This window comes from Enoplosus armatus, chromosome 19, assembly GCF_043641665.1.
Source record: "Enoplosus armatus isolate fEnoArm2 chromosome 19, fEnoArm2.hap1, whole genome shotgun sequence".
NCBI classification, from domain to species: Eukaryota; Metazoa; Chordata; class Actinopteri; order Centrarchiformes; family Enoplosidae; genus Enoplosus; species Enoplosus armatus.
In genome coordinates this window covers 19,737,123-19,798,070 of record NC_092198.1, presented here as the reverse complement: position 1 = coordinate 19,798,070, position 60,948 = coordinate 19,737,123, and the positions used below count along the sequence as shown (strand labels likewise).

Sequence of the window (60,948 nt, the reverse complement as noted above, 5' to 3'; positions counted from 1 at the left end):
TGAGCATGAAAGTTCATTCTGGACCTTTCTTAACTCAAGGTCAACTTACTGGCTTTTTCATAAGCTTTGGGATTTGCTTCGTTGTCTATTGACAAAGTAATCAATGTGCTCGTGTTGACAACTGAGCAACAAGTTGGCCTTGAGTTCAGAGTTTTCTCTGTTAAACTCCGCCGCCCAAGCTTGAAGGGCCGCTAGCTAGCTAGAACATTTGTTTTACTGATATTAGTCCCGTAATCATTTCAATCGATTATCGAGCAAAAATCCCACATGTTCTTTAGTTTCTCGAGTGTGAAGATTGTTTGTGCTGCTTATCCTTGTTAATTAAATGTGTTTGGTTTTGGGTGAAACAAGCTGCTTGAAAAACATCAACCCTGGGAACCTTTGGCATTTTTCACTATTTTGTGTCTGTTTTCCAGATGAATGATTGATGAAAAGTGGAAATGGAAAATAATTGTTAGTTGCAGACCTCTGTGTCGTCCGTCTCCTAGTACCAGTAAATACTTTTGTCTGATGAAACTGAACGCTCAGCTGATTGATTAAACCGCTCGTGACCTGCTTTCGGTGAACGCACCACCTTGGTGGAGCACCTGTTGAGTTATTGACGTTTGCGATCGCATATACAGTGCGCTTACACAAACTATGATTATTTATTACAGTATATACTTTGATTACATCGTCTACGGTATGAGGGGAAAGGCGGTAGATTCACTTTTGGGTTTTTTCTCAGTATTCAACCCACAGAAAGGAAAGTTATTAACAAAACATGATGATGCCGTTGCTAAAATCTCTTATCAATCAGTGAAGAAAGTTCACCGTTCAGGGTATTTCTAAAGCTTTCTACACAAAATTTGCAAAACATGTTTTTTTTTTTTCTAAGATGCCACTTTGTCCAAAAAATGACAAAAGGAAAAAAAAAAAAAAAAAAACAACAACAACCAAACAAACTGGCATTTGCATTGGAAACATCACTATTTTATATGGATGAATTTGGAATGTGCCATAATCGTGAAATGTAACACAAACGAGCAGAAAGCATCATCATGTTCCCGCCCCCTTTGCTGTGGGTGTTCACTGCTTTCCTGTCGCTCCCTCTGAGATCACAAGCTGAAATTGTCCGACTCCAGGAGGAAGAGCGGTCTCACGTTATCGTGTATAGTCCATTCGCGTTGGAAGGTCTTTGCAGGATAACCACATCATTCAGATAAAAGTTCAAATGAAACGGAGTCTGTCGTTGGCTCAGACTTGACCGTCATTGGTTGAGCGCCTCGGCTGTTCTTCTGAAAGCTTTCTACTTCCTGACCCTGTTGGAAGGAGGTTTGAACCGGGACGAAAGCATCTATCTACCTGTGTTTGGCACTTTGTAACCAACTCATCTCTCCCGAGGAGACGTAGCAGCACTCCTCCGTTACAGAGAAGCAGATGGCACCGTGTAGTCCTTTTCCATCAAGTCTGTTTCTGCTGTATTTAGCACCAAAGTTTGTGTGGCTCATCTGCATGGTACTGCACTGAACCTTCTCTTTCCTATGAAGATATGAATGGACGTTCTTGTGCTTTTTTTTTTTGTTTTTTGTGGTCTTCACTCTAGCAGAGAACTCTTCTGGGTTACGTGAAACTAATCCAGCGCCTGATGTTCAGATCACGAGTTAGATTCGGAAGCAGACAAACAAGCTCGGAGAATAAAGTGAATAGAAAAGCACAAGAACTTTTCTTGGATCATTCGGTACTATGGGAGATCATTATTTTGTTTTAGTTGGTGTCAGTTATGTTGTCTGATATGTTTTTCAGCTCTTTGCCTGTTTTCCTATTTAAAAAAAAAAAAACCGTTGATGTAAAAAATATTGCATTATTTGAATAAATAAGAGATCCGCTGTTTATCACTGTTGTGGTTTTAATCTGTGACCAACAAGGAAGCAAGTGGAAGAAATGAGGACCTGAGACTTGGACTTGAGTCATGGCTTGGACCTGTCTTTGATAACTTAGGGTTTGACTTGGACCTGTCTCAAGTGACTTGAGACTTGACCCGTTTCGAAAGGACCCTAGACTTGACTTGGACTCATCTTAAGAACTTGAGACTTGAACTTGAGATTTGACTTGTGGTCATCTTGATGGACTTAATGAAGGATGTAAGACTAGTCTTGGACTTGTTTGAATGACTTGACTTGGACTTGTCTTTAATAACTTGAGACTTGACTAGGACCCCTCCTAATGGACGTAAGGCCTGAACTTGTTTGAATGACTTGAAACTTGTCAAATGCGTTACCATTTTTTCAAGAAATGACCAAAGACTTAAAGACAGCTCTGACCTTCACCGAGTACAAGCACCGATCCCTCAGATCCCCGACCCCCCTTTTGCATAGCGACACGGACATGATCCTGGACCGGCTCCCCACCTGCGAAGACTACCAGCCAAGCATGCAGAGTACATGGGTCTTTGCCGTGGTGGGTGAGTGCATCTACCTGAGCCATCGAGGTGTCTCACATTACCAAAAAGACGCTGCCTTTTTAAAAACGGGTCCGCTGTTCATAGACTACATTTCAATGCTTACTGATTGACAGCATTACACTGTGTGCACGAGATGCACAGACGGGCTTGCGCAAGCGTGCCCATGTGTCCGTGTTGCTGCATTTATGTTAATAAACCCCCAGGGCAGCCCTTGGAGGCTTTCTGCACTTGTTCTGACGTCTGAAAAAGTGATAGCAAACGTGCTTTAACGCTCCACTGCGCCACCCGTAAAGCAACGACGTCTTGCTTTGACCTTTGCTCCTGCTGGTCCTGTTTAAAAATCCAGAGGATGGGCATGTCAGTGGTCACTCTGTACAGGGAGGCTCAGCATACACACTGGCAACGCTGTAGACACCAGACACTGTGACTGAGATTTGATGTTTTTGTAGTTCATTTTTTAAGGGGAAAAAAAACAAAACACTTCTGCAGCCATGACCAGTTTTGACAACATCTTGGAAGAAGCCGGGAAGTTCGGCCGCTGTCAGAAGCGTATCTTCGCCCTGCTGTGCATGGTGTCCATGCCCTGGGCGGGCGTGTACGTCGGCATCGTCTTCCAAGGTTTCACACCGACTCACTGGTGCCGGGACCCTGCGGTGGCGGAGAGGAGGCAGGCGTGCGGCTGGAGCCTGGCAGACGGCCGCCGGCTGACGGTGCCGCTGGTCAACAGCTCCGGGGTGCTGCAGCACAGCAGCTGCGAGCAGTACAAGGTGGACTGGAACGCCACGGCGCTCACCTGCAGCACGCGGGAACTGAACCTCAGCAAAACTCCCATAACCGCCTGCAGAGACGGCTGGGAGTACGACTATGAGGGAAGGCAGTCCTTTGTCACTGAGGTAAGTCACAAGGGGAAATAATACAACACGTACAATGAGAGGAGTAAGCAAACAAAAAAACAGTTTTGAGGCTGTGTTAGTACGTTGTATACACGTATATGTGTGTAATTCAACACTTAAGGCCACAATGTGTTGCATTTTTGGCCCCATTCACGCATGGACTTTCAAGTGTCTCATATCCACATAAAAAAAAAAATCCAGATGAGATTTAAGACACTTTGGTTTACGCCTAACCCCGCACATGCGCCTGCTTTGGCCAGATCACCAATCCCATTACAGTCCTCCTCCTGTTTTCCTGACTGGGCCCGGCTCCAGTCCAGAGGGAGGTTTGCACCTTGACAAGCTGGCTCGCTGACAGCCATCCGCAAGCGTGACACAAACACATGAATGAATGACGAGACAAAAGTTCTCTTGTCCTCACAGGGTTCTGACTGGCTCTTCTCGACGGCGTTTCTTGAGATCGGATAGCTGTAGAATCGGTTGCTTTCGAGGAATAGTTCGATATTTTGGAAAAACGGGCTCATTTGCTTTCTTGCCTGTGAGTGAGACGAGAAGATTGACACCACTTTCATGTTTGTATGTCAAGTATGGAGCTGTAGCCAGGGGGCTGATTAGCTTAGCTTAGCATAATTATCGGAAGCAGGGGCAAACGGGTAGTTAAAAGATGTGCCAACCACATTGTTGTATCTCGTTTGTGTGCTGGGTAGCTGTTTCCTCCTGCTTCCAGTCTTTATGCTAAGTTATGCTAATCACCCCCCCCCCCCCCCCCCCTTAGCTACACCTCCATACTGAACACACAGACATGAGAGCGGCGTCGGTCTTCTCATCCAACTCCGCGAGATGCAGCTGAACCACGGGTGTTCTTCGTAGTTGTCTTTCTTGTACCGCCACTTCAAGGTCCTTTAAATAAATGCGGCAACGTCACAAACGCGGGCTAGCTTGACACCATCCAACTTTGAGAGAGGGATGACGGGTTTGCTTGTCCTCCCCAGTTTGACCTGGTGTGCTCAGACGCATGGCTGGTGGACATGTACCAGGCCACTCTCAACGTGGGCTTCCTGGTCGGGAGTATCGCCATTGGCTACCTGGCCGACAGGTAAGTCATTAGGATTCGGTTAGTCTGCTTTTATCGTTGGCGAATCACTCAAAGGCGCTGAATTGTCCTCCAGGTTTCATTTTGATTGGCTAATGACTGATGTTGTCACTGTCTGCCATGTGCTCAGGTTTGGCAGGAAAATGAGCTTCCTGATGTCCAACCTTATGAACGGGATCGCGGGAATCCTGGTGGCCGTGGCGCCGGACTACACGTCTTTGCTGGTTTTCAGAACGCTGTACGGGTTTGGCGTGAAAGGAGGCTGGGTGGCCGGATACGTGCTGAGTAAGAACAACATCTGACTTCACAAACGTTCCTCTTCCTTGTTTCCGGCTCTCGACTCCAGCGCCATTCAATGTCCGTGAAAACCTCTCTGCTTCGTCTTCGTCTTCTTCTTGTCAGTCACAGAGATCGTGGGCGTGGAGTTCAGACGCACCGTCGGAGTCATCTACCAGATGTTCTTCAGCGTCGGCATCCTCCTCCTCCCTCTGCTCGCCTACTACATCGCCGACTGGCGCTGGCTGCAGGTCGTCATCACCGTCCCCTACATCCTCTTCCTGTCCTACTACTGGTGAGAAACACTCGCTCATACAACAGTTACGGAGTTACAGTTGATTGAAATATCTTTCAAATGTCCTCATATCTGCTTAGAACTCCATTATAGTATAGTTATTTTTTTATATACTACTTATAAATGTTCAATAGGGGTTAAAAATAACATGTTGCCCTCACCAGTACTGTATCGGACACCAGGACTCCTGAAAAGATAGATACCGTGTACAGCTTGAACACTTTTGGTCAAATGCTTCGTTTTTTCCCTTAGTTTTGTGATCCATCGGACCATAAGATATGTTCAAAAACCTTGTTTGATTGCAAAAAACACATTTGCATTAGTGCCAAGATGAAATCACATTTCAATTTGAATCCTCCTCGATTTAAAAACAAAGTTCATACGCTGTATGTGTTGTTCAAATGCCGGTGCAGGCTCGGGTCCGTCGCCGCGGCTTCACCAACGTATTCGTATTCGCAGGTTTATCCCAGAATCTCCGAGGTGGCTCCTCTCTCAGAACAGGAAGTCCAAAGCTGTGGAGATCACCGAGGCCATGGCCAAAGAGAACAAGATGACCCTGTCCAAGAACATCGAGGTAGCTGCCGGTTTGGCCAAGACCAAACGCACATAAAGACCACCAGATGGGACTGTGTCCGGTTCACCAGGGCAGGTTATAGGAGTCCGTTCAAATAAAGTTCAGGATGAGACACTCGCAAACATGCCCCATCCCCCACTTTTTATTTTATTTTATTGAGAAAATGAAAGCCAAAGCTTTACAGATGTGAACAGTGAACGGTGTTTGGAATGTCATTATTATTTATTTTAGTTTTTTTTTACTCAAAGTGTATGCTTGATCCTGCAGACTCTGGCCGACGACAATGCCGACTCCAACACCGCCTCCTTCATGGACCTGATCCGAACTCCGAAAATGAGAAAACACACGTTCATCCTCAGCTACAACTGGTGAGTACCTTTGCTTTGTAGTTCGAGGTGATCATTTCTATGTTTCCGTGGAAAATTAAATCACCACCGGCAGCTCACTTCATTAGCTGACCGACTGTTAGCGACAAAATCAAACAGACTGGTGTTCTGACATCCATCTTGTTCCACTCTCCCTCCGTCTCCCCCAGGTTCACCAGTGCTGTGGTCTACCAGGGCTTGATCATGAGGCTGGGTATTCTGGGAGGAGACGTCTACATCGACTTCCTCATCTCCGGCCTGGTGGAGTTCCCCGCTGCCTTCCTCATCCTCTTCACCATCGAGCGCATCGGCAGGCGTCTCCCCTTCGCCTGCGCCAACATCGTAGCTGGAGCCTCCTGCTTCATCACTGCCTTCATTCCCGAGAGTGAGTCGCAGGCGACACTCCATCCGGTTCTAATTTCCTGGTTCTCTAAAAGCTTTCGCTTTTGAACGGTTCTCTCTGTCCTTGCAGGCATGTTCTGGTTTAAGACGGTGGTGGCCTGCATCGGCCGGCTGGGTATCACCATGGCCTTTGAGATGGTGGTGTTCGTCAACACTGAGCTCTACCCGACGTTCGTCAGGTGAACTGCGCAAACTGCTCACACCCCCCACTTCTGTTTGTTTGGGGAGGGAGGCACTCTGCAGAATGTCACCAAGCCGAGACTGAACACACTTATTGTCCACAGAAGCCTCACCTTGACGGCCACACCCAGCTCACTGATAGGTGTGGTCCGCAATACTCCACCGGCATACTGCAGGCTGACAAGCGTTCTAATCCTTCTTGTCATTTTGATATTGGATTGACTCTGCTCAGCCGTGGTGGCTATTGCTGCTCACGCTAACGGCCCAGCTTTTAGCCTCAGCTGTTTGGACATGAGATAAATGGATAAATGCTAACATAGCATGCAAAAATGCCAGCAGAGTAAAAATGTATTTTTCGATTCAATTGAATACACTGCCCTATTAAATGTTATCTTGTTATCGTGCTAAAAGCTAGCAAGTAAAAAATGCTAAACCTATGCATTTTAAAATGCACACAAAAGGTGAAAATGTAGAAATGCATCTCTTGAGTGTCGGAAGGGGAAAGCTTTGGAAATGAATATACTGTGTGTGTGTGCAAATGTGCATATTATCACTTTGAAATACTGTATGGAAACAACCCCTTTGTTCTCCTGTCTGTAGGAACCTGGGAGTGTCGGTTTGCTCCACTCTGTGCGACGTGGGGGGCATCGTGGCTCCCTTCCTGCTCTACAGACTGGCTGTTATCTGGCTGGAGCTGCCGCTCATCATCTTTGGTGGGTTTTCATGTCATTTATGGGGCGAGAACATCTGTTGCGGTCTGAAATGAAATGATCAGAAAATGTTAAATCCAGTCCCAGCAGGGCTTCAATCTGCTTTCGCCGTATTTTACACACTGTTGGGGAAGCCAGCTGTTGTACAGGAACGCGTTTATCAAAGTTAAGAATGCGTTGTCGGTGTGTTGTGCAGGGTCTCTGGCTTTCCTGGCCGGTGGTCTGGTGCTGCTGCTTCCCGAGACCAGAGGTGTGCCGCTGCCCGACACCATCGACGACATCGAGTTCCCGGAGAGGTGAGTCTGATGGTGCTCTTTATTGGCACAGTCCATGGTGTTGTGCATGTGGCTTTGTGTCTTATGTATGTATATGTGTGTGTATACGTATTCCGGATACAGTTTCTCACAGATTATGTCGAAGATGCTGTCATATGTTTCTCAGTGACATCTGCCAGGTTAGGGCTGCAACTGAGGATAATTTTTCATTGCAGATTATTTCCTCGATGAATCGTTTCGTCCACTAAGTGGCTTAAATTAGTGAAAAATGCTTGTTATAATTTCCCTTGTTTTTTGTCCGACCAACAGTCCAAAACCCCAAAACCCCAAAGATGTTCAGTGTATTAGAAGTTCTCACATGAGAGAAGCTGGAAGCTCACAAAAATGACTGTTGATCACTTCCATATTGCACACAAGCCTGCGCTTAACGTACGCCGTGTCTTTTTGTTTCAGGAGGAAGGAGAAGGCTGAACAGGAGAACCTGCAGCTGGCCAACCTGCTGCCCAACAGCGACGTGTCGACCAACAAAGACCCAGCGACCGTTTGATCTCCTTCTGTGACCAAAGTATTTATTTACGTTGTTCGACGTTGTTGCTTGTGAATGTATGAGATTATATGAAAAAATTCAATTCTTTGATTTTTGTTTGACTGTGTAGCCAGTTATATTGGGTTCTGTAGAGTTTAAATGAAACTGCTGTTAAGTTTCTTTGTTGGGTGATGTTATTATATTGTTAGAACTATTATTATTATTATTAAGTACATTATTAAAGTATTAAAGAGTTTTCTTTTAACACAAATTGGACTTTAAGTCAGTTATTTATCAAATATCGTGTATTTTTTTTAAATGAAAACACTTGAAGTTGTAACCTTTAAGACTTGCGACATCCGTTGTTACCATGGTAACGGCAAGTGCAGCAGACGCTCGTCAAGCAGCTACTTGTTCTGTTACGCCCCGCGATATTTAAAGCTGATCTGCTGTCAAAAAAAAAAAATAATCACCATTGCCTTGTTTTGTAGGCTCATCTTCAATGAACAAATACATTGCGTTTCCTGTGATTCCTTCACAATAAAAGCCACCCTGTGTTTTCACGTGAAGCAGCAGTTGGAAAAGAGGTCGGGTTAGCATCAGCAGTAACTTAAAACGGCTCTGACACGACTGTAGGAGAGTGAACAGTAAACAGCCAGGCTAATATAAGTTTGAATGCGGCCCAGGGGTGGCAGACTCCGCCACAAACCATGAATATAACCAGAAAGAGCGGTAATTACAGAGTGCAGTGCTGTTGCTGAAACCAACCAACCAAAGCGGTAGAAACGACGCAGTTTCATGGCTTGAATATTTTGAGGATTGTAACTTTAACCAAGGTCTTGCTCTCGGAAACCATTTTCAAAATAAGATATTATTCTTAAGCCATGGACATACGTCTAAAGTGGGGTGAATGCAACTATCCACCAGTTAGTGTAAAGTCGCTTGTCCTTGTGTTTGTAAGAAAACGTCTTTGTAAGAAAGCTTTAAGATTGAACATCACCGCCTCGCCTTCAGGAAGTGGGAGATAACCATCTGTGTTAGCGCACTTCAAGCATACTATTCGAGAATTTGTTTTGGCTCGAGCTCAGTTCAGGTTCATTCAGTGATTGCACAATTCCTCCGCCGTTCTCTGTTTAACTCCATTAAACAGTAACATGTTTTCACCTCCGCTGCAGCATTTTAACTGTTTTCAACTGGCCTTTCTGGACTTTAGCTCCAGATCGACCTTGTTAGTGAGGAGGAGTCCAAAATCTCTAAAGCAGTCTACTGCCGCCTCACACTCATCTGTGGTGTCCTGAGCTGAACAACATTCGGCGGGTTTTGACATCTTAAACACGGAGAACTCGGATCAGAGTGGTGATGGCGACCTTTGATGACCTCCTGGAGGAGGCTGGGAGTTTTGGCCGCTGTCAGAGGCGAGTCTTCGCCCTGCTCTGTTTGCTCTCCTTGCCTTTCGCGGGTGTGTACGTCGGCATCGTGTTCCAGGGTTTCACCCCGGATCACTGGTGCCGGGACCCTGCGGTGGCGGAGAGGAGGCAGGCGTGCGGCTGGAGCCTGGCAGACGGCCGCCGGCTGACGGTGCCGCTGGTCAACAGCTCCGGGGTGCTGCAGCAGAGCAGCTGCGAGCAGTACGACGTGGACTGGAACGCCACGGCGCTCACCTGCGACGCGCAAGACCTGAACCTGACTGAGGTTCCAGTTACCGCATGCAAGGTGAGATCTCTGAGGTTGATCTCAGTAGATGCTGTTGGCTCTGGAGTAGAATTCGTAGAAAGCTTTCAGGTGGTTTGGTCCTAATTTATGTTTTCTTGGGGACAGATCTCAGATACCCCCCCCCCCCCCCCCCCATTTAAACAAACAAACAAAATATGTCAATGAGTGGGATCTACAGGTACTGGTAGGCTGGTAGATCATGTTGCCATTGAACGGAGCCAGGCTAGCTGTTTCTCCTTGTTTTTGCTAAGCTAAGCTAAGCTAACCAGCTGCCGGCTACGGCTTTACCATCCGGGTAAGAGGGTTCATCAATCTTTCTCATCTAACCCCCCAACTCTTCCGCATTTCAAGGATTGGGTAACATTCATGAGTGTATTTCTAAGAGGATAAAGGGTTTAAAAAGACGGGATTTCTCCGCAGCAGCCTTTGGGATTCATATTGAAAGCGATCAAGTGCCTTGTAAGATTTTACCTGTGGCAAAGGAATGTCTCATGTATGTGTCTTTTTTTCCTTTCTTCAAAGTAATGTCCGCTCATGTGACCCTGAAGTCATATAAATATCTCTTCTTTTTTTTTTGTCAAGTATGTTTAATTGAAGAAGGATTTCAAGATGTAGAGCAAGAGAATACAACAGATAGCATCCAGTATGGATAAACACACACACACACACACACAAAGGAAACAAAAATACTATATAAAAAAAAAAGATTTCTTAAGGCACTTTGTATGAGACACACAAGGACATGAGGGAGACGGAGCTCTTACAACTCGTAACAACATTTTTTGCACATAAGTTAAGGTAATAACAAACATAATACACACACTATAAAAACAAATAAGACTAACATTCAGAAACGACACGTCTTTGGTTTCTGTCAGTGTGCCACTGTATACCTGCTGGATACCCAGATGAAAACCCATGACGGTCCTATACGGTAAGACAATCCGGTTCATTAACAGAAAGATCAAACTGAACCTGCTTCATATTCTACTCCTATAAAAACATAATAAATGATCTGTGCAAGGTTGAAAGGTGTCAATCTCATTTTACGAGTGGTGTTTCTTTTCAGCACAGCTTGTTAAGGAGAAAACGCATGAAAGAATACTGAAAAAAATACTCTTTAACAACCCACCCTCCCTCATAGAACATGACAATGAAAGGTTGCGATGGAAGTGTCGTGTAAATATCCTCTTGTTGCCATGTGGTGCTGGTGTGTGGTGACATACAGCACTTTACTGACCAGAGTCTGATCAGAAAGGGCCCCTTCTCTCTTTCTGTCTGTATTAAAATGCAAATGTTGTGTTCTTGTCTTCAAGAGTGGCTGGGAGTATCAGTATGAAGGCAGGAAGTCTTTTGTCACGGAGGTAGGTCAGTGCTCCTCTGCACTGCAACCAACGTAACACACGAAGACGCTGTGTATGTAGACGTGTAACCTTTTTTTTTTTCCGCCTTTGGCCTCAGTTCAACCTGGTGTGCTCGGACGGCTGGTTGGCGGACATGTACCAGTCCACTCTCAACGTGGGCTTCCTCGTTGGCAGCTTTGCTTTCGGTTACTTTGCTGACAGGTGAGGCGCTGAGCTTGACTTTGAGCTGCACCTGCTGTAAGTGACTGGCAGTCAGGTTGGCTGACAAGTTACTGGACCTCCGTCGCTTCCTGTCAACCCCTTCCCCCTCGCAGATTGAATCCTCGCCAGCTGTTGCTTCTCTTCCTTTCTGCAGGTTTGGCAGGAAGATCAGTTTCCTCACGTCCAACATACTGAACCTGATCTCGGGGATCGCGCTGGCTGTGGCTCCAAACTACATCTCCGTCCTGGTGTTCAGGACCGTCTTTGGCTTCGCGGTCAAAGGGGGCTGGATGGCCTCATACGTGCTGCGTAATGATGACTTTCCATGTTTACCGAAAATTGGTTTTCTTCGGAGGCGTCTCAACCAATACGTCTATTGTAACTTAACTGACCAGCGAAATGATTAACATGACCTGAAGTCTCTAGGCAGTGGCGGAGACCGTCTGAGGGGGCGCAGGCGAAATAAATAAATCTCCAAACCTGGTTAAGATTACAGCCATTTTATTATGTGACAGCCTATATGGCCCTGCATCACTTTTCTCCACTGAAAGGGCACGCTAGAAGGCACTTTATCATGGTGGACCCCCCCCCTTCCCCTTTAGCCCCTTTTGCAGAGATCTGTGTCCACTTGTTTTTTTTTTGTTTTTTTTTACAGTTTCCTGTCTTTCCATCAGTCACAGAGATTGTTGGAGTGGAGTACAGACGGACGGTGGGCATATTGTACCAGATGTTCTTCAGTGTCGGCATCCTCATCCTCCCGCCGCTCGCCTACTTCATCACCTCCTGGCGCTGGCTGCAGGTCGTCATCACTGCACCCTACATGCTCTTTCTGACTTACTACTGGTAAGAAACTTCACCTTCTTGTTTTCTGCTCTGTATCTGTTCGGTATCTGTTAGATTTTCCTGGTCACACTCTGAAGCACTGACAACCATGGAACGCCCACCATGCCTGGTGGCCTAGGGGTTAAGGTGGCACCAACCATGAACCACAATGTCCCCTGGCTTAACATCCGGCCAGGGGACCTTTGTTCCCCCATCTCTGTCTCCAGTCGTTCCCCGCTGTTTTTCTGCTGTATCATAGAATGCGCTAAGGTTAATGGGTTTCTTGGTATGTTTCGCGTCATGAAATAACATTCGACTAAGCTAGAGGACAAGCGCAGATCGTCCGTTCGCCCGTGGGTTGGTGCGAAACGGTCGCTGAGAAAATGTCCAGGTGGTTTTGTGTGACAGGTTTATCCCCGAGTCTCCGAGGTGGCTCATCTCACAGAACGATTCCCCAAAAGCTTTGGAGATCGTTGAAGCTATGGCCAAGGAGAACAAGAAGAAACTCTCCAGGAACTTTGAGGTGAACCGATTCTGCGCTTTACTTAACGTCTCAATCCCCCTGAAAGCAAACAACTACTGCTTTCCAGTATTTTGCGATCGACTGTATCATGGTTGCTTGTTTCAGACGCTGAGTGAGGGCGAGGGCGACTCCTCCTCCGCCTCTTTGCTGGACCTGATCAGAACTCCGAATATGAGGAAGCACACCGCCATCCTCATGTTCAACTGGTGAGACTCGCCTAAAATCACCAACCAGCCCCTAAATGTGGGAGGTATTGAATCTTCTCCTTTCCATCGCTGCAGGTTCACCAGTGCCGTGGTTTATCAAGGCCTCGTCATGCGGGTGGGGATAACAGGAGGAAATGTCTACGTCGACTTCCTCATCTCCGGCCTGGTGGAGTTCCCCGCTGCCTTCCTCATCCTCTTCACCATCGAGCGCGTCGGCCGGCGCGTTCCCTTCGCCTCCGCCAACATCGTAGCTGGAGCCTCCTGCTTCATCGCTGCCTTCATTCCCGACAGTGAGAAGAACATTTTTCTGTTCTTAAATCACGCCGGTTAGGCTTCCACTCGCAGCACCTTAAACCTGGAGTCCGTTTTTAAAACATAACTCAAAAGTAGACTCTTTATTTATTTCACTGACCCGAAAGAGCCTGATGTAAATTCATAAAAGTAAAAATATATGACTTCCTTAAACATGCTTGTTTTGGTTTGGGCGTCATTTGATCCAATATTATTGGATGACATTGAATTACTTGTTTGTGAGGGAAAAAAAGCTTCACTATTAAGAAAATGAATGGTAGTCTTCAAGACATGACGTCTCATTGTCATCGGTGCAAGAATTCATAATGAGAAAAAGACCCTCTTTATCGTTACAAATCTATTAAATGTTATCCGTATGCTCCAGCTCAGATGTTCCATCTAAGGAATAGGTACGTCTAAGCGTTTCTCTCTGTCCTTGCAGGCATGTTCTGGTTTAAGACGGTGGTGGCCTGCATCGGCCGGCTGGGTATCACCATGGCCTTTGAGATGGTGGTGTTCGTCAACACTGAGCTCTACCCGACGTTCGTCAGGTGAGCTCCAGCTGATCGCCTCTGAATGGCTCTAAAATATACCGTGTAATGGCAGAATCTTTAATGGTTAATGGCTGACCGGATACAGGAACCTGGGAGTGTCGGTTTGTTCCACTCTGTGCGACGTCGGGGGCATCGTGTCTCCCTTCCTGCTCTACAGGCTGGCTGCCATCTGGCTGGAGCTGCCGCTCATCGTCTTTGGTGGGTTTCTGACGTCATCGCGTTCAAGCTTTTTATCGTCCTGCGATGCCGCCGTTGTTGGGTTCGCTGCCGTGTGCCTTTACTTTGGGGTTATTACCACCAGGGTTTACTTCCACTGGACAAAGGGTGAATGTAGAGCATCTTAATAAAGTAAGAAATAAGGCACTCTTACCTGTTGCAGTTCTACACGTTGAGATAAAACCACTCCACCTTTGTTATAATGTTGACTAGAGTTTGTTAGTAGCGCTGCGATGCCCTTGTTTGGATGTCAGTGCTTTAAAATCGCCACGTTGCGTTTCATACAGGAGCGGTCGCGTTCGCGGCCGGAGGTTTGGTGCTGCTGCTGCCTGAAACCAGGGGGGTCCCTCTCCCCGAGACCATCGACGACATCGAGTTTCCCAACAGGTGAGAGCATCTCGCGACTCTCCCAAAAAGAATGTTGGAACGGAAGTCGTCAAGCGTTCAGATCTTTTACTCGAGCGTATAAAAAACGCTCCGTTACGAGTAAAAGTCCTGCTTTCAAAAAGTGAAACTAATGTGAGATAGTTTAGCGTTGGGATAGTCTCGCATACGGCAGTACATCATGTAACATCAACAACTGACATTAATGTATGATGTTATTTTCCTTCACTGGCCAAACATGTTTGTTGTAGTTGTCATTTGAATAAAGTCGCTGATTGGATTATACGTCATAGTTCATTTGCGACGTTTACCAATAAGTTTTAAGTAAGCGTGAGAAAGATGATGCGCTTGTGTCAGATGTAATGATTCTTAATTGACTAATAGAAGATCATTTTTGTTCCCAGGAAAAAGAAAGATGTCGTGGAGCACCAACAGGTGACGAAACCTTTAAAATCACACCCGACGGACGACAAGGAAACGACGGCTGTGTGACTCTCTTTGTGTGTGTGTGTGTGATACAATATATTGACCTCTGCTCACAACGAGGAAGTAAGTGTTCTGATACATTTTCCATAAAGCAAGACTTCCCCATGTCCTTCGTATTAAGTTTTATTTCTTTTTTCCCTTTTACATCCCAAAACCAAAGAATGCGGTCTGCTTATTGTGTTTTGCACCGCAGGAAACAAAACGCTTGCCGGCGTGAGATGATGCCAGGCCACAAACTTAATTAGTCACGTTGGAACAGAACACACAAGTTAAAGTTTCTTCCCCCCCCAAAAAAAAACAAACAAAAAAAAAAGCACAATAAACAGTCACTTCCTGCGACTGCTTTTGTTCCCGGGTGGATAGTTTTTAATTATTTTGGATGGTGGTCTCGATCCAGTCGATAAACTTGGAGACTCGAGCGTAGACGCCGGGTTTCATGGCATTGGCGCATCCCAGGCCCCATGAGGTCACGCCCTGCAGGATGTACCTGTTCTGGGAGTTACACACCAGGGGGCCGCCGCTGTCGCCCTGCGGGGGGGAGACAAACACACAAACACACAAGCAAAGCAGGAAGAAGGAAGAACAGTTTTAGGTCACTGTGCTACAAGGGACATAGATGTGGTTTGTCATTTCCTAATATTTTCCTCCTCAAGTTTTCTGGAAAGAACTCGTTTAGTGTTAATCGGAACATATGTAAAGTCATTAAAAGAACTGAACTGAACTCTCGCACTCCTATAACAACGTCGGACTCGCGAAAGTATCAAAATCGATGCGGAGATATAGCCTTTTTTTAAATTTCTTTTTATTCCATACATTCTTCCTCCTTGTGAAAACCTGGCGCCTACGTTACCCACAATGCATCTCAACCCGCCGACCATTCAGTCTGAGATTCAGAATTGTATTGTTATTTATTAGGCAAATAACAAACTGGAACAACTAAATAGTCCTTATTCACATATATTAACCAAAAATCTTAATATTCTGTACGACCTCCTTTGGCCCTGATAACAGCTTGCATTCTTTGCAACCACAAAACAAATGTTTCTGTTCAGGAATGCAAGTAAATAACTGTAATAATAATAATGTGCTTTACTATTTTGTTTCTGCTTTTTTGTAAAACAGTAAATTTGAGAATTCATGGATAACAACAATAATTATATTTGAGCATTAAAGATGTCATTTTGATTAAAGAGCTTGGCTTGCACATACTGGTGGATTAACCATTACAGAGACATCAAATATTTTGGTCATCAGCAATACTGTTCATTTAGGGCAGCGGGGGCAAACACCTTACACTGGGTGGGGGTCTAATACATTTGTTAAGCACTATATGTCGAATTATACGTTAGCCTGTAGACAATCATTCATCACTCCTGCATGTTGAGCTGATCTCTCCGGGTTCGATTAGCATTTCGTTGAAACGAACCGAAAGTTCACCGCTCGAACAATGTCTACATTTTCTCTAGAATGAGTACAAAATTAAGGATTTCTTTCCAGGAAGCTGAATTATCCTAAACGAAGGTGTTAGCGCTGTGGCTTTCCACATGGATCTACCGTGTTCCGTACCTGGCAGCTGTCGGTCCCTCCCTCGATGTTTCCAGCACACATCTCGTGGTCTTTGACTCTGCCGTTCAGGTAGGACGGGCGATTGCAGATCTTGTTCTCGATCACGGGGAAGCCGGCTTCCTTCAGGATGCCGTCGCCTCCCGTACCTGCAACACACCTCCCCGCAGTTAGCCGCCCCATCCTCCTCTTCCTCATCTTTCACCCATGATCATCACCATTACCATCATCATCATCATCACAGGGTTCCCCTCAGTGCGGGGAATTTTGGGGGAGGAAGACTGGGCTGCGGTCTTCCTAACCCTTCTCCACCCATTTCAAGAACTGCTTTTTATATTCAGAGGTTTATGATCTACGTGGAGTAGGGAATTGTGAATACTCACGTTTGTCACGGACGGCTCAGGCTTATTTTCCTCGGTTAAGACTTGTGGAGACGTCCTTATCTAATATAATTTAATGTGTATGAAAATTTTATAGTGTTTTCTGCCTTCGTCTCCGTCATTAGTCATTTATTCTTTGCGCTCCAGGCCAGAACACAAGAATCTGAATCGTACATCTTTTTGTGGTAATAATTAACCACCATCGATAAAAAAACATGGAAGAAATAGTGAGACACCGACAGCCAGTCTGCTCTTATATGTTGTCACCTGTTTGATAGATAAATAACAGAAACTATGCAAGAGTCATTAAACTCGTCACAGTGCAGTTTCGTCTCTAGTACAGTCGTGGCATAACAGTATAACATATTTACATGATTTACATGATTTACATGGAAATATAGTGCGGTGTAAAGAGTATAGTACAGCAGTATAGCCTGTCTATGTCTATGGTTTTAAAGGGATGAAGATGAATGTGTTTAACAACTTGTTCTACACATTCAGAATATTAGATCCAGTGAGTTATAAGCTATTATACTGCAACTTATTTCATGGTACACTATCTGATTTTTTTCTGTATATCACCCAGTGCGCTTTGGAAAATTTGAAACTTGCACTTGAGTTTCAGAATATTTAGTACATCTTGAATAAATTTTTTTTTTTTTTTTAAAAAGCAACAAATGTGATAAAATGTGGTCATTTTGGCTCATGGAGAGGAACTTATTAACAAAATACCTTCCCTAACCCTGAGCTCTAACAGCACAGGTCCTCACTCCTTCAAATGTCCTCACTCTCACAAACTGGTCCTCACATTGATAGCAGTACAACAGCACACACACACACACACACACGGCGTACTGTACCTTGAGTTTCACCCCATCCAGTGACGTAACACTCGGTTCCACTGGGAACAGTGTAGTCCGTCTCTGGCAGACAAGCTGGCAGGACTTTGTCATTTATTAATGCAGGGCTGAAAACACACACACACACACACACACACACACACACACTGTTACCACTGTGGCCAAGTAGTAAGCTAGTTAGCCAGACATGCTAATGATTACAGCTTATGTTAGAGCCGACAAACACGTTACTGTTTAATGCGTTCAAGTCTTTGCTGAGCTACGATTGGACAATGGCTGTTAGGGGGCGGGGCACTGCTGTTTCTGCAGTAGCAACAGGTGTGGAGGAAGTACTCTGATGTTCTACTTAGGTTAACTGTTACGATACTACAGTGTAGAAATACTGTGTTACAAGAAAAAAAAAAAAGTCCTGCAAATTTGACTTAGTTGTGAAAATGAGCTTCAGACTTTACTTAAAGTACCAAAAGTAAAAGTACTCATCATGTAGCACGGCTCATTGCACAATGGCCTGTATTACATCATTGGTTTATAATATTGATGCATTAACATGTACATCACGTTAATGCTGCAGCTTACTTTAGATACTTGTGGGTTGCTTGTGAATACATGAAAGTGCAATATTTGCCTTTGGATTATAGTGGAGTAGAAGTACAAAGTAGCAGAAAGTACCGCACTTGAGTAAATATACTTTCCGTCGCTTCCCACCACCTAGTAGCGATAGTGAGTAAAGGACGGATAGTTATGATTAGTGGCAGCGGTGGTAGTCCAGTGCTCACCTCTGCAGTTTGAGCAGAGCGATGTCGGCCCTGTTGGGTCCCAGAACCAGTTTGTCCAGGTACCTTTCTTGTTTCGACTGCTCGTTGGCCCTCTCTGTGTGGACTCCCAGGAGCACCTTGTAGGCTGAGGGCCGTTTGGACCTACGGTACACAACACATTAATAAACGCACACACACACACACACACTCGTGTTGCCACGGGATTTGATATTTGAGATGTTTGCTGAACGCTCTCTCTGACCTCTCCAGGCAGTGCGCGGCAGTCAGCACCCACTGTGGGTGAATCAGAGTTCCTCCACAGAAATGAATTCCCATGCTGGTGGAAAGAGACGGACGGAGACGTGTCAAAGGGGGACAGAATAAATGGCCAACAATATGACCCTTTTTTCCATGATATTTTCAGTTTTGACATTAACAGACATTAATATTTACAATAAGAAAATACATAAAATAAGCAAACAATCCATGTAGAAATACTATATAGAAATATATTTTCTATTTAAAGGCAGTAGCGTAACGTATGGTGTTTCCACCATTACACAGGCATATTTACTGAAGTCGAGATTTCAGTAAATACAGTTGAATGGTGTTTGTTCACCCAACTAAAGAACCGTTGAAGAAAAACACATTCCTCCTTTTAGCAAAAGTAATTTGAAAATAATTGTGGAAAAATGCTGACAGTTTGACAGTATTTTCTTTTTTTCCACTGGGTTTTGTCATTTTGGCCCATGATCCTAAATAATAAAAAAATAAAAAAAGAGGGTCATGCTCGGTGAAACTTGGGTTTTATTTTGCAGCGTGAAATCTATTGTGGTCTCTCAACATCTGAATAACTCGCTCGCGTTGTCAGAATAATAACCCAGTGTGTGTGTTGTAGTCGCGTACGTCCAGGTCACAGAGGTACTGTTCCTGTACAAACTCTTCGAACCATCTGGATGAAAAAACATTCCATTCTCTGCACGATTGAAAAAGACTGTTAATATGTTTCCCAACTTGTGACTGTTTTCAAACATCGCCGTTTTAATTGTCTTTTAGGAAAACTGATGGTTACCTCTGTGACCCGAACTGGGGCTTATTTGCCTTAATACAAAAAAACCCCCAAAACCTAATACCACTTTAACCTTTTATCATATTTTGCAAATGTTCCTTGGAATCATATTTCAGTATTGTTCTACTCACTTGGTCCGGAGGCTGATTTGCCAGGGCCATGAGTGAGGTTTAGACACGCAGCCTCCCACGATGCGACCAAAACAGCGCTTTGGTTTGGTGACTGGCGTCCCGCACTTCAGTCCGACTAAAAAGCAAGTTCGCAGTCATGAATTCTCACAAGAGAAGTAAAGCACAAATCTGTTTGGTGTCAGCTGACAAGACTGAACGTTTGCGGCCTTGCAAGCAGCCCGTGAGGCTGGAGGTGAGGGTTTATCCTCCACACGGTGGCCAGTTTAGCTGATGAAAACGGACTCAGGTTTGACAACGTAGAGCTGAGTCTTAAGTTGTAGTTTCAAGGCTCTGGTGTACTTAAGAATCAGCTGGGCTTGGAGCTGAATAGCTAATGTTCAGTTCAGTATATAAACTGATGTAGTTCCGTGATTCTTGGAATTTTGGGTTGTGTCCGCATGGTTGAATGCACTTATTGTAGGTCGCTAAATAAATGTAATGTAATGTTATGGATCGCGGCTGCAAGGCCTGTCCTTTTCTTCATGATTGGCAACCAGGGTATTTGACGTACGTGATGGCCTGTTAGTAGCCGGTGCGGCCATAAGCCTTGGCGGTAATTAGATCCCCTAAATCAAACAACAAATTAGTTTACCAGTGCTGCCTGTACTGTGACAGAAGGCCAAGAAAACCAGCAGCAAACAATCAAAATAGTCGATTCATTTTCTGATCATCGACTCATCAAAAAGTCCTCGAGCTCTATGGTGCATTACAACGTCCTAACAACTATATACGTAACTAACTAACTACGTATATTAACCTGCAAACATTTAGCATAGAAGGTTTAGCATGTTATAGCATGAAATCTTTTAGCGTTTCAGAACGCTAACATTAGCATGGTGACATGCGATCGGTTAGGATGGGAAAATGCTAACATTTAGCCGTTGGTGATTCGCACGCTAACATTGGCGTCCATCTCAAGGTACAGCTGCTGTTGACAAGAATTTGATCATTTGTTTTAGGGGCACAAGTGAACATTTTAGCCCTGTTGGTGGCAACAGATGACAAGTCAGTGTGTTGACCAAAGTCACTGGGATTCATCCTCTGGGGATCATGACTGATTGTACCAAATTTAACACCAATCCAGCCTATATTTTTTGAGATATTTCACTCTGGACACATTTCTACCGATGGACTGATATTGCTGTCCCTCGAACCATGCAGACGCAGGTAGACTCTAAGTCTACTAGTCTACTAAAGCGACGCTAAAAATGTCAGTAATTAACTGTAATTCCCAACGTACCACAGTCAGGGATCTGACAGTAGTCCCATTTCTTGTTCCTGTCAGTAGTGTAGCACCACGGCCCGTTCACATCGCCGTCTGGGTTTCTGCAGCTCTGACAGTGCACACAGGGAGAGAATCAATGACCCAGAAACGATGCAATGATTTACCAGATTTTAATCACTCCGAAAGTCTGCAACTGAAAACGCTTCATACAAGAACATACACACACTTACATTGCCATCCAGACCCTTGGTGGGGTGAGTTTCTGGGGTGAAGCTGTTGTGTTGGTGAGGGCTCTGGGCACTCCAGGCCTGGCAGGTCACACCCAGAATGGTGATGGAGGTTGGACCCCGGTATGTGTCTCCATTTCCAACCTTACAGTCTAACACAGCAACCGAGAGAAACAAGAAGGCGAATAAAGGTTGAAACAAACTGACCAACAAGCTCAAAATCTGACAACCACACTTAAGAAGAAGAAGTTTAATAACTGACCTTTCTCCGCTGGGGTCTCGGTGGGCGTGGAGGGGGCCTGGGGATTTGAAGGTTTGGTGGGTGGAGCTCCTGAAGGAATAGTGGGGCATTTCTCCAAGTTGCAGTACTCCCAGCGGACTCTGGGGTCTGTAGTGTAACACCAGGGAGCTCGGTCCCCATCGGGGTTCCTGCACAGATTCCTCCTGAGGTCCCTGTTGAAAGAGAAGACCTGGAACCTCAGGACAGCAGGCTCATACAGGAAAGGAACTAATGATCACTGTTGGCTTGTTTCTGTTATTAATATAGCAAATACCACCAGGGGGCAGGATTTACCTCTGACTTTGAAGTAGCTGTAACTAGTGGAGAAGTGGAGGTTGTCTCACCAGATGTACTGTGATGGCCGGCTCGCTTTGACTCCACAATGAATTTTTAAATTGTTTAAATTTATTTTTTTTATTTGTTCTTTTACTCATGTGCCATGTTGTTATCCAGACTCAATCATGTCAACTTCGACATAAAGGAAAAGGCTGGTAATATCATATATTATTTGCGGTTGTCAACAAACCCCATGAAAAGACCAGAATCAACAATGTCCTAATCCGTCTCTCGAAACTTTGCGACTTCCTGTCTGTCCGTTGGTTCCTACTGCACATCTTTCAAAACAGCTTGGTTTTGGTCATTTCATGGGATTTTGCTGACAGGAAGAAAAACATAGAATCTAACCTGGTTTATCCTTGAACACATATATTGGATTTGAATCCTAGATAGTCGGCCGAGGACCAAACCTGAACCAGGTACATGGCATAATATGGACGGCAGATTTTTAGAAAGGGCTATTGGGCTATTTGGTCTGTGAATCACTCTCAAGTCAGCAGGACTGGATGTTTTCAAACCATCATAAGCTTAATTATGCTTTTATTCTGATTGACCGCTAGGATATATTCTACTGTGTTGAGTAGTAAAGGAACAAGGTTGCTGTTACATTTAGCATTATAACTATTTGCAGTGTGAACTCTGGTTCACGAATTCGATACTAATTCACTGTGCCTAAAATGTTCAGGCAGAACTGCCACATGTGCAGAGACTGTGAGTCCAGATGAGTCACCTCGTGGCAACATGGTACAACTCCTGCCACTTAGCCACTTAGCATCTTAGCAGGCCATCCAGGTCATCCAGGGGGTAGAGTCAATATTACATTTACTTTGTGAAAAATGTATTGGTTGCCATTAAAATGTCCTGTCAGAGTAAAAAAAAAAAAAAGAAAGTATAATCTGCATTTTTAAGTATATAATGTATTAGTAGACATTGTTAGATGCTCACGCTGTGGGGAAGTTCTGTGGAGTTTTTTTGTGGCTGTGAGGAGTCATGGAGCTCCAGCCTTGGCATCTTTTCCCACTTATGGTCTCCGATGTTATGCCACGGTAACTCGAGCCGTTCCCCTCGTAGCAGTCCTCCTCCTCCGGGGGGATCACCGCCTCATCTGCAGCAAGAGACCGGAAATCAGGCCGATCCACGGACGCATTTTCAGACGCAGGCAGACATTTTCTATAAAGTTCTATACTATAAGCCGCTATTTCAAACTCGTGGCCCGGCCGCTGTGTCTTCCTCCGTCACCACCGCCATCGTCAACACCATTGCAATGCGGTAAGAAATCAAGTTTGCATTTACTCATTTCATTCAACTAATCATTGCTTTGCCTGGCACTCTGGCCTTCCTTTGCAAACTTGCTCTCCCCTCAAAGTACAGCGCATGATTCAATTACAGAACTGCAAATGAGCAGGTATGTAAATCACGTGGACATCGTCACTGTTCACCACCGCTTCACCTGGCCCGGCTCCATCCCCGCAGCTCGGCACTTTGCAGTACTCCCAGCGAGTCTCAGATTCCGTGGTGTAACACCAGGGCATCCTCTCGTTGTCGGGGTTGCGGCAGTAGTTGTTGTCCAGGCCTCTGACAAAACAACAAAGATGAATACAGGCAAACCCAACAATAAAGGCAACATGCTTGGAATCATGCTTTGTTTTATTTCTTGGGTTTTTTTTTGTTTTGTTTACACGACCTGCCAAATCAGACCTGACCAATGCCGTATGGTGCATTTGTTATTTAGTTTGTCTGCGATCAGTTTACCGCCAACCAAGCTAGCCGTACTAGCTGTGTGAGCTAAATTACAAACAATTCCAAGTAACCGCCGACTCCTTTTCCTGTTGGTCTACTCTTTTTACTTCTACTCTTGCGGCCTCTACTGTATGCGTGTGTTTACTAGATGGATGACTTACTTACTGTACACTTTCATTGGTTATATTTCATTTCTTCCTGTGATGCGATTTGATAGCGAATCTTTTTGTTTTTTTGAATTCACATTCCTTGTTACGATACAGATTCTCACAACTCTCGATAATGTTATGCTCATCTTTTTTGAATTCGTCGTCCAGTACTGACACAAGAACCACATTAGCATTCATTCTTGTATTGCACTGGTCATCTGATGATTTGGGTCCTTTTAGCTGATTCGGGTCCTGGCTCTTTGGCAGCCAGATGTTCTACTTTTATTCACCGGTCGCTAACTTTGTCTGTCTGCCGCTTGGTGCTAGTTAGTTTACAGTGGAAAAAGGAGCTGATACAAGCGCCGAGACTGAACCGTGCAGTCAATTTAAATGGGAATGTAATTTGTCAAATGAATAGGTCCCTTTCTCAGGAAAAAAACCCCCAAAACATTCCTCTGTTTTTCAGCAGCTCTTACTTGCAGGGGTAGTTGTCCGGCGTACGGTTGTGTTTGTGCGGCGTCTGAGACGACCAGCTCTGGCACGTTTTGCCAGTCTCTGTCACAGCGATGGTGCCCCGGTACGCTCCGCCTTCACCGGTGGCACAGGTCACCTCCGGGACGATGGTGGGAGGCTCGGATGCTGAGCACAGGAGGAGGACACGGGTTGGCCGCAGAACTCATAGTAAGCGGCAGCAGTGTTTTTAGGTAGTTTCAGTGAGACTTTAAAGCAAAAATGTAAAAATGCTGATGACTAAATAGTTGCTTCATGTGGTATTTTCTTTTGTTCCTCAGGTTGCCTGCAGCGGGAAGGGGTTAAACATCTTGCTCAAGGGGTACATCAGCAGGTATGATGACATGAGGGACTGAAGTCACACCTTTGGTTAAAGGGTGAGTGTGCATATTTTCTACAGTCATTAAAAGTGGCAATTACACGAGCCATATTGCTTGTAAATGCATTTAGTGGTTACATTTTCTCATAATTCTGCACCTGCGCACCCACGACTACAATTTCTACAAATGTACTCTTGTCTGTGATTAAAATCATTCTGATCCTGACTCTCAGCGATGGAAGCTTGGGCAGGTATAAGTTTCAGTGTTACAATGGAGGAATAGGGCCGAAGTAAAAGAGAGATTAAAATAGGAGGACTTACTGCAGCGGGGGATGGAGCAGAACTCCCATCGTTTGGTCGGACTGGTGGTGAAGCACCACGGTCGGGGGTCTCCATCTGGGTTTCTGCAGTAGTTCTCCTCAAGATACTTCTCTGGAAGACTAGAGAAAGCATAAATGGACAGATAAAGTAAATCTTTAGGATAAAAAAAAAAGCTTTTGTGTGTTTTATTTCCTGAATGCATTTGTTAGATATCCTGCTTGTGGTTGATTGTTTAGGTTAATCTACTGTTTTGTGGTCTTACGCGCTGGGGATGTAGCCGTGGTTGTTAGGTTTCTGGGAGTCCCAGCGTTGGCAGGTGAAGCCATTTTCCGTAGTGGAGATTTTCCCTCTGTAGTCCTCCCCACTGCAGTGGATGCAGTCCTCTGTAAAGGACCAAGCACAGACGCATCACACCACCTCTCTGCTGTATTGGCCTGCCTGTCCAGTTTCTTTGTGTGCACAGCACAATGCTAACACGTTTAGCAGGTATAATGTCTATCATGTTCACATCTTTGTTTAGCGCGTTAGCACGCTAACATTTGCTAATTAGCACTAAACAGCTCGTGGGAGAAGTTTGTCTTCAACGTGCGCTTAACATTGTGAAACGTTTCAGTTCAATGTTGACTTATTATTTCAACCCAAACCATGATCTTTTCCTAAACCTAACAAAACCCAACCTAAGGTTTAATTCCCTCCCATGGGAATTAAACCTGCAGCTCCTCGATGAAAGTCCACCACAACCTTCTCCATCGTAGACTTTGTTGCTGTCAATTCAATTCAATTCAATTTTATTTATATAGCGCCAAATCACAACAAAGTCATCTCATGACAGAGACAGAGAGATAGACATAGAGACACAGATAGACAGACAGAGAGACAGACAGACAGACAGATAGGTAGGCAAAGATGTATGGCAGCACTAACAGTAGAAATAGCTGTAATATTAGCTGAGATTAATAATAGGAGCTTTAATAGTGACAGAACTACGACTAAACATAATAACTGTAGTGATGAGAGTCAGGCAGGCCCATGTCACCCAGCTGTCACCTGACTTCTTGCGTGCTTTCTGGCAGAAAGGCTTCCTAAAGACTTCTTCTGGCAGAAAGCCTTGAAGGCAAACTTCTCCCACGCGCCACTAAACACAAAGCACAGCTGAGGCTGATGGGACATATCATTGGCTTTGCAGGCATTTGGTCGTAAACCAGAGTATAGGTCAAGTTTAAATTTTGACCTGATGGTGGCGCTACATGAAAAGTCACCAAAGCTGACCAACATTCTGACACTGCTGTACAGACGTACAGAGCTAGCATGGTGAAAATAAGAGGAGAGATCTGCTTTTATCCTCCTGGGACTTTTAGGAAAAAGTTGTGTAAAAGCTTTGCACACTATATTTTTTTGTTCTGTTGTGGAGGACACATTTTACACTATAATTCATAATTATTCATCAATTGCACTCAAATTAGATGGTGGACGGTGAAATGGTTGGCAATCAGGAGAATAGGGAGTGATTTATGACACAGCGGTAGTTTGTATTCGTGCCTTGGCATCACTGATATCACAAACAAACACACGCAAGTACATCATTTTTACCAGTGCAGCTGAGTACTTCGCAGTGTTCCCAGCGGGTGTTGGGGTCAGTGGTGTAACACCAGGGTCCCCCGCCGTCTCCATCAGGGTTTCTGCAGAAGTTGGACTCCAGGTCTGCTAGGGGATGGCTCTGCGGTGTCATGCTGCAGCAGACACATCGAGAAAAATGGCATGAAATGACATAAAAGGATAGGATGTGATATGTTCAATGAAATGATATTAAGCGAGTACATACTTGGGTCTGTGTGGGAATTTTGCGTCCCATCTCTGACATGTCTTTCCGGTTTTTGTTTTAGTCTTTGTTCCCCTGTAATCTGTCCCTATTCCATTTACACACTCCAGGAGGTATCCTAGACAAGACAAAAGAAACGTCAATATACACCAAAGGGCCCAATCAGCATTGCATGTTTGATCGTGCGATAAATCAGCCTGCTATTTAGGTGGAAGTCTTTTTGAGTGAATCATCTGATCCCGCTGAAGTGATGTTTCACCCCCGAAACGTGAGTCACAGTAGTCCAAACATCACTGATCATGTAACACAAGCTAAACATTAACCACAACGTGACGAAGGTTAAAATGGAGCCCTCTTGTAGACATTCACTGGAGACAAAGAAAGGACACCGTAACAAAATAATAATAAGAGATTTCCGGCTACTTATATAACTCATAATGAAGACAAAAGGACTTGCCACTTTTTTCATATAAAGCTGTGCTGCTTCGGCGCATGATAGGCTCTGTTTTAGAGTTTGCTGCTGCTGTCCAACAGTCTTGGTCCTTTTCAATATATATGAAAGACCTGTGAAAACACAGCAGGTGTCGGGGTTGGGATGCTGAGCCTTAAATGTAAAAGTTCAATTGTAATGTAGATGTAAATGGCGGCGTTTAAAAGGGTGAACTTCACCTGCATGTGAAGGATATTTCAGCGTCACATTTGGCGGCGCATTCAGCCACATTGTTCACTGAGTACATTCTTCTGTTCAGCGCGAGGATCCATGCTCCTTCAGTTTTGGCGTAGCCGTCCACGTCAGTACCACTAACTGAAATAACAACAGAGACAAAAACATTCACCACGTGAGTGAACGCCGTCCAAGATCACAACTGGGTTCGGGTTTTTTGGTTTTTACGTGCGAGGAAAAACTGCAGTAAATGTTTTCAAGTAAACAATAATAGAAAAAAAGTGGAAAGACTAATGTGTAAAATAAAGGATGACTTGTAAGAAGGAAAATCATTCCCTCAACATACATTTCCAAATATTAAGTAAATAAAGTAATCCAGCATAATGAGAGGGGAAATAATAAAGTAAAAATAATAAATAGCAAAGTAACCATAGTTCTCGAGCTGGAGAGATACACAGGACATTCATCATTTTAGAATGAAATAAAGGGTTAAAAAAAAAGAGAAGGAAAAACTTTCAATCCACAAATGGGTATACACACTGTACATACACATAAACATACATATGTTTACGGTTTCCAAAGGGAAGAGATAATAAAATGTTAATGCTGCTTTATCTGCTGTTCTGACTTAATCAGCCTGAATCAACTGTGAATCTGTGTTTTTGTGTGTGAAAAGATTCAGTGAAACACGTTTCGTGCTGATGGCTGTCGAAACCAGCACAGAAGAGGGAAATGTTTAAGTAGAGACGAAGGAGACAATTGGAAGTTATGTTGTTGGTCTGACTTAAAAATAATAAAATAATAGAGTTTGATGCACAAAACAGAATCTCTGTGCATGAATTAGTCTAGCATAGAAAATAAGGGTAAAAACAACATTAAGTTCATTTCAAGCAAATGGCTTAAAGGAATAGTTATGTATGTAATATGAAGCTAGCCAGCAGCAGGTTAGCTTAGCTTAGCATGAAAACTGGAAGCAGGATGAAACAGTTAGCCTGGCTCTTTCTACCAGCACCTCTGAAGCTCACACATTGTATCTCATTTGTTTAATCAATATAAAACGCGAAGTGCAACTGGCTAGCTGTTTCCCACCTTGCTTCCCTTCTTCATGCTAAGCTAAGCTAACGATCTCCTAGCTTCAGACATCTTCTTTAACTCCTCTTCTGCACATTTCACAAAACGTCTAAATAATCCCTCAAGATTTGATATCAAGCCTCACAGGTTCTTCTGTCAATTTAAAAGGTGGCTCAAGTGGACCAACAGAACAATGTCAAACTTGCTTTCATAAAGCTGCAAAATGTTTTTTGCCTTCTGACACAGAGGTTAAACACACCAGGCCACAAGCCTGAGCTTCATAAGTAGGCAAAATTGTGTATCATCTGCATAACAATGAATGATAAATCATATTTCCTCATTCTAGAGTCAAGGGAGAACACAAAAAAAGAATAGGACCTAAGATTGAACCCTGTGGTACACCACACATGATATTTTTGTAGAGTCTGGTCTCAACTTGTTAACTGCAGCAACATTGACCCGGACCTAGTCATGCAGGTGGTCTAACACAGGAGTTGGATGACCAAATAAAACCCATGTCACAAAATATCCTTTTAATTTCTTTATATCTTAGGATAGATGGATCAAGGATTCATTTTTTTAAGGATCATTTCATTTATTGCATGTTTAAAACTGAGAAAACCGCAATCTTGAGAGCTGTTGACAATTGAAAGGATATGTGAGAAAATACACTACTATATGTAGGAACCACATCAAATGAACAAGTGGAGCGTTCAGGCTGATAACTGATTATGTCTGTAAGTGAAATTTGGCCCACACAGTCGAGCGCAACACAGAGTTTATCCGGTTTATTTGAATTAGATGAGCCACTGTTGGCCAGTTGGTATTTAGCATTGTGATTAGTTCTCAATTTCCATTTAATTCCATTTAAGCTAAACTACATTTATCTGAAAACATCATGAGGAAAAATCGAATTCATTGTGATATTGTTGGTCATAGTAGTTGAGTAGAGTATTTGATGTGACCTGTTGAAATCCGGTTTCAACCCTAGACTGTCAGGCATTTAATGTGATTTCTGAGATGCCGGATTTTATGAAAAAATTTACGTTTTACTTTTTAAACTAGATTATTATTATCCGTCTGTCTCTGCTTCCCATTGCCTGGTCCTCTAAAACGATGCAAAGTAGACACAGTTAGCGTATGAACACATCAAAGTGAACAAAATCGGTTTTATTTGCGTCCAGACTTGTCTCCTGGCTCGATTGTGTGATGGAAATAGCGTTGAAAGAACACGTTTAATCAACTTGGACAGGGTAGTCCTGATGAGGTACTCTCACAGCGAAGCAAAGTATTGTCTGTTTAACGTCTTAATATTTCATGGCAGTTATATAATTGTAGAGCTATTCATGAGTAGCATTGAATTATGTCTTACCAGTGCAGATCAGAACTCCCAGGAGGAAAGCTAGTTTGTACAGGTCCATGGTGAGGCCCTTATACTAGCAGCTCATAGTCGACTAACTCACAGAGGTACGTCGGAGTATATTACTGGGCTCCTTTTAGCATGTTGGGGAGACAAATAGGACATCGTTAGTCAATCATTGGCCGGACAAGGACGCCAAAAGAGCAAGAGGTCAAAAACCTTGTTTATGGGAGATTTTGGAACACTAAATGTTGCGTTGCAATATCACAGAATTTCTGCTGTCTGTTATCGAATGTTTTCGAAAAGCACCGTGTTCTGTTTGATTCTTACCTCGTTCCAGTTGTGAAAAAACCATCAGCTGGAGAGCAGGGAGTTGAGCTGGGAGGCTTGTTGTCCCTGTTGAGATGCACCCACCGGCTTCTTGAGCCATTCTGTCGCTTTCCTGCAGCTACAAGAGATTTAGCAGACTGCCCGTGAGCTCTGACCTCTTTTGATATCATGTGACCTTTTGTTTCTCATCAACATGCCGATTCTTTCTCTTCAACACTTCACTGGAATTTGTGTCCACCCCGAAGCACTCCGGCACGTCCTGTGTGCCGCTAACGTCTTAGCAAGTGGTTGCACGTTCAGGGGAATCTTTACCGGTAATGCATGTGTGTGTGTTATAATGTTATAATGTTATACAGACTTGATTCTCTTTCTACTACTGAAAACTAGACCTGGATCAAATGAGATCAATATGTGTAGTTAATCTTCAGCGAAAAGGGACCAATGACCTCAACTGCAAACATGTGATTACAACACAAGCTACTTTAGACTGTTCAGCGTGTGTGTGAGGAACTTACTCTTCAAGTCTGGCAAATTGTGCCACTGTCTTTCTAAAAAAAAAAAAAATATTAGGGCTGCTTCCTCTTTCATTTCTTTTTAAAAAAAATTTTTTTTTTTAACTTTTGATAATTTAACTACATTTAGCTGATAATACTTACTGTGTTGAAGTAAAATTCTGAGTGTAGGACACCAACATGTAATGGAGTATTTTTCAGTTTCGGTATTCCTTGTTTTTGCTCAAGAAAAGGAGCTGAATACTTTTTCTCAAGATTACGAATTGCAAACACAACCAAATACAATACAGGAAACAATCCCAGCTACTTCACAAAATGAAGTCTACAAAAGTAAGGTTGTGAATTTCAATCTTCAAAAGAGGCTTGAATGATGATAACAAGTAAGCCCAAAGTCTCGGGGTCCTGATGGCCAAAGCCTGGTTGGCTCTGGCCTTCAGTCTGGCGATTAGATTTCATTTAGATCCCAAAAAAAGGAAGACGTGCAACCTGCCTCATGCCCTCTTCCACTGAGGGGATGGTGCCAAACCCAGACAATCCCAGGAGCTCAATCCGCTATGCCATCCCACCTACCCCTCTTATTTATATATTGTTTTTATTACATGCTAAGTGCTTTCCTTTCTGTTAAAGGAAATCTATCAGCCTCATACACACAACTAAATCTAAACCAATAACAACCCGTGTAATACCTGGTCATGACCTGCAGAGGGTGCTATTGATCGGCAACCTTGATGAGCTGTACGCCTGAAAGATATGCCGTCACATCAACTTCACCTGAGATAACAGGGAGAGAGAGAGAGGTGGTTAAAACTGACAAAAGACACCCCATTGTTACCGCGTGTGAAAAGAAAGTTAGGACAAACGGATGAACTGTTGAAGTCGATAAGGTAGTGTCAAGGATGGGAAGTATAATAGAGCTATTGATGATGATCTCCACAATTACAATACACTGTTCAGCGTTGATGGATGCTTTGTGCTCAGTGGGCCACGGTAATGAATGGCTATCACACAGCATGATACGATTTAAGTGTTTCTGATGGGGCAGATGGTTCAAGGGATTCAGGAGTACCTCTACGATGTTCAATGCAACTATTCTGAAAGCAAAAACCGCGTCTTATACTTACATTTGTTCTGTTTTCTTCACAGGCCGGGCACTAGCATTGTATTCGGATTGAAAAATCACGATTTGATTAAAAACACGCGGAAACAAAAAGGACACAGAAACAAGTGCGAGATGGAGCTTGGCATTGGCCTGTTTCTTTTAAAAACAGGTTGAAAGCATTTGTATTTGTGGTCCGTGAGAGATAAAATGATACGACGCGACAACTTTAATTAACGGTTGTAAGGTACAGTATGTGAGGCACAAGCTAGCACTGAACCAGACACAGAACCGTAAGCCGCAAAGTGAACTTTGATTCTTGTTATGAATAAGGTCAGTGATCTTAGATCTCTGCTATTACACTAACATGAGATGCACTTTCATTTAAAAATACGGGCATTCATTGTGGCTGGTGGGACCTGTGATGTTCAGCTGCCCCTTAAATGACCCAACATCCTGTTTCAACCAGAAGTGCATTGAAGGATGAAAGTTCAGTGCTTTGAATTTGCAAACATCTTGAAGTGAGCGCACGTCAGGGTTCCTGTAGATCTTGTTTTCCTTCTCGCCCTGGGTCAGCTTTAAAGGGTAACAAAATGAATCTAGCTATGGAGGGTACAACAGTTGCGTAATGTCCTTTGTGCCTCTGGAGAAGGCTAGCCGGATGGCAATGTCTGTCTGTCTGTCTGTCTGTCTGTCGGCTGGTCCACCAATTTGGTCCAGATTAAAATATCTCAACAACTACTGGATGGATTACCATATCATTCGGAACAGACATTCATACCCCATTTACACCTGGCATTAAAACGCGACCTGTATCTGGATTCCTTATCTGGATTCTCAGCCAGGTGTACATGCAATGTGACCACGTTCTTAAGAAATAAAATCTGCTCAACAAGTTGAAAGGTCATCTAACTCGTTTCTCCTTTCCTTGCCATCAAAAGCTACAGGTAGCAGCGGTAGCGGTGAGCTAGCAAGTCTCGCCTTGCCTTACCTTGTTGACAAGTCTGCAAGGGCCGCCGAATTAATTTGCATGTTGATTCTGATCACAGTATTCCAGGTGTCGATGCAAAGACCCAGTGATCAAAATAATGGATTCAGATCCAGATCACATGTTAATACCAGGTGTAAACGGGGCCGCATGGTCCCCAAAGGATTTTTGGTTTTTAGTGACATGTCTCGACAAATATTGGATGGATTACCATGAAATGAACTACAAAATATCCATGGTGCCCATAGGATGAATGCTAATGACTTTGAGGGATCCTCCTGACTTTTTTAGGCCAAAATGGGAACGTGTCCACCACTTTGGGTTATGACCAAATACCTGGCATTCCCATCAGCCTCAGCTGTACTTTGAGTTCAGTGGCAATTAGCAAACGTCAGCGGATAACACGCTTAACTAACATAGCTATGATAAGCATTGCTAAACATCAGCATTCTAGCGTTGTCACTGTGAGCATAAGCATTTAGCTCAAAAGATGAATGCGTTTAAAGGCTTGTCAGACGCCAAAAGACAACATGTCTAAGTCATTATTTTACCTCAGATTTCTGTGTCCGTTTTCTCAACAAAAGCAGAGGGATGCTCTGAGAGATAACAGTTTGTTTCTTTTCCGTGAAGCCCCTGCTTTCAGCTATGATAACTCACCTCATTGTTTCACTGAGAGACTAAGTGTGTTGGTTTTGTTCTATGTTCCTGCAAGTTGAAGGTCAGTCTCCTCCATAAAGGGGGACCGCAACAATGCTGCGCACGGAGCTGGTGAGCGAGAGGTGTGGGCTCTGCGGCGTCCAAGGTTCGCTGCTCAATCAATATCCCACTGTCAGACTTTAATTTAGAGATGTCTCTCTCTCTTAAAAGGGGGAAGAATGGCTGCTTCATCATTCAGGGTTTCACGCAATTTTTGTTTGTGTGACCAAAAAAAAACAACAAAAAAAAGAGGCCCTTTTTCCTTCTTCTTTCCTGCACAATGGCAGATATGGAAAAGAAGGTAAAACACAGTAAGATTATTTAACACCCATTTTTTTATTTTAAAGTTTCAGTATAGTTTATTGACAGGACTTTGCAAATCAGTTTGTTGGCAAAAGAAGCTAGGTCTAAAACCCCAGTGCTGAAATGATAAAATGATAAAACATTTTGTTGAAATCAAGGCCACCAAATCTCCTCCTCCGAAATCACTCCAAAATGACTTAGATCAATTAAAATATACAATGAAAACTGCCATGTCTCAAGTCAACTCTCTGTCTCTGCTACGACAAACAGAATATTTAATTTAAACCCAGTTTATTGTCAGAATTTTTCAGCAATAGCCATTAAATGTATTTATATTCAGTAATTACCTCTCTATATAGTAGTTTTCATTGTCAGTGGCGGAGTCCGCCATTCTAGCGCTAGATTCAAATGACCTACCTAAGTACAAGGTTTCACTTGAAACAAATACATTCCACTCCACATACATCAACCTCATATTTTACTGTTTACTCTCTCACAAGTGTATCTGAGTTATATTAAGTTATTGCAAAATGAATCATAAACACAAGGAGATATCCCATATATATATATATATATTTATATATACACATACACACAGCAAGGAAGAAACATCTCTAGTAACATTGAATTTGGACAACACACTGCATATAAATGAAACGTAAGCATAACAGGAAACACATTTGACAATTTTGCAACACATATGTGGCCCAAAGAAATGTGCTGCAAATACATGAATACTCCAAATCTTACAGGAAAACAAAGAACAAAGTTACAACATAGGTTTTCAGAGGATAGGTAAAGTGACGGACAAGCCGGCAGAAGTAATGTTAGTAGGTGTGTAAACAATATGAGCTTTTCGTCTTGCATGCTGCCCGTGTGTTGTCAAAGTGGTCTTCCTTAATCTTTGTTCATCTTCATTTGCTTGTGTTTTCTCCGCAGCATGATGAGGCCTCTCTCCCGCGGTAGAAAAGTCCAATGGAAAGATAATAGATCACCATAGTAATAGTAACAATAATAATAATAATAATAAAAAATAACAGTATTGTCTGCTTGTCCAAGAGCAAGAAATCTCATCACCTGGCCACGTAATCAATTTCAGTTTACCCTCTGACCAAGAAACCCAATCAAACTCCAGAAACATGTCATGGTCACTTTGTATTATGGACAAGAAAAACCTCATATAGTGCTCTTTCAGAGTGTCAGCTCTTTGTGTGTTTTCAATTACAGCCTCATTGGACAGAAGGTCCCGGCAAATGGATGCAGAATGATGGTGCGTTCGAGCAGACTATGGTAAACTTTGCAACACTTTTTTTAATTTTATTTTTTTTAATATATATATATATATATATATATATATATATATACATATATATAAACATTGTTCCTTAAATTGAATACATTTTTCCCTTGATTAAAGCATTGCTTAAGTGACTTGCCCTTGACTGTACCATTGTATGGCAGTGTGGTTTTGAAGGATGTGTGATTAAACACACACACCTTTAACTCTACACACAGTACAGGTATTTTATGCTCTGTGTACCCATGGAAGTGTTGCACATGGACGTGAAAAATAGAGCGAAAAACAGTTCATCTGGTTCATATCTTCACTGCTTTGTCTGCTGGATAAAGACGTGAAATGAATAAATGAAACTGCTAAGCAGGTTAGCATCATTGCGTCAAGCACACCGATGTTATTATCAAATAAGAGAGGCTCCCCTTAGTTCTCTTGACTGACCTGGTAAGTGCTTGTTATATAAATCTCTTTGTCCACCTTTGAGCTCGTCAGTGTTGGCCGTAATGCCGGAGAAACCAGGATTTTGAAATTGCCTTAATGTGGTTTGAGTCCATAACTACATCAAGATTTCTGGCCAGGTTTGTGTGTTTTTTTTTGTTGTTGTTTTTTTTACGTTAGCGATCAGCACTGACTTTAAAGACAATTATTTCTGTTTCATCTTTGTTTAACCGGAGGAAATGTTCACACATCCAATCACTGATTTGTTGAATGCGCTTAATCAGTGCTTGTATGGGACCATTGTCACCTGGTGATATTGTTATATAAATCTGTGTGTCGTCTGCACAATTGTTAAGTAAGATTATTTGTAGTTTTCCATAATCTGAGCTCATGGGAGCATGTAGATGTTGAACAGCAGAGGCCCGAGAATGGAGCCTTGGGGAACTCCGCGTCATTTTTGTACACTCGGATGTGTAATTACAGATCGGTCGACCGCTTTGAATTTAAGGCCATTCAAGGCCTCAAACAAGAGCAGTCTTGGTGCTGTGGTGCGGTTGAAATCCGGCCTTTTCAATGATCTTTCTTTAAAATAGGAGGTTAGATATGGGCCTATAATTGGTCTTTAGTGAGTGAAGTGTTGACTGTTTGCGTATATATTCCTCCCTTTTGGTTTCTGATTTAGTTTTTAAGGAGAGCACAGGACAAGTGATTTTATTTTAATAAAATGCTAATCCTAAAACAAAAAAAAAGACAGTTTGACTCCAGTTCATGGTCTGTTTGGACCATTTAAAAACTTCCATAGCAATGCATTATGTTACGTATTTACACATGTCAGATTTAAATCCCATAATATTGGAGAGTGGTGGCAATGAGACAGCTGATGTGTAACATTACCACAAAGGCACTGAAGAGGTCGCAAAAACCCTTTTAGATTGCGGAGGGCAGAGAACGCCGTTGCCTGGCCTAATATACACTTGTTACTTAGTTATTCGTGTTTTTTTCGTTTGGAAGAAATTCGCCAGAAAAACGTCTCCTCATTGCTTCACATCTTCTTTTGTTTCGGGGGTGGTGGTGGGGGGGGGGGGGGGGCACAATGCATCTCCATGTAGACGAGCAAGTACACAGCGCTGCACAAATATGCGCACATGCACACACAAGGGCCCAATGTACTGAGTCCAGCTGTCTCCATTACTGTAAGAGAATACCCCCGGCCAGTGCTCTAACACACTCCATCAATCTCCCTCTGTTTGACAGAAACTATGCCCACCTGTTCTCCCACAGTCCACACGCGGAGGCTCGGAGGCCGAAGCTCAACGCGCGACTTCGGGCTTCAGGTTTGGGTCGACGGAGGCTGAAAGTGGCCAGTGTGCCGTGTTCACGCGGCGAATAGCTGTCCCCCGGGGATTAAAGCCTCAGCTGCGGGGGTTTTCGGGTCTTTTTGACTGATTTAAGATGCTGTGATTCTCTGTAGACTTCAATACAGTAATAAAGTACTGCTACTTTACTTTGCTTTACTAGGACTTTATATTACTTTGTTCTACTGACAGCTGTAGTTGCTGGTTGCTGAAGATTTTTTTTGTCAGGTACGAATCTTTCTCCTCCAAAAGTCTTGTTCATGCCTTGTGACGCAGTTGCAGACATTTCTGTTTTGTATTCTCCAACTGTGACGAGCCATTTTATTTTTTTACTATTCATAATTGAGGTAAATGTACTGCCAGCACTTAACATATAGTTTTGTTGCTAAAATAACAAAATACAAGTCATAACATTAACATTTAATTATTTAATGAAAGACAAAACTGCACACAGACCTTCAGGAACCGGGATACTGACCATGTGTACGGCGATACAGATACAGAATTGGGTTCCTCGGGTATCTCGTGTGAACGTCACATCCTGAATATGACCAAAAGCAGGATAAATCGACTCGAACCAGCTAAATAAATGTAATGTAATGTAAAAACCAGGATACTAGTGCCTGGTTATCCATATCACTGTACAGTATCCCGGTTTCTATCGGAGTACTCCAGGTAGCATACCCAGGTTTCTGAATGCAGGTTAAGCTTCCCACACGTGCAAAACATAACCAGGATACACACTGCCGACATTTCAGCACAAAGAGGTTGGACTTTGTGGAGTTAGAACCCAGTGACTTCTCAGTTACGCTTAAAAGAAGACAGAAGGCTGGTTATTTTTGAACAGGTCGTGTTTAGTGGCACACTACACCAAAAAAAAAATAAAAAAAATAAAAAAAAGGCCTATTGCTTGACGTACTGTGAATTCAGGAAATCAGTCCTGAAGAAGCCAAAGGAGATCCAGCGCGGAGGCTTCAACATAAATCGCCTTCGAGACATATTTAGGCCGATGTCCACGTCCACCAGCTATTACACTTCGTATACTTTTGCGGAAATCATTTCTTGTCCGGAGACATCTGTGCCCGTAGGTGCAAATGTGAATGACTGCCTGTCTGTGTGTACAAGCCCTCTGGTGGATCTGTCCAGGATGTACCCTGCCTGTCTTCCAAATGATGTGAGCCGGGATTCACGCCTCACTTTTCAAGCTCAATTTATTATTTCGATTGACGTCTGTGTTTCTGCATTAAAAAAAAAAAACTAAACTAGAGCACGCTTGTCTAAATCTAGAATTTGTACAGCTGTCATTTCTTTAAAGATTAAAAGTCTTTAATTCCTAACTCAAACATTCCTCGCAGGTTGCGGGATTTGCAGGATTTGAGCCAATGGTCCTCTGATCTCTAACCTTTAGGCTGCAAAGAAAAAGAGGGGCCAAATCCTTTTAAACTCCTTCTTTTACTAAACTTTTTTTTTCTCCTTCTTCTTCTTCTTCTTGCGGCCACAGATCACCTGTCCAGCCAGACTCGCCAATCACTCTTCATCCCCCCTCCTCTTCCCACCTTTTCCCTCTCCTCCTTTTCTCTACCTGTTTGGTTCTCAGCTCCATCAAGAACACACACACACACACACACACACACACACCCTGGGGCCCCCGCAGGAAGTGGTGTGGTGGTGGTGGTGGTGGTGGTGGGGGAGAAGGGTTATGGAAGAAGGGGGTTCAAGGTGGGTCTCCTCTCAGGTTACCTGTCCAGGTAAGTCTGTGTTTGTTTAGTGTTACCTCCCAGCAGTCCGGAGGTCCAGGCTGAGACACGGAGAGCTCTCTGTTCAAGTGTGTGTGTGTGTGTGTGTGTGTGTGTGTGTGTGTGTGTGTGGGTGGCTTTACTGTGTGAGGCGCTGTTGACGTTTGAAAGGGGCGATACTTAATCCGACTATTGTGGAGGATTCTGCAGATCCTCCTCTCGCACTCGACAGCAGCCTCAACAGTTCTGTGTCTGTGTCATATTCTCCCGCCCGGCAGCAACCAGGCCCCCCCGACGTCCGATGCCTGTGTGTGTGTGTGTGTGTGTGTGTGTCTTTTAAAAATAAAATCACAGCAATAGATGGGACCCATCTATCGTCCCAGATAAGACCCGTCAATGTACTGTTGGCTGAGGTTCAGGGCGCAGCAGACGCCGAGCTTTCACTGCCTCTGAGAAACATACAGACAGCTGAGCTGGGAGAGAGACGGCCGGCCCGGCTGCTTTTAAGTGGAGATGATATTGGAAAGACTTCGGAGGAGAAAAAAAAAAAAAAAAAAAAAACCCACTTTCAGCACTGGTCTGCTTGGCCGCTGTCTGACGCTCAGAGAGGAATTCAGGAAAGCCTTTATGTTTGCTTTTAGTGTCTGCTTGGTTTATCTCTGGTTTGGTTTTTGATTGGTTTTGTTTCGTTTCATAGACGGCGCGAGATTAGCGAGCGGACCGGAACCCAAAAATAGAGAGACCGTCGACAAAGCTGAAGCCTCCCAACTTCCAGAAAATCAAGGTGTCGCGGCGTTCCCAGCGCTGGACACGCTGCTTGATTGACCTGAGATCTCAAGAAAGGACCGTTTATGTGCTGTTCGCATGTGTGTGTGTGTGTGTGTGTGTGTGACAAGAGCTCAAAGACTTATCCTGACAAAGACCTGGCAGGCACGACTGAACTGAAATAACTTCTTCAACTTTCTGATAAGTTTGAGTCTATATCGCAGAGAACCACCAGTACCTTTATCCTACATTCCTATAAAGAGGTATAAGACTGTGTGTGTGTGTGTGTGTGTGTGCGCTGCAGCAACTTCTTGTCCACAAGGAGCCCTTTTTGGTGTTTGGGAATCTGTCCCCACTGTTCCAGTTTCCACTTCTCCCCCGCTTGAAATCGATGGAAATCAAGCGCGTGGGAGGTAAACAAACCCCAATAAAAGTCAGGCCGTGTGCGCTCGGCAGCGGGATTTGTTTTACCCCACAGCTGACAGTTTTTGGCCGCCGGAGCCTGGATAACAAGAAGCACAGCTGTGTTTCCACCCGCCCCCCCCCCCCCCCCCCCCCCCCCCCCGGGCCCTCCACCCGAGCGGCGAGAAACGTCTGGTCCCTTCACTGACTGGGCTCATGGCGAGCAGATCGACCTGTGAAATGATTTTTTTTTAATGCCGCCCGTCGCTGTGTTTGTTGATGCAAGTTTTTGCCCAGCTGAATATGTCACCGACATTTGCTCAGCTTTTTCTCCATAATGGCATTCCAACATGTGCACAATCAAAACATATGAATGCTGGTGTTGGACTGATGCTTTGGATGTTGAAGGCTGAGTGTTTTTATTTTTATTTTTTTTTACCTTTTTAAAATTTTTGTGCCTACCCTATTCAAATGGTCCTTGTAATGTGTTTTTATGATGACCCTGACGAAGGCCACAAGCCAAACCAAGTTGGTCTAACAATAAAGTTGTTCTGTTGACTACAGTACAAGTGTTGCTGGAGTATTGACTCTAAGCAAAGTGGTCTATCTCGTGTCAAAGTCCAGCGTTTTGTTGATCCATTTAACGCCACCCACTTATTGGTTTGCCACTTAAACACGAGACATTTGAAGCTGTTCGAAGCAAACCACCGATGCTGCCATTAGACCACAACAGTTAAGCAATGGGTCCCACCGTGCACTCCCCGATTCTCCCCGAAACCGGCGGACAGAAAAGAGAGACCAGCTGGGGAACACAGTGGAGCGTTTGGCAGCTCAGGAGCCCAGGTATCTCCCTCGGGGGTTGGTGGAGGAAACTTAAACATGGGAAGTTCAAAATGTTTGATCATCACGTGATTCACGTAGACTTCAGATAGTTCCGGGAAGTTCTTTGCAGGCAATTTGAATGCGAGACAGAGCTGCGATTTTTTGGTAATTAGTTCGAGAGCGGAGTTGACGTAACTCTCTCTCTCTCTACACGGCGAAACCTGTAGGCGTACGCCAGAAAGGGGGAGACAGCTTTAAAGCATGATGATATATCAACATTGTGTTCGCAACTTGTTTGTGCTGCCCCCCCCCCCAAGTGGCCAAATAGTAATGGCACATTTTATTATTGTTGCGGGTTCAAGTGTAAGGGAAGGATGACGAGATGTTTCCCTGTGAACCGACGAGACGCTGACATCCCTTTAGAGCTGCCGGCAACTTGTCCAAAAACAATTACCTATTGACGAATAAATCTGCTCGCTCGCGACTTAAAGACAGCGCGGACACGCGGTTGGAAGTTTTACCACCGCACTTGCCACAGGTTTGACGGCGTCTTCTCGCGAGCTGTTCGCAGCAAAATGTCCGTCACTCCTTCCCTCGCTCCCCCTTTTCGCGCCTTTCTTCTTGTCACAGGAACTGTGGCCGAACGGACGCCGAAATGTGGGGAATGTCGCAGGACAGCGCAGGGGAGGATTCACTCCGCATTGTGAAAGGGCCGTTCCGCTCCGTCGCGCCTGTAAACACTCGTCAAGGGAGGAGAAACCCGATCGCCTCACTTAGCTCTGATGTGCTCTAACTACAGAGATCATAGGCTGAAGGATGGAGGGATGGAGGGCAAGTGGGAGAGAGGTATGTTAGGTTAGACGGAGAAGCGGATTCCTTCCTTTCTACCTGGAAGAGACGCTTTATGCTGTCATGTTGATATAAACCGAATGCCAGGCGCATACCACATGTGCCGCAAGGCAAAGTAGCCGCATTACGAAGAAAACATGCACTTTAAGTGCTCTGTGAGTATTACTCCCGACCGCACTCACAAACATCCCTATTTTCAACATGTTTCACACTGAAAGACTTTCACCCTGCATCTTTTACATTGATTAAATGATACAAAGAGTTCCGTGGAGAAAGAAAGCAAAGTGGTAAAGTAAGACCATAATGTTCTATTAACACGTGGAGGACTGGATGAATAAATGACAGTGGACTCCAGACTTTCATTTAACCCTTTAAGAAACAGTTGAATGTCTTTTTTTCCCCCCCACACACACATTGACTCTGAATATTGTATATTATAGCATTTATTGGCAATGTATAAGCCTTTTAGTTGTTTTTTTCTTTCCTCTCTTTGTAAATGACTTTGGTATTTTTTTTTATTTTAACCTGCAAACTGTTAAATAAAACCTCTTAAATTTCTATATATAATTTCCACACTTGAATTCCAGAAGAATGTTGTGACAAACTTTCTGTCCATCTGCGCTCCTCAGAAAGGGCCGCCGAACGCGCCTCAACTTGTCGCATTGAGCCACTTTTTTTCCAGGACAAGGAGGAGAGGTTTTTTTTGGGGGGGGGGGGGGGGTTTGTTGCTGAAAGCAGCTGCCTGCCGCTGCTGGAAACGTGGTTGACGAGACAGTAAATGTGGCGTTAAAAACCAAAACAACGAGCTAAAGGAAGCTAAAAAAAAAAAAAAGGTAAGACCTGCCGGGTCGGTTACTTTTCTTTGTGGGTCCGTCGCTACGAGTGGCTCCTTTCATGAAGCGTGTAGTCATGTGATGAATTGCTGATATAAAGGTACTGATTAATGCAGCTTTAAGATCCTAGCTAATATGATGTACATGTCAGGCATCATGTGTGTTAGCATGATTCCTATAAAAGTTATCTAATTTTCTTGGTGTGAGAGCATAAAAAAAACAAAGCCCTGATACCTCAGCTAGTTAAAGCGCATCAGACGTGGTTTAAAATTATAATCCTGACTTTGTCACCCCCCCCCCCCCGACTAATTTAAGAAAAACCTGACTCTTGGACAAACCGTCTTTCAGTCTGACCAGTTCCACGGGGTGATTACCCACATGTCAACTGTCAGAAGGACACAAGATGTCTCTGAACAAGTTTCTACGTCACGCTTATATAAATTGAATATTGGAATTCAAAATTATTTGCGATGCCACAAATCATGCTCGTAGGGCCCCGCCCCTTAAAATCTGGTTTTCAATGAGCGCAGAGAAACTTTCCACTTTCAGCAGATGAATGTGAAAACAGCCCTCTGCACACCCATCATTCTGCACAGTGTGAATAACGAGAAGAAGAAAACTTCATGAAAAACATCTTTAGTGATTATTTTAGGGTATATTTTGGTCTCTCACTGTGGACCGATTCCTGATTCCTGGGAGTAAAAAGCACAAAGAGCAGTGCTTCGTTCAATGCCCTCCTTCTCGCTCTGTGCTTTGATTAAAGGACAGCTCTTGTCCTTAACCTGAGCCTCGTGTTTTACACAATTAGCACAGCTTCACACCTATCCCATTCTGCTGGAGAGCTGAATTAGCTCACTTGTCTTTGTGAAAAGAAGCTGCTATTTGTTTTTTTTGTAATTGAAAGATGGGGGGGGGGGGGGGTGCATTTGTGAGTATCGACAGCAATAGAGAGAGCCACCTCGCCACCCTTCTCTCGTCCGTCATCGCTCAAGTCAGAAGCCGATATTACTCTACAGCTGTCTGGCTCTCAGCTGAAACAAATTCACACACACGCAATGGTGCTTCTGAGAAACAGAACATATGGTTGAAATTGACAAGTCTTTTGTTTGACTTTTGGTGGTTTTGCTCCATCTCCCTTACCCCCCCCCCCCCCCCCCCCCCTTTCTGTCTACCGATATCAAACGATGGGTTCACAATTTTTCAAGTGTGTCTTAAAGCTCCTGTAATGTTCATATGGGCAACCCTGAACCTACCTTTAATCTATGATGCATGTTGTAGTTTTTTGGGCAGTTTTTAGAGAGGAAAGAATAACAGATGCAAGAAATTCCCGAAGGTTGCACGCCAAGTCTGCTGCACATTTTTTGCATTTGACTAATTTAAGAATCGACATCCGACAAAACAAATTGCCAATAATTTAAAAAGGATTCACAAACTTTAATGCATGGATGTACACTAAATGCTAGCTTTGACTTGTCTGACGTGAAGAAAATACCAAATACCAATAGCAAATTGATCTCTTATATGTTTTTTAATTGCTGTCACACAAAAACACACATTTGGCAGTGGAGGTGATGAAGGACATGATCCACAGTCCTCGCTTTGCACAAAAATTCCAAAGTTTATCCGAAGCCAATATGAGGTTCAAGTGGATATCTTCCAAAGTTACAGTCTTTTTAGTACAAAATTCCTTCTTTTTGTTACTATCCTCCCCCCGCTTTAACTGTACAACATAGCATGGGCTGAAATAACAGTAAATGACAAAAAAAATTGTGTATGGTGTGACTCTGCAAAGGGAAATGTTTGTTTTTCTTAAATTCTTGTTATAATTGTCCATTTGTGCTCTTCAGCCCTCACAAAATGTGTTTATTATGTGGTCACGTTTCTTGCTTGTAGTGAAGGACAGATGATTGTTGAGACGGGGACCACAAAGCTTGAAGCCTGTTTGAGAAAATTGACCGGATTTTTACGTCCAAGTCGTTGTCCGGATTACAGATCTGCCTGAGTCTCTGAAATTGGGTTTTATTTTTACCGTTTTGCGGATGATCCCTTGGCAAGTTAATTTTACAGGGATGCTCTGCTTTACAGACTTACAATAGAGTCCATTAGAGCAGGCAATGCAAGCCGTTTATTTAGACGTAGTGAATTTGGTGTGAATCTCGTATTAGTCCACTTGGTTCCTGTTGAAGAGAAAGCTCAATTGTTTCCTCTGTGAACAATGAAATGATGGCTGAATTTTCTTCATCTGTCTAAGCTGATGTTGGTCCTTGTAAGTATAGAAATAGACACATGCCTGCACATACACAGTCACAAATTACTTTTCGACGTGTGTGTGTGTGTGTGTGTGTGTGTGTGTCCTCTGTTCCCTTCACTTATATCACACCAGTTGTCTCTGTAAGGCAGGATCCAGCTTGCACTAAATACTCCCTTTATTAAGTCCATAGGCCACTGCACAGTGGGATGACGGGTGTGTCTGCTTGTCTTTATATACATGTGAGGACCAACCCTTGACGGAACACCTTTGCTGTGAGGACAGTTTTACTCGTGAGGACATTTTTGCTGCTCTGAAGATGTCCCCATAGAGACAAATAACATGGAAAAAAGTGCACTTACCAGTTCTCTTGCGCCCCCCCCATTGGACACACTCATGTAGTGCAGGTGAAATTATATTGAGATGGTGAAGAAGCAATCCAATTTTCTTTCTCGTGATTGGCTAAGGCAGGGGAGGTTTTGTAATTGGCTATTTTCGTCATGTGAGAACATGACTGGGGGGCTGCACAGGAACAAAATCACAACCTAAGGCAGGCAGTACATTTAAACAGGAAAAACAGCAAACAGAGCTCTCGCATATATAAATATACAATCTAAAAGTGTAATTATACTACAAATTATAATATGTAATTAGAATGACAAACAGCAAACAAAGAAATAAGCTAAATGACCACTGCACCAGTACTACTGATGCAAATATTGTAGCTTCAACCATTTTTACAAGTCATATACACATGCTACTACTACAAATAGCACATATATTACTACTTATATTACAGTTTTCCTGAGAAATGTAAGTATTACAATACAGACATACTGTCACGTCTCCTGAAACATTAACTACAATATACTACAACAAAAAAACTACAGCTTAACAATTTCATGATCTATTACAACAACTCTCAGTACTACTTCAAGCACTGCAAGTGCTACTACTGAAATAATACGCTGGAATCTCTCTCTTCTTCTTAAGGCTTCTTAAGGGAGGGCATAAAGGTTAAGCCACCTTCTACTTTACTTTTTAAAAGATAAATGTATTAATTTAACTAATTTGTACCTGTTTTATATTAAAATGCAGCAGTGTGCCCCAGAGTTTTAAACAACCACGCAGTTTCTGTATTTTGCCTTGTGTATATTACATTGAATTGTTTTTTCCTTATATTTTTGACAAGACTTTGGAAAGAGCTTTAAAATACAATGCAATTTTACACCACTATCAACTGTAGCCACATCGTTAAATGCGGCTACATCGTTAAATCAATACCTGCCTCACACTGTATCAGGAAACAATACCCTTTCGCAAAAGTGGTATTCATTTCAAGGCTAATGCATCTGAGTGTCTTTCATTATAAAAGGTTTTGATTTAAATATGAAGTGCATATTTAAGCCACAAAATTGCTTCTCTAATTAAGGTGTTGTTGACGCCTACACCGAAACTGAACAAACTTTGCCCATTTTTATGTGTATCAGTAATCCGTTGGCAATAAAATTAAATTGAACGACGTGACCATAATTACACGACCAATCAGCACTTTGATTGCTTTTAACCAGCCCTTACAAGCAATCAATCTGCTGTTACCCGTATAAATGTGTTTAGTGCAATACCTTTGTTAAATAGAACTGACTTGCACATGGAATTGCAAGGCTGTGGTAAAACAGCACTGAGTAAAGCCTGCACACTGACTCCAAACCACGAATTCATAAAATAAATAAAAAACATGTCAATCCCAGTTGGATCTTCATAGGTCAAAATATTTAAGAATTGTTATCACACCCAAATAGTGAATAATAGGCCAATAGGTTCAGTGTGATAGGTGTTGGTAAACCATCAAACTAACCTACAATGACAAACCCACAGCTTTAATACATCAGGGTCTTCAATGGTTTCTTTGAAAGAAATAAATGAGCAGCAGAGTGCCAAGTGAGAAGGTCCTGGGTCTAAGGATAAACTGAATAATACCCTGCTGAATAATATCCACACAGACCACTCCATGGAAAGCAAAGCAGAGAGAGATGCCCTGTGTCTGCTCAACAACATGGAATAAATATAAATCCTTGAATGGTGGTGACAGTGGTATTTTTTTTGAGTGTGGTGCTGGACTGTTGGTAACGGTCATGGAACACAGCTACATCCCAAATTACTGTGCTGGAGCACACTAAGCAAGGAAGCGCATCATGCCGTACACTGCTTACCAAACGTCAGTGGATTTTTTGGGGAAAAAAATCCCCCCCCCCCAACACACACACACACACACACACACACCCACACGCCCCCCCAGAGTGAGCTGTGGATTTCTATGAGAATCCACTCATGATTTGGAAAGCGAATGTATCCTGTTGACTTCAGATTCCTCAATGATGAAAACAGTTGTTGTGGGGTTAACGCAAAATTGACATCCAAGGAAAAATGTGCGTAAGTTAATACAACATCACCTAACAAAGGCTTTGCTGATGCAGTCAAAGAACTCGGCAACACAAGACAACAACAACAAAGACCTTGACGAAGATTACAGCACTGACAACGCAGATGAGGGTCGGTCACAAGTTTGTTTTGATTAGCAAGCTGCTCGTGGCAAAAAAGAACTCGGAACTGAGGTCTACAAAGGCAAATCTGATTGATTTAGGCTTAGAAACTGAGTATAAAATAGAGATTCCCCGATTGTACGCATTGCAGTGTTTCGTGTTCTGCTTGCAACTTGAGTATGCGTTAAGTATAAGGTGAATTTAATGTCAACAAAATGCCGTGTGTGCTCTGTCAAAACAGTTGCTTTGTCTTCAGAAGTGGGAGCTTCAGTGAGACGTGTTTCAAACCAGCTCAAGTTGACTATCAATTTGGTATAACGTTAGCATTTTGGTCTGCTTGCTGAGCGTTGTGACACGGAGCATTGGCGTCATGGAAAACACATGTAGATAAAGTCGGGTTGAGTAATGTCTCTTCCACGTACTGCAGAGGTGGGTAGCAGAGTACTCAAAAACAGATGTCTGATGTGAAACATACCAGCGCAAAATATCACATGGCATGAACCGAAACACTGCTCTTCATCTGGTATTAGTGTATCTGTCAGTATGGTGAACTGTAGTTAATGCTGAGGCGACATCTTTTTATGACTGTAGAAGAACCAGACATTATTCAAAGTCAAAGGACCTCAACGCAACCATCAGAGGACAGAGAAAACAGGTAAACTCATTTTCTGTCTGCTTATTTTTTGCTTTACTTACAAGAAACCCGTATAATTTCATACTCAAAAATCAAACATCTTCTCATGTTGTTTTTCTTCTCTTGAAGGGTCCTCCAAAGAGAGAGACTGAAGAGGGGTTATGAGCCAGTTAAATATTCAGGTAAGAACATAAATTACATACGTAAGTTCAGTTTTCTGTTTATGTTCAGTTTTTTTTAGTGTATCATCATCAGTACCTTTGTAGAACAGGGTGTCAAACTTCCTTTTCACTGCACAAGCAGTCACTGCTCTTTGTCCTTGACTGCTAGAACGGGAGCATGAAAAACAAATGAAATCCTGCGATCCTGGCATATTTTAATGGATTGGTATCAACTAAAATAAAGCGGATCAAATTCTGACCTTTTCTACACTGTACTCTACTGTGTTTTGTCAAATTAACACAGATTGCATCGATTCAATTCAATTTTATTTATATGTAGCGCCATATCACAACAAAAGTAATCTCATGATACTTTACAAACAGGTCTAGACCGACTCTTTATAATATTTGTACAGAGACCCAACAGTTCCCACCATGAGCAAGCACTTTGGCGACAGTGGCAAGGAAAAACTTTCTTCTAAGAGGCAGAAACCTCGAGCAGAACCAGACTCTGGGGGGGGGGGGGGGGGGGGGGGCAGGCAGGCAGGCCTGAGTCAGCTCTAACTATGAGCATTATCAAAAAGGAAACTTTTAAGCTTGCTCTTAAAAGTAGAGAGTGTGTCTGCCTCCTGGACCCTAACTGGAACCTGGTTCCACAGGAGAGGAGCTTGATAGCTGAAGGCTCTGGCTCCTGGTCTTCTTTTGGAGACTCTAGGAACCACAAGCAACCCTGCATTCTGGGAGCGGAGTGCTCTAGTGGGGTAACAGGGTACTATGAGCTCTTTAAGATATGATGGTGCCTGACCAGTAAGAGCTTTGTAAGTCAGGAGAAGGATTTTAAACTCTATTCTAGATTTTACAGGGAGCCAGTGCAGCGAAGCTAATACAGGAGAAATATGATCTCTTTTCCTGGTTCCTGTCAGTATACGTGCTGCAGCATTCTGGACCAGCTGGAGAGTCCTCAGGGACTTATTGGAACAGCCTGATAATAAGGAGTCACAATAATCCAGCCTAGACGTGACAAATGCATGGACTCGTTTTCCTGCATCTGTTTGAGACAGGATCTTCCTGATTTTTGTGATGTTACGGAGGTGAAAGAAGGCAGTACTTGGAGTTTGTTTTACATGAAAGTTAAAGGACATGTCCTGATCAAAGACAACTCAGAGATTCATCACTCCCCCCGTATTCCATGATTTAAAAAAAACTATACTGATTAGACATCATAGTGACAGATCAGGTTGCGTGATGTGATAATATAAACCATGAGAGAATACAAATTTACCAACTGGTACAGATTTCTGTATAATGAGGAAGCTGTCCTTAATGTCCTTAAAATATTTTTTTTAATATTATAATATAATATATTTAATATTTTTAGTTTTCTGAAGTGAAATTCACACTCACTACTCCCAACTAGTGACAGGTTTGTTTTTTCAGTGGACGAGGTGGCCCTCACAAAGAACTCAGGGATCACGGTCCACACTAAGTAGTAAACACATGTATGTGTGTGTGTGTGTGTGTGTGTGTGTCCACTGAGTTGAGGAGCAGTTGTCGTTGACAGCTGCATGGGAGCAGGGAGAGAAACAGTCAAGTGGCTTCAAATAGCCGTCGTTCTCCTCATTCATCAGAGGAACCCCTCCCCTCTCTCTCTCTCTCTCTCAGCAGCCATTGGTGTGAAGTTTACTTTTCTTTCTTTTGTTGACACAGTCACGTTTATGTTCTTTAATCCCTGCTTTCACCATAAAATAAAGGTTCACAAATGCCCAGAACAAAGAGGTAAGTCACAGGTCAGTCCACTCTGTAGGTAAGCGCAGAGGTGTAATGGCGGTAGCTCCGGTTAGCGTCATTCTGCTGCTGAAAAGTGGGCGCACTCTCAAAGTGTCCACTCTCAATGCATCTGCGGCCGTTTGTAGGCTCTGCTTACCCAATTTAGGCCACCAAACACTTTTACGATGAATGGAAGTTGACGACACTCCAGATGGAGACAGGAAATAGTTGTTCTTCAACTGCTGCGTTTTTCTTTCAATGCAATTCCAATTAAATAGAAATGTATCTCTTTATTTCATAGACAGCAGTTCTTGTCTAAGTGTCTAATGTAATGAATCAGGAATACAGTGAGCATGTTTATTTTTTTGTCGTTGTAATTTTCAGGTCAAAAGACATCTGGACATTAAGGTTCAAACTGGACTAGATTTGGTATATTACACCATTAATCAGTCTATTATTTTCCAGCGGATTAATTCATTGTTTAAGTGTATAGACTGTAAAGGAAACAGGGAAAATTCCCAGAGCCCAAGGTGACATCTTTAAATAGCTTGTGTGTATATGTTTGGTGCCTGATAAATGACATAAATGGTTTACTGATGATCAATATTTTCCCGCCCAGCAGTACTTTCAGATCTGAGTTAGGACCCCACAATTTTTTTTTTTTTTACAACCAACTTATCCAAGATTTGCCAGGTCGCCAAGATGTTGTTTGGCTTGCAGATCCATGCTTACATCCCGGCCACTGCAACACCTTACTGAGACAAGTGTGTCCCAATTCCGTACTACATATTAACAGTATCCGTATGCTCTTCTGTATATACAAATTGCCACATTACACCGTGAACTTAGTATACTCAACTGTACTAACAGGAATGGAAGCGTTTTAAAACTTATAAACTTCACACAGAGCAAAACAAAAACTTAATAAGTGTCTTCTGTTTTCTGAGACCTTCCCGGAGCCGTCTCACCAGTGTGTTCTATTTATTTTATTATTATTTTTTATTTTTTTGCAGCTGTCAGCAGCTCCTCCGTTTCCTTTGTGCATTGCATCGCGGGACAACAGTGCGCATCGACTGCACACTCGTGAATCAAGAGGGTTTAGTATGCATAAGGATCACACTTTTTTTTTATCTCGTTTCAATAGGTCAAAACCCGATTGGAGTTTGTACACAGTATGGAATTGGAGTTGTTTACTCCAAACGCTTGTGAAATCACGACTTAAATATATGTTACAATCAGTTGAAAACCATCCAAAACTGTTTAATTTAACTTTTACTGTGCCGTAAAACACTAACAGTGTTTTTTTCTGCTGACAATGAGCCAATACTCCATGTAAACCGAAGCGTTTGGGCTCCTCCTGCCTTCGCCGTCTGCCAAATTCTTGCTGTGCGGCCTCCCCAACACCAACACGGCCTGTCCTCCAGCCATAACACTCCCAGTGTCTGTAACCCAGTTGTCCCGGTGAGGCAAGTCCTGCCAAGTCCTTCAAGCGCTTGTCTTTGGAGTTTGACAACACATGTCTCTGTCCGTCCGTCTGTCCGTCCCCAGACTTTTCCCAGTTTAGGAATGTTGTCCCTTGCCTGTTACAGAAGCACAAAGAGTCTTGTGTTTGTCCATATCCGTCCACGAGACCAGATTCTCTCTCTTTCCTCCGCGAGTCCACGTTTGTTTCCGCGCTCGCTTTGTATCCACGCTGTCGGCTTTCAGCTCAGCAGGGCTGTGCTGCCGCTGCTGCTGCTGCCGCACAGGCCGCCGTAACACCGAGCTGCAATTAGACCAGAAGCCGTTACAGCACAAAACTGCCGTCTGACCGATTTTTCAGTTTCTCTGTCAGTCATCCCAGAACAGCAGCAGAGCAACAGAGTAGAGCAGGAGTGGAGGAAAGAGGCTACAGCTGAAGAAGGAGTGAAGAAGGAGTCAAGAAGGGGTGGTGGTGGGAGAGGGGGGGGGGGGGGTCTCTAAAACCAATACAAGTCCTTGCTCTTATCCTGTGCCTGCAGACCTGAGAGAGGAGGAAAGAAAGGAAAGGAAAGGAAAAGAAAAGGCAGTGGAAGGAGAGAAAAGCAAGAAGAGGGAGATTAGAAGAAGAAGCGCAAACGTCTTGTTGATAAAAGCAGGAGGAATTGCCCGAGGCCGAGAGGGGATGAAAGCAAGACCAGCAACAGAAAAGGAAGTTGACAGCTGGTGTTAAAGTGCTGATTGACAGTCAGTTTGTTGCTTCAAACCACTTGTGGTAAGTTGATCTGAGGCAGGGAAGGGGAAAAAAAAAAAAAAAAAGAAGCCTTTATTCAAATCTGGTTTTCATGCTTTCACGTTGTTACTTTGCCACGTGGTCACGCTGAATGCCTTTAATGTTGCTTTCATTTGATCATCAAGTAGGCTTTCATTCCACGTGAACACTCCAACAACTCATTTGATAGTTAGTCCTCCGGATGGTTGTGCATTTAACAGTTGATAGGTGTTGGCCGAGTTCAGCGTCAGCTAGCTAAAACTATCCAGTATTTCAACCCCCCCCAAAAAAGAGAGAGTAATGTTCACAAAATAAACATAATTTAATGTAGCAGATTTTTCTTTTTCTTAATCATCTCATGATCCCTCGGGGGGGGGGGACCCGACTGCCGGATTAGGAACCACTGTCCTTTGATTAGAATTAGCTGATGGCTCATTAGACCTTTCTTAGCCCCCATAAACCACAAGTCTCTCTCTAGTGTTATACAGCGTCGCTAAAAGGCTGCCATGAAAGGAAACCATATGGATAACCTCATAAGCTATCGACTGAGACATTTTTTTGGGACCAAACTCTGTGGTGTTTGAAATCTGTCGGCTCTTGGCTCACAATACCACAAAAACCGCTAAGTTGTTTTGTCAGACATTTGAATGATGACAGATGATGTCATTCTGTTTCTCTATATTGTACAATTTGTACGAATGTTATTTCTGTCTTCTCTGTACGTAGAATATCTATTGCACGTCTGTCTGTCCTGGAGGAAAGATCTGTCTGAAAGATCTTCCTGAGGTTTCTTCTGAAAGTTTTTGTTGTATGACTTTTTCCTTATCTGAAGGATAGAAGATGCGAGCTGTGCAGATCGTAAAGCCCTTTGTTTTTGGGTTATGTAAGTAAAATTGACCTGACGTGCAAAAGAAAATCGACAATACCTGTGTCCATGTTGAGTCCGATCTCCGCTCTGGCTCCAGTGAAGGCACCGCTCCAGGCCGAACCCGTCCCCGACTCCCCCTTCCCTCCCAGGTCACAGGGCGAGGCGCTGGGCCCCGGTACCGTGCTGCCGGACGTGAGGCGGTGATGAGGCCTCACTGATGGCACCAGCAGAGAACCGTAGCGGGGGTCGAACGCCGTGCCGTACATCTCGTGAACCCCCGGGCGCGGGTACGCTGAGCCCTGGGTGCCTATAGTGCCCCCTAGTGAATAAGGGTGGTGGTGGTGATGGTGGTGGTGATGGGATGGGTGCCAGGCGTCGGGGCTGGGCTGGTGGAGGTGGCTATGCAGGGAGGCGGAAGAGTACGGGTCCCCGGGGAAGGGGAGCTCTGTGTGGGGAGCTGACAGAGCGCTGCCCAGCGCGGAGGAGACAGGCGGCTGGTAAGTGCTGTTCCAGAAAGACGGAGGGAAACTTCTCTGGTTCATTGGGAATGATCCATCTGTGGAGACAGAAATCCACAATGTGACTTTATGAAGGAGGCTTCTTTACTTATTCTTATCATATTAATCCCTTATTTTGCTAATTAGAGCTGAATCGATTAAACTGATTGCAACTGTTTTCCATTTGAGCCACTTTTCAAAGCAAAAATGCCAAATATTTGCAGCTTTTCTCCGTTGTATATCATTGTAAATTCATTATCTTTGGGTTTTTGGACTGTTGGTAGAAAAAAAAAATTTTTTTGATGGGCATTTCTCTGACATTACATAGACATTAGAATAAATCCATTAATTGAGAAAATAGATAGTGACAACCATTAGTTGCAGTAAACCACACTGCTAAAAAAAAAATGGTGATTTTATACTAATTATGGCATATTACCTTTTTTGTTTAAGGTTGGATACAGAAGTCACTAGATTGCACCATGGTGCTGGAGTTGAGAAATGGCCAATGAAAGGAGATGAAATCAAAAAACAGCTGGGGATATTTCCCCTCAGCATCCTGTTATTTCTATAGCCGACAGAGATCAATAATAAAAGAATCACCGGTTAACGTGGCGCTGCGGAGAAATTCGCTTATACGGCGACATGTCAAGCTTGGGACTTAATTTGAGTCGTTTTGATTTTGGTTTTTCACGTTATTTCCATGGAGTCTCACGTCAGCTAGCGTACTTGTCGTTCCAAATTCCAACTGAGTGACGTTAGCTGACGTTTAACGCTACTGACGTTTCCAGTCCAAAGTTGAGCTCCTCAGCCCAAGTGCCTACTTAACGTTAACCCCTGATGGTTCCATCTGTCAAAACCACAACACTTGCTTTTGGAACGCGAGACAGCGGCGTAGACATTTAGCTAAAATGGACCTACGTTGACCTATGACGACGTTAAACTGTAACGAAGTAAACTAGAAACTGTTTTTCTTTAAGTTGCAGTGGATGTGAAATCAATTTAGAAACATCATATCTAAGCTCCGTCTTTGAATGGACCAAAACTGATGCCCCCTTTATATTATATACTTTTGTAGCAGTGAGGGTGAGTTTTTCCTCCTTTATCCTCATGCTGAAGTCAACTGTAAATCCACACGTAGTCACCTTTCTTTTCTTTTTTTTTTTTTTTTTACAGTTTGCGTCCCCGTACACGACACCGAGACAAAGTCACTGAATCGTGGGAAATGATATTACACACACAGCCTCAGTCCCACCACATCAAAATGCACGGCAGGAACCAAAATCACATAGATTCACAGCACCAACACGCCAGAATGTGTTAAAAACATTCAAGCATGTCATAACACACACACACACACACACACACACACACACACACCTCGTACGGCCTTGTGGCTGCTTGAGGCAGGGTACGCGGTTGTGTGGCTGAGGGCTCGGCTGAAGTGTTCGTCCACCACGGCGCTGATGTCTCCCTGGAAGTACGTGAAGAGGACGCAGCGGGAGTTCAGGTACTCGGCTCCCGGCGGCAGCTCCTTGTCCTCCTCTTTGATCGCCGGGGGGCCCAGGGGGCCGAGCCGGCTGCCGCTCTCCTGGGGGTCTTGCATTTTGGAATACAAGGCCAATTTCTGAGAAGGGCATGCAGATTTATATCATGGTAAGAAAGTGTGTGCTTTGCATTGATGGATTGATTTGAGATAGTTAAGATATTACAAAGCAATATGGGACATTTGACCTCTAAACCTCATAAAAATGTTTTGTTTTTTTTTTCAGGGTGCAACAGGTGTGTGGTCGGAGACAAATCCACCGAATCTCTTTGCCATCAATTTTTGTACAAACTTATTTCAATTACATACATGCATGTATGTATAAATGCACAGGTCACAACATGTATAAACTGATATGTTGACAACAAAAAAAAAATGCTCTGCTGGCAATACATTCATGTTGAAAATGGTGCCTTTTAATCATCGCCAGTTACTGTTGCAGCACACAGATATATTAACGCACAGAGTACTGCGAGTACTGCGGTTGTTTTCAAATATAATAACTTTGCACCTAATTTCTGCTGCACACAATGACTGAAAAAAAAAACCCTACAAATTGTTTTTTTTTTGTTTTTTTTAACTTACTCATATGATAATAAGTAAATAAATAAAAGTCCTGATTTTGGTGAAGAAACTATTTAAATTAAAATTAACAGTAATTTAAAAAAAAAAAATCATTAACATATGACAAATGTATCAGGTCAACCATACATAATACTTCATAACCATTTATTATAAAGCTGCGGTGCGTAGCGCAGCGCGTGCAGGCTCTGGCTGATCCAGAGTCTGTTTAGGCGACAGACAAAGTGAGTTTTGGCACTATGTGAAATATGCCTGGATGTTGACCGAGAGGTTTTAAGAGAGTTGAGGGGGTGGGGGGAGGAAAAAAAAAAAAAGAAGCCATTTAACAGGTCTGGAAAGGCCTCACAAAAACCTGCAGAACTCAATGGTGTCTTATCATCTGGCCACTATGACTATTATGTTACATACATATATATATATAAATGATATAAAGTCTTGCTCGACTAGTTATGGCCATAAACCAAGAGCTAAGTCCTGAAAAATGTATATATATATATATAATCTTTCATATATACATATATATGTATATATATATAAAAACTCTTTAAAAACTTGTAGAAACATGCACGACTAAAGCTCAGACTGTTAGTGAAGTGACCATACAATAGAACCTCTTTTCCTTTCCTTTCTACTTTTGACAAATTAAAGTCCGGTTTTTGAGCGGGGGGGGGGGGGGGGGGGGGGGGGTGGTGGAACAAACGGAGCCGTTTCGCGGCAGAGGGGGGGGGTCTCCTTTAACCCCGGAGAAGTCAGATAGAATATCGATACCAACGCAAACGACGCGGACCCGCAGGAAAGTTCAGCCTTACGCACTGGATGAGTTCCTCTCTGCATCTACGTCTCCCTACATATATACATACATACATATATATATATACATATATATACTTCATATAGAGGAAATACATGGAGGCAATGAAGTGGTTGATTCATTCAATGATTAAGTTTTATAAACGGCTCGTGTTCGAGATTCCAACCGGTCTGAAAAGTGTGGCAGAGATGAGCGTGGTCCATACCTGGTGGTGGTAGGGGCTGTGGGAGCTGAAGTAAGGCTGAGGACCAAACACTTGGTACATCACATCCAGGCAGCTCATGGCGAAGAAGTCACGGAGAGGGGCCAAGCTTCGACTGCGAGCATGTCAGCTCAGAGGCGGCGGAGGCGGCGGTGGTGGAGGAGGAGGAGGAGGAGGTGGAGGCGGCGGCGGAGGGAGTCTCTTCTCTCTTCGGCTGCGCGGCTCTGCGCTCTTCACGCACTGCGCGGACCGCGGCCGGGCGCACTGAAGGGAGCACACCCACACCCCCCCCCCCCCTCCATCCACACCCACACCCACACCCAGCCTGACGCCTCCCTCCCGCCAATCAGAGACCAGAGATCCACCTCTGCCTTAATGGGCTTTTAATTGCCTTAAATCAAAAGGTCTGTAAAAGCTGTTTAACTGCAGACCTCTCCTTAAAGCGTTAAACCTGCTTTGGGGAGCCTAAAACATTTGAATGGTGGCAGCAAAAGCTGTTGTCAGTATAGTTGAATCATGATAATGTGTTTTCCTTTGAGCTATTGGCCCCAATTGGCTCCCGCATTCAAGTTCAGCACGGGATACCCGACGAGGCTCCGCTGGGCCTTGTGTTGGGATTCCCTTCATTTTCTTTACACCTGATCCACCTTATCCGAGGCCATGAGATGCGTTGAAAAGCCTTGGACCGGACCTTCATCAACCCCAGCCATGTTCCAAATAGTTTTTTTTTAATTTTTAAATTGGATGTTATTTAATACTCTTGATAATAAACAGTTATAATAATTGTACGTAGTAATCCTGAAATGGTGTGTTTTCACTTGGTTTGGACTCAAGTTCGCAGTCGTACTGAAGCTGGATGTTGTCGACACTTAATTCATTAATGTTGCTTCTCATTTGTGTTTATTTATTTATTTATTTTCCCATAACCACAAATGAACCCAGATCCCACTCATGTACGAGTATCGCGGTTATGAAATCATCCAAAAACCGTCAAATCCTCATATCGCTGCGTCCGTTTGATCAGCCAGAAGTCACAAAGTGATCAGAGGCGGTCAAAGGACCCCATGTTCATGAGGGATTTTAAAATATGATACCTGACAGTCGGCGTCTGTGCGCCTTGGCGACCGAGCTTTCCCAGCGCTTGAAGCCGCAGCTATGGAGGCGACAACCGGCGCTTCCTGCTAATTGGATGAGTAAACAAATCGAAACCGACCAATGAGTGGAATGTAATGCGACGAAGTCCCACAATTCCTCAGCGGCCTCCCAAATTCTAGAGGTCAAAAAAAGGTCAAATAGTTTGCTCTCAGTATGGTGCTATTACTAGAGGTCGAGGGGGGGATGGGGGGGGGGGGGGGGGGGGGGGGTCCACTTGGGTCAACTTACCCAACGATTATCGACCAACAGGGGGAACGACAGAAAATGATTTTATTTGTCTTCTTTCGCACAGTGTTTATTTTGCCGCTGAGCATTGTGCATGTTTGACTGTAAGATTTACAAATGATATTATTATTATTATTATTATTATTATTATTTATTATTTATTATTCAGGTTTATTAAGGTTTGCGCTGTCACCTGACTCACAACAGAAACAGAAAAAAACCACTTGGGATTCCCGACACTAACGATAATGTTTGACTACACCCAGTGTGAAAAGTGGCAGAAAACACACAGCTGGGAAGTTTATGGTCAGTTGCGCCAATTTATTTAGTCGGAGCTGTTTACACCAACCTTTGATCCCTTATAATGAAGTCCCCAGCTGGCAGATCATTACAAGCTGTGGGCAAAAGTAGCTCATTTCTCATGTAAAATGACCCTTTTAATAATCAGTGTCGCCTTTTTTTTTAATGACATTCGAATATATTCCCATGACGTGTTTGTGTAAAGCAAAAAAACAAAAAAACAAAAAAACAAAACACAAGACAGCATCAGCGTCTTTTCGATGCCACAGTGATCCGTTTATTACGCCTGTCTATCTTCGCCGGGCTTTTTTTCTTTCTTTTTTTTTGAGCTCCGACATGTTATTTCAATTAACTCGCATAGGATGTTTGCCTACTTGAGTGGCCAGGTTAGGAAACTTTTAATGAGTCATAAGTCGGGTGAAGGAGTGAGAAACTGTTGCAAAAGTCAACCCGTGCTATAAATGAGAAGGGCATTTGCACGTAATTGCACAATATAACCGTCATGTTATTGCCATTGATTTTCTTCTTGTGCTGTTAATCCGTTGCACCGATTTTTGTCGTTCTGGCACTCGACTGTCCTTTTGGCTGACCCCTCAAACAACCGGCGCACCTGTTCCCCCGGCACAAGTGGCGCAGGGGAAGCTATTAAAACCCAAAATATCTCCCGTTGAAGTGCAGCTCAGCTCATCTCCCCTCAAGGCACCATTCAGCGATCGATCTGCGGGTATTATGGAACTGGAACCGCCGAGGTTCAAGGAGGAATTCTCAATCGGGAATGTTCGGCGTCCTCTCCGCTGTTGTCCCTCGCAGGTTGGATGGATTTGAGAGGAGGGTACTGCAAGAATTATGTTTTTTTTTTGTGTGTTAGTAAGTGGTTGTTTTTTTTTTCTTATTTATTTCGTATTGTTCCAAGTTAAACGACAGAATTCGCCATTTGACCCTCCACGGACCAATAAGTTCACACAGTTCAGTGAAACTCTCATGAGCATTCTATCAAGCAGTTTATGCCACAGAAGAGAGCTCAACTGAGGGGCAGCCTGCTCATTTTTGGACTCTCCGCTCCCTCAGAGGTCGGCGTTGTCAAGATGGTTTGCTATTGTTCACGTCGACGTTTGTAAAAGCTGAACTCGCAATAGTTGCGTTCCTTCTGCTGCTCCACAGGCGTTACACAAGCGAACAAACAAAAAAAGACGCATCAAAGTTCCTAAATGAAACGCAGCGTTTTAACATCAGTTTATTAGTCAACAAAGGTGAGCGTTTCTATACATTCGCAGGTGAATTCCAGGCCCGATATGCAACGAGGACCTCGGCCTACAGTCCACAACGGAAGCAGGTCGTCTCTGGCAGCCGCAATGGAGCCGAAAACACATCCAGTGGACATTTGGGGCGAAGTCAGTCAAGTCTCACAGACTTAAATCTGATTTAAGTCCAAGTCTCAAGTCAGACCTGGCGTACCGTAAACAGTATATGTAATATAATATAGATGTTCGCTGTCGTTGAGTCCCATCGTAGTTTAAAAAATTAAAGAGGTGTCCAAATTTGACTTTATTTTAGTGCAGCAGCAGCAGCAGATACACGTTTAGCAAGACTGACGAAAGAAAGCCACAAAATGAGAGACACTTTTTACACTGTACAGAGCGTATATCACACACACACACGGAAACATCAATGCTCTTTAGCACATAATCAACAGCTCGAGCATGAGTGGAAAACTGACTCTGGTGTGATCTGGGACTTTACAAATGTGAGACACACACACACACACACACACACACATATTGGAATGCGTCCAGAACCACATGCTTGTGGCTGATCCTCGTGTTGTGTCTAACCAAAGAAAGACAGAGTACTGTTTCATTGTCATCAACATTGGAGAGGAAAGGCCTCTGCGATAGTCGACGGCTGTTTTGAAATTTAAAAATTGAAATATCTCGGCGTTCCCAAATGTCCCACCGCGACAGAACCAGGCCTGTCAGGCTCAGCCCTGCGTCAGGCTCAGTGCTGCTTTGGGCTTAATGCTTTGGGCTATATGTTTGGTTTTTTTTCCACAATATGTTTATTGTAATTTTTCATTAGAACAACAACCAAGAACACGTACAACATGTACATCATACACACACATGGACACACACATACCTACACCCTCAACTTACACCAATATTGGATAATGTACAAGGAAAACAAATGAATAAAATGTGAGAATTTTTACAGTTTCCTTTTAGAGAAAGTCCACATTACCATCCCTCACGACAGCCACGTATGGCTCCCAGAGCTGAACAAAGTCTTTCTTCGCTGATTGACGTTAAACATCTCCGACACTCCGACACTTTCCAAAAGATTTGAGTCTTTGGACATTCCCAAAGACAATGAAATAAAGTTCCTTTTTGATCTAAACACTTGGTGCAAACATCTGGTATACTAGAAGACATGTGATGGAGTTTAACGGGTGTTATGTACATTCTCATTAACCACTTATATTGAAGTAATTTGAACCTTGAATTTATTGTCTGATTTTGTGCTTTCGGACACGCGTCATTCCAATCTGTCCCGTCAGTATCACCTTTAATGTCCATTTTCCATGCATTCAATTGATCTAATGTTGATTCGGTGCTAAATGAAACCAGCGTGTTGTAATATTCAGATAGTAGGCCCTTCCCTTCTAAATTTACAAGTGTTGTGTCCTCAAGTTTTGACAAAGGTGGTATACACATTGTCTGTGCATGTTTTGATGATATGTAACTTTTGAACTGTAAATATTTAAAGAAGTGTTTTGTTTTTTTTAGGGATTTTGATATCTCTGACATAGCTGATCAAAAGAAAGCGAAACTCCATCTATGTATAGATCCATAGTTTTCCGAATACCCTTTGGGCTATATGTAATCATGCAGAAGCAGAACTTTTACTTGAGTTTACTGCATTAGTGGGTTACAGTGTAGCAAACAGATAACAGGTAACGAAGAACACTGACGTACTCAGATGGAAATGCTGATCCTTTGACTCCACTACGTTGATTTGACAGCTGTAGCTTCTAATAGCTCTTCAGATTAAGATTGTAATGCTTATAAACCTACGATGAGCACTGGGTGCAGCTTAAACCGCCCAGCTGTAAGTCATTAAAGTTAGCTCCACCCTGAGCGGCTACGACATCAT

The 60,948-nt window shown here is 43.4% G+C and overlaps 4 protein-coding genes across 4 annotated transcripts; 2 read left to right on the top strand and 2 right to left on the bottom strand.

Moving 5' to 3' along the window:
• Window positions 1-2,934: 2,934 nt before the first annotated feature.
• Window positions 2,935-8,134, top strand: LOC139302114 (solute carrier family 22 member 2-like). The gene is made up of 11 exons (XM_070925704.1): window positions 2,935-3,336; window positions 4,329-4,432; window positions 4,560-4,714; window positions 4,832-5,000; window positions 5,460-5,580; window positions 5,842-5,942; window positions 6,110-6,324; window positions 6,412-6,520; window positions 7,122-7,234; window positions 7,428-7,527; window positions 7,960-8,134. The coding sequence occupies exons 1-11, from the start codon at window positions 2,935-2,937 to the stop codon at window positions 8,051-8,053; spliced, it is 1,683 nt and encodes a 560-aa protein (XP_070781805.1). The 3' UTR covers window positions 8,054-8,134.
• A 1,257-nt stretch (window positions 8,135-9,391) lies between these two features.
• LOC139302110 (solute carrier family 22 member 2-like) lies at window positions 9,392-14,841 on the top strand. Its single transcript, XM_070925699.1, has 12 exons — window positions 9,392-9,745; window positions 11,062-11,109; window positions 11,207-11,310; window positions 11,465-11,619; window positions 11,985-12,153; window positions 12,541-12,655; window positions 12,761-12,861; window positions 12,937-13,151; window positions 13,595-13,703; window positions 13,792-13,904; window positions 14,210-14,309; window positions 14,711-14,841. The coding sequence occupies exons 1-12, from the start codon at window positions 9,392-9,394 to the stop codon at window positions 14,796-14,798; spliced, it is 1,671 nt and encodes a 556-aa protein (XP_070781800.1). The 3' UTR covers window positions 14,799-14,841.
• A 317-nt stretch (window positions 14,842-15,158) lies between these two features.
• On the bottom strand, window positions 15,159-29,674 carry plg (plasminogen). The gene is made up of 19 exons (XM_070925962.1): window positions 29,623-29,674; window positions 27,185-27,320; window positions 26,973-27,079; window positions 26,519-26,633; window positions 26,287-26,426; window positions 24,959-25,079; window positions 24,697-24,815; window positions 24,023-24,185; window positions 23,108-23,232; window positions 22,603-22,762; window positions 21,304-21,494; window positions 21,045-21,193; window positions 20,830-20,923; window positions 19,551-19,665; window positions 18,613-18,687; window positions 18,372-18,512; window positions 17,596-17,702; window positions 16,359-16,504; window positions 15,159-15,320 (listed from the first exon to the last, which is right to left on the bottom strand). Exons 1-19 carry the CDS (start codon window positions 29,669-29,671, stop codon window positions 15,159-15,161), a joined length of 2,415 nt encoding a protein of 804 aa, XP_070782063.1. The 5' UTR covers window positions 29,672-29,674.
• Window positions 29,675-51,085: 21,411 nt separating this feature from the next.
• vgll2a (vestigial-like family member 2a) lies at window positions 51,086-56,199 on the bottom strand. Its single transcript, XM_070926377.1, has 4 exons — window positions 56,122-56,199; window positions 54,358-54,604; window positions 52,539-53,036; window positions 51,086-51,147 (listed from the first exon to the last, which is right to left on the bottom strand). Exons 1-4 carry the CDS (start codon window positions 56,197-56,199, stop codon window positions 51,086-51,088), a joined length of 885 nt encoding a protein of 294 aa, XP_070782478.1.
• Between the last annotated feature and the right edge of the window lie 4,749 nt (window positions 56,200-60,948).

Coding starts and splice junctions, on each gene's coding strand:
- LOC139302114 (XM_070925704.1), top strand. CDS start 2,935: ATGACCAGTTTTGACAACATCTTGGAAGAAGCCGGGAAGTTCGGCCGC. Junction 3,337..4,328: donor GGCAGTCCTTTGTCACTGAG/GTAAGTCACAAG, acceptor TGTCCTCCCCAG/TTTGACCTGGTGTGCTCAGA. Junction 7,528..7,959: donor GACATCGAGTTCCCGGAGAG/GTGAGTCTGATG, acceptor TTTTTGTTTCAG/GAGGAAGGAGAAGGCTGAAC.
- LOC139302110 (XM_070925699.1), top strand. CDS start 9,392: ATGGCGACCTTTGATGACCTCCTGGAGGAGGCTGGGAGTTTTGGCCGC. Junction 11,620..11,984: donor GATGGCCTCATACGTGCTGC/GTAATGATGACT, acceptor TCTTTCCATCAG/TCACAGAGATTGTTGGAGTG. Junction 12,656..12,760: donor AACTCTCCAGGAACTTTGAG/GTGAACCGATTC, acceptor TGCTTGTTTCAG/ACGCTGAGTGAGGGCGAGGG.
- plg (XM_070925962.1), bottom strand. CDS start 29,671: ATGGACCTGTACAAACTAGCTTTCCTCCTGGGAGTTCTGATCTGCACT. Junction 26,634..26,972: donor AGCTTTATATGAAAAAAGTG/GCAAGTCCTTTT, acceptor TGTCTTGTCTAG/GATACCTCCTGGAGTGTGTA. Junction 23,233..24,022: donor CCGGACAACTACCCCTGCAA/GTAAGAGCTGCT, acceptor TTGTTTTGTCAG/AGGCCTGGACAACAACTACT.
- vgll2a (XM_070926377.1), bottom strand. CDS start 56,199: ATGAGCTGCCTGGATGTGATGTACCAAGTGTTTGGTCCTCAGCCTTAC. Junction 54,605..56,121: donor ACAGCCCCTACCACCACCAG/GTATGGACCACG, acceptor TGCCCTTCTCAG/AAATTGGCCTTGTATTCCAA. Junction 51,148..52,538: donor CGGACTCAACATGGACACAG/GTATTGTCGATT, acceptor GTCTAATTGCAG/CTCGGTGTTACGGCGGCCTG.